General features: G+C 42.5%; 1 pseudogene; it reads right to left on the bottom strand.

Annotated features, from left to right (window-relative positions):
- Window positions 1-15,207: 15,207 nt before the first annotated feature.
- LOC101444400 (thrombospondin type-1 domain-containing protein 1-like) lies at window positions 15,208-46,250 on the bottom strand (annotated as a pseudogene).
- Window positions 46,251-72,089: the final 25,839 nt, after the last annotated feature.

Here is a 72,089-nt window from a genome sequence, read left to right as displayed (position 1 = left end):
CAATTGCCACAGGTCTCAGTGAAGTATTTTATCCTCTGGCCATATTTCCACTTTTCCCCCTTTTTGTTTTAGTAAAGTAAGGAATACAGTTCAGGTGGATTTTGTTGTATTGCTCCCCAGAGGATTTGAATTGTGCATTTGGGGGCTCATTCCTCTCAAAAGCAGAAGGGATATGATGTCACAGTCAATGGAGTAAGCATGAAGGAAGTTATGGGGGATGTCTATGAGCTGTTGGCAAGTAACAGGCAGCCAGAACTTCTGGGATAGGCACCACAAGGTTTGGTACTCATGATGTTTGCCTTTTCAGTGGAGCCACCTTGTCTTTTCTCAGGTTCTAGTGGTAGGGCCCTGGATCTTCACAAAGGCATCCGTGTCAACAGTCCTAAAAGGGATGCTAGTGGGGTGGGTAAGGACATGACAGTCACGTGTTACTACTAGCAGGTATTCCAGACGTTTTTTCATAGATCGGAGGGTGATTTACAACAGTCCATTATTACTGTCTTGCTTTTAGTATTTGCAATCCACCCCTGGATAGGGATGGCAGTCTTCAGAGTGACCAGACACTATTGGGTTAAATCTTTCACTTTTAGCAGGCCCTCCTATGCTGCACACAGTTGCTTTTTTATATTGTACTTTGGGCCTTCTTCCAGAATTGTGATTAAGACCCAAAGGGTACTTGTTTAGATTTGCCTTTGCCACAAACTCCACCCAAAGCCAATATTGGTGCTCGCCACATTCAATTCATAGGCTAAGTTAATGTCTACAATTTACTTTCCTTTTATTATTATGTAAAGAAGCTTCTTGGAGGTTTTCCTACTTCTGTGAAGGACTTTTCTCAATTAATACATACAATGGTTTTAATATTTGAGCTAAATGAGGGATGAAAGATTTTTAGTATTTTAACAATATTTACAAATCCTATTAACATGAGAAAACATTGTACTTTATTAGTTACAGCAGAAAGTATAGTTTTATCTTACCCACCTAAACATTTAAAAATTTGATAGAGTAGCAGGGACTTTGCAGCTTATTCCAATTGTTTGCCTAGTTTAGGCTTTTAAGATACTATTGTCTCTGATGTTTCTTTTAATTATGAAAAAAAGGATTACTGGTTAACGTCATCAGTAGGTTTTCAGCTACAGATTTTTTCTACATAGCCAAATTATTATCACCATGCTAGGAGAGATGGTTGGGCTATGCACACAGGCCTGAAAAGCAGTGTAAAAGTCCATTGTTGGGTTTTCCACAGATAGAGGAGTGCAGGCTGGCTTGACCTGTCTAAGAAGACACTAAAGAAAGTCTTAGCAAGTTTTAAAACAAAATGATAGCAACACAGCTGGACATTAACTTCTTGCAACAAACTGGCACTATTTGGGACTGCTGCATACTGCAGTGTTGTTATTTTAATCTATGATAAGAGGTTGTTTCTGTGACACATGCCCTTTATAATAATTAAAACCATAATTAACCACATTGTACTTCTGTTTAATATTATGCTGAAATATTGGTAAATTTATACCCTCTTAAGTATTCATAGGAAACTTTTCCTCATACAAATTTAATAGAGGGTTAAAGAAAATAAAACCTGTTAATTTTATAACACTTTTAAACACCTTCTATTCGACTTATAACATATTAAATGAACTTAACTATTACTTTAGTTTTTCTTTCAAGGTAAAAGAACAAATCTCTTATAATTAGTTTGGAATAAAAGGCTACTTTTCAGGATTTGATTTTGAGAAAGCAGGTTTGAACATTATGTTCTTTTAAAAGAGATAAGACCTTTCCTTCTTGGAACACTGAGGAAATGATGAGGTTAAAGCACAAGAAGCTATTTTGATAAAACAGACTTTCTTTGTATACTGATTATTCAGGATAAAAATTTTTTACCAAAACAGTTTAATGACTTGAGAAACTTTGAGAAAGAACAAAATTTTAACTTTGCATTAATATATTACTTGATACTAACCTTTTAAAATTTTATATATAGACCCATCAAATTTTATTTAACTTTAATCATAAAAATTTCTTTTCTACAAACCTTCTACACTTTAGTATTCACCTAGGTTTTGTTCCACACGCTACTCTTTCCCAATAATCAATCATTTTATCTTAGGACAAAATCATCTCCTGTTTCCTTAATAATAAAAACACATTCCATATAGCCCACGTACAAAGTTATCAAGCAAACTTCTTACAACATAATACCATCAACACTAAACAAGCTTGTTAAAATAATAAACTTTTCTTTACTTCAAATACTTAGTAGCATGCAATATTAAAAACAGTCTCCTAGAAACAAGTTGTCAGGGGAGGCTGGCTGCTGCCAAGTTTTCCTGTTATAAAATTACCTATTATTATTATTATTATTAACTCAGGTTTGTTTAATAATGACTTTTTGGAATTAGCCACTTAAACACTTAAATTTAAACAATGCTTCATTAAATTTCTTATAATTATTTATAACCATATAGACTATAATTATATTATTTTAAGACAAATTTTACCTTCACAGAACACATTTCCTTACTTAAAGTTACCACAATACCTTCTAAAACTTGCTATATGCATTTAAGTCCCATGAGTTTATGAAAATTAGCCATCCTATTTTAGGACAAAACACACTTTTTAGAAGAAACTTATTAAATTTCAGTCAGCATTTTCACAAAATTTTAACCTTCTATAATATTCATTTAAATTTTACATCCTTCATTTTATTCTGTTAAGAAAAATAAACTATTCATTTCAATCTAGGCAAGAACAACTTTTTATAAAAAGACTTATTGTAATTTTGTTAATCAAGACAATTTTTATTATTGTAGATATTTTATTAACATTTAAACTTAAGTATTAATATAAGGACTTATTTAATTTTTCACCATTTGAATAGAGCTCTTTTTAGAATTTTTATTAATTTATATTACCATCCAGAGGTATCAAAATATACACTGACATTGAATGAACAGACAGACACAAAACAATTACAACACATTAACAGAAACATACAGTTTACAATTAACCCATAATTCTTATTTTCTTGGTATATCTGTTTTTAAGTTCTCTGTTATATCACATCTTAGATTTCACTGTTTAAGATTTCTTCTGGAAACTGTGTTGTCTATATCATGCAAGCTTGTACTTGGAAACATTTTTATTAGTTATCAGCAATCAATTAAGATAACTTGAGCAGCATAAATGTAGTTAAGCTCTTATTTAGCAGTTTAGACAGACCGCTAACACACATTTTTGGATTATTACTCTGTAAGACTATACTGAGACTTGAAGTTCAGGAGTAAACTATTGATTTAAAACTGAAAATTCCTTTTTAAACCTTGATAAAAATTTTGTACTAATTTTATTATCTTGGTTAAATAAGCCCAATCAGAATTAGGATGGAAATAAAACAGAACACCAATGTTGCCATGTTTTTCTCTCTTTTCAGTGGCTTAATTCTATTAACCCCCACTAACCCACAGCTACATTGTCATGTAGACAGCAGGGGGTTTGCAGAGTTGCTGCCAGAATAGTTTCCTTATCTTAATTAACACTTTATCAGAGAGTTTTCTTACAAGCCTGATTTCACTAACAAGGACTTTATTTAGTATTTTTACCTGTTTTAAATCTTTCAATACTTTAAAAGGTTTTGGCTCAGGATGAAACTCGACACTCCCTTGCAGATTATTTGTATCTGGTGGTATCACATGTAATGTTATGGGGAAAGCATGTTTAACATAAGGCAAAGCATCAGCAACATCTGAAAACATTTCTAATTTAGGCTTAGTAACAGAAGGCAATTCAGTAGGTGCAGAGGGTTGTACTGGATACACAGAAGGTATTTCATTAGGACACTTCACTGAGCTTTTGTTGATGAAAGGGTTAATAGCAGGATGAGGGGGAAAACCTGATGGTTCCCCATTCACTGCAACCTCCTGTTCTTGTTCCAATTTGCTTTCATTTATTTCAAATTTACTTTTGGGCTTAGAAAATATAGTAATTTCATCTTTCTCTCCTTCTTCAGACTGTAAAGGATCTAAGGCTGCCACTATCTGGTGGCATAAGGCCCATACTGATAATGGAATGAATTCCCTTTTTTGATATGCTCTTCGTAAAGCTTTCATTACACATTTCCACTGTTTCAAATTTAAAACATTATGCCCCTGAGGCTGAAACCAACCACAATACTTTTGTATTAAAGCAAACAATTCTATTCACTCACAACTTTTTACAGGCACCCCTCTAGCTTTCAACAAAGTTTTTAACACTTGCAAATATGCTTCCACATGTCCCATTTGATTACCCATTACCCTGATGACTTCACGGAAATGTTACTTACTTAATCTTGAAGACTAAAGTCACTCTGTTTTGGACGTCTCACTTGGCCCTTGATGAGGTCTTTTCTGTGGTTCCCTATAATGATTTGGAAGACTCACTAACTTATTTGGGCCCCATGTTGGGCACCAGATGTTGGAGTCATGGACCCAAAGGGTATCGGGAATGAAAGACAAAGAGAGATTGGGATCAGGGGGTCTGAGAGCATTGAAGCCTCAAGCTCATCAGACAAGTTTATTAATCTCAGGGGTTTCTTTATATACCCCAAGCAATTGTGAGAACCAGCAACTATTCTAGCTAACTATTCCCATTACCTCAACCTGTGTAACACAATGGATCAAATGCTATGATTATAATACAATGTTCAAAATTACAATGTTCTATTATATTGTTGAGAAAACATATCCATAAATCTTGTTGCCCAGGTTGTCCCATTCTACCGAGTCCTTGTTCCACCTGACCATACACATCACCTTGCTAGATTTATGACCTGCACATATAGCTATGGAGACAGCATGACTCAGTGGTCAAGGAAGTAACTTGCTCCCATGGAAACAACATGCCTTTCTTTCCCACATACAACAAACCAATCACAAGTGAAAAGATTGAAATGGTCATCAAAAACCTCCCAAAGATGAAAAACCCAGGACCAGATGGCTTCACAAGTGAATTCTGCCAACAATTCAAAGATGATACAATGCCAATCTTACTCAAGCTCCTCCAAAAAACTGAGCAGGAAAGACACCACCAAACTCATTCTATGAAACCAACATCACCCTAATACCAAAACTAAATAAAGGTAGTATGAGAAAAGAAAATTACAGGCCAATATCTCTAATGAATATAGATGCAAAAATTCTCAATAAAGTATTTGCAAACCGAACCCAAAAACACATTAAAAGAATTATACACCATGATTAAGTGGGTTTTATCCCAGGTATGCAAGGGTGGTTCAACACAAGAAAATCAATTAGTGTAATAAACCACATTGATAATCTGGAGAAGAAAAATCACATGATTCTCTCAATTGATGCAGAAAATTTGAGAAAATGCAGCACTCTATCTTGATAAATATACTCCTAAAGATAGGAAAAGAAGGAAGATATCTCAACATGGTAAAGTACAAAAATAAAAACCCTATAGCTGGCATTGTACTCACTGGTGAAAGACTGAAAGCTTTCCTGCTGAGAGCAAGTAAAGGACAAGGATGCCCACTGTCACCACTGTTGTTCAATATTGTGCTAGAGGTTCTAGGTAGAACAATTAGGCTAGATAAAGGAATAAAAGGCACAAACAGGAAAGGAAGAAGTAAAACTTGCACCATTTGCTGATGATATGATCCTATATCTAGAAAATCCTGAAAAAATCCACAACAAAACTACTAGAATGAATAAACTAGTTCACCAAAGTGGTAGGATACAAGATTAATATGCAAAAATCACAGCATTTCTGTACAATACTGATGATGTGCAATATGAGGAGGAAATCAGAAAAAAAAATTCCACTTATAATAGTTACTGCAACAATCAAATATTTAGGAAAAAACTTAACCAAGGACATGAAGGACCTGTATTCATAAAAATACAAAACATTGCTAAGAGAAGCCAAAAAAGACTTAAATAAATGGAAGGACATTTCATGTGCATGGAATGGAAGACTAAATACTGTTAAGATGTCAATTCTACCCAAACTGATTTACAGATTCAATGCAATCCCAACAGCCTTTTTGCAGAAATGGAAAAGCCAATTATCAAATTTATTTGGAAGGATAATGGGTTCCAAACAGCAAAAAACATCTTTAAAAAGAAGTTGGAGGACTCTCACTTTCTGACTTTAAAGCATACTACTTAGCTACAGTGGTTAAAAACAAAACAAAGAAAAGCAAAAACAACAGCATGGTGCTGGCATAAAGACAGACAGATTGACCATGAAACCTAATTGAGAAATCAGAAATAGACGCTCACATCTACAGTCAATCACTTTTTTTTTAAAGATTCATTTTTTTTAAATTTCTCTCCCTCCTCCCCCATCCCACTTGTCTGTTCTGTGTCCATTTGCTGTGTGTTCTTCTTTGTCTGCTTCTGTTGTTGTCAGTGGCACTGGGAATCTGTGTCTCCTTTTTGTTGTATCATCTTGTTGCATCAGTTCTCTGATGTGCGGCCACCACTCCTAGGCAGATTGAACTTTCTTTCACACTGGGTGGCTTACTTTATGGGGTGCACACCTTGCACATGGGGATCCCCTATGCAGGGAACACCCCTGTGTGGCATGGCACTCCTTTTTGCATGCATCAGCACTGCACGTGGGCCAACTCCACATGGGTCAAGGAAGCCCTGGGCTTGAACTGTGGACCTCCCATGTGTTAGGCAGATGACCTATCCATTGGGCCAAGTCTGAAGGCTGTCAAGCCCCCCATCCCCCAGCTGGGCCAGAACAATCTATTCAACAAATGGTGCTGGGTGAAATGCATAGCCATCTCCAAAAGGAAGAAAGAGGACCCCTATCTCACACCTTATACAAAAATGAATTAAAAATGGATCAAGGACTTAAATATAAAAGAAACAACCATAAAATTCCTAGATGAACATATTGGAAAACATCTTCAAGATCTTGTGGTGGGCAGTACTTTATTAAACCTTATACCCAAGGCACAAGCAATAAAAGAAAAAATAGATAATGAGACCTCTGTAAAATTAAGACACTTTTGCACATCAAAGGACTTTGTGAAAAGGTTGACAAGGCAGCCAACTTAATGAGAGAAAATATTTGGCAATCACATATTCGATAAGGGTATATATATATATCCATTATATATAAAGAGATCATACAACTCAACAATAAAAAGACAATCTACCTGATTTTAAAAATGGGCAAAAGACTTGAAAAGACAATTGTCCAAAGAAGAAATACAAATGGTGAAGAAACACATGAAAAAATGTTCACCATCACTTGCGATTAGGGAAATGCAAATCAAAACTACACTGAGATATCATTTCACACCTATTAGACTGACCACTATACATAGCAGGTATGTTTTTTCAGGAGGCACTGGGAACCAAGCCCAGGACCTGAACCCAGGACCTCCCATGTGGGAGGTGGGTGCTCAACCACTTGAGCCATATCCACTCCCCGGTTTGTTAGTTTTTTTTTTTTTTTTTAATTATTATTCCTGGAATAATGAAAATGCTCTAAAAATTACTGAAGTGATGAATGCACAACAACATTTGAATGATTACACCAAGTACCATTGATTGTACACTTTGGGTGGATTTATGATTTATGAATACATAGCAATAGACTTGTTAAAAAAATAAACAAATAAATACATAAAATTCATCAAAAAGGCCAAAGTCACAAATGGAAATGGAAGCTGACTCTAGGGGACAAGCAAAATGGTGGCCAAGTGGCACTGAGAACTCAGAGGATGGTCGGGCCACACGCTGGGCTGCTCACTGACATGATCTCACCTAAGCTAATCAACAGTCTGGTAAGAAGGGATATTTTTATTTTAGAAATGAGAAAACTGAAATCCACAGGGGTTAAGTAAGTATAAACTCATGCAGTGGGAAGTGGTAGAGCCAGGATACCAAAGACAATGAATTTCTTTCTACAGTGTAATCCTTGAAATATAAAAAGAGAGAGGATCTCTCTCAAATCTCACACGCTATTGGAAAAACAGGCCCATACATAACTGTAAAATACTAAGATGAATGCTAAACAGATTTATGAACAAAGTCCTGTGGGATTACAGGCTCGTAAAATCTCCCAGGCAGAGAAGGAGAACAGGAATCCCAAAGGCAAAATATTAATAGATCCTCATGATGATACCATGAGTATCCTTCACTGTCCCCTTATTTTTAAATACATATCCAATATTTATCATTTAGAATCAGCAACTTGTGAAGTTTGTATTAAGTAGCTACTATGGGGAAGTGGACTTGGCCAGTGGTTAGGGCATCGTCTACCACATGGGAGGTCCGCGGTTAAAACTCTGGGCCTCTTTGACCCATGTGGAGCTGGCCCATGCACAGTGCTGATGCGTGCAAGGAGTGCCCTGCCATGCAGGGGTGTCCCCCACATAGGGGAGCCCCATGCGCAAGGAGTGAGCCCCGTAACAAGAGCCACCCAATGTGAAAGAAAGTGCAGCGCGCCCAGGAATGGCACTGCACACATGGAGAGCTGACACAAGATGTCGCAACGAAAGATTCCCATGCCGCTGACAACAGAAGCTGACAACAAAAGTGGACAAGAGAAGTGGACAAAGAAGAACACGCAGCAAATGGACACAGAGAGCAGACAACTGGGGTGGGGGGGGGAAGGGGAGAGAAATAAATCTTTTTTAAAAAGTGGGCTACTATGATCCTTTGTTGCAGATTTTAAAGCAGAATAAAGAGTTTGAGTTATACATTTAAGTGAAGTCCTTCAAGATACCAGTTCTTTTACATTTTGTGTAAGGAATGGGGGAATAAAACTATAAATTAGATATAGATATGACATTTTTACATAAAGAAACACTGGAAGGACAAATCAGAAACCTCTGGGATAAAGGTGTGAGGAATGGAATAGAGAAGGTAGGGATGGAAGCGAGACTTGAGTATATCTTCCTATGAAGTTTTGTTTTTCTGATCCAAGCCACACTACAACTGAAAGCAGATTGAAATAAATTAACCAAATGTGTATCAAATTTGTAAGCTAACCAAACAAAGAAAAGAATTTTGAATGACTTTTTGAGCATAGTACTCTGATCATACATCTTAGTGCCATATATTCTGAGGGCAAAATGAATTTCAAAAACTAAATCTTAAACTTCATTCTGTACTTTTGTTTTTAGTAGTAACTGCAGCACTTTGAGTTTGAGACTATTTTGTGCATATTGCAGGATAAAGCATTTAAGTAAATACTTTCATATTATTATGAACCAAGGTTTTTAGTGTAAGAAGACAGGTATATACAAATGTCAGATTATAAAAGTCAAGAAAAAAGTTGTAATGTTAAATCTGAATTAAAATATCACTATTTTTGCATTGTTTTAAAATATATATATATTTCTTAGTGCTGTCCTTTGAAAAGGCCAGAAGCAAGGGCATCCCATAGCATTTCTAAATATTATTTCCCACCAAATAAAACAGGACTCCTTAGAGAAATGGTTGAGTTCAGCTCTGGGCAAGGAAACACAATAAAAACTAGGACATCTTAAAGTGCTCAGAAGGAAGAAAGCTCTGAAAGACTTAACTGGGACATGTCAAAAGGACACAGAAGTCATTTTGAAGATGCTTCCACTGGCCAAATTAAAACAATGTTGTGATTGAAAAATATTAATTAAAAAAAAATCCATGAGTGCATGGAGAGAAATTATAGCACTGCCTCCTTCCTCTAAAATTTAATAATTAAAGGAGAAGAATTAAGCATTTACTCTATCTTGTGAGAAGAAACTATAGTTCATTCCCAGTTAATGAGGGGAAGTTGTACTTTACAGAAGAATGCAGTTAATAACAGAATAATAGAAACTAAATCCCTGGATGCTGAGACCATTCAGAAAAATGTGGGGGAACAAGACAGTCACACATCGGAAATGCATTACCTGAGGATTACTTATAAATTGCAAAGGAAAATGTATTGTCAAGTACTGTGAAGGGTCTGAGATTTCGCTCTAGCAAGTTGACAGGTTAGGCTGCAAAAACCTTCATGAATGGCAGTAAAAAAAGCCTAAGACCCCTGGCTTGGTGACTGTCTCACTCACAGCAATAGTAATACCCAGAAAATCATCAGTTTTGTACTGGACCCAAACCCCACAGGGCAATGCAAAGAAGGCCAGTTAACACCTGCACACAGTGGGTTGGAAAACAGGAGAGCAACCCTGAGATAAGGGGACCCTAATCTTTTATAATTGGCAGAAAGCATGCCTGCCCTTTGCACAGGGGAAGGTGTTATCTTTATTATTCTGGGTAGCAAGCCCGCCTGCCCTTTGCACCAGGAGAGTCACCACTCTGCCTCCCAGGGCTGTGTGCTATCCAAGCATCCTTGAGAAGACAGTCCAGAAAACAAAGGAGAGTCAGTGCCTTGCTCACAAAAGCAAGAGACCCGTGGAGAAATCTCTCAACACATATACCCTTACAGTACAGAGCTCTGGCAACTGCTACCCCCATCAAGGGTTCAACCCTGGGATCCTTACCAAGGGGACACCTATACTTCCTGATGTGATGCGATGACACAGGGAAGCATTTGAAGAGAATCCAATCAAGTCTTTAGACTTGACTTCCAAGTTACAAGAAATAGGGGAATAGGGGACTAACCCAGATAAATCCACATTCTACAAGAAAACTGGCACAGTCAACTTAAAAAATCAATGCCTTGGGGGAAGCAGCTGTGGCTCAATCAGTTTGGCTGCCGTCTACCATATGGGAGGCCCTGGGTTCATGTCCTGGGGCCTCATTGTGAAGGCAGGCTCACCTGCATGCCACGGAGAGCCAGCTGCCCACAAGCACCACAGAGTACTGCCCAGCCCACAAGCACTGCAGAGAGTGGACTCAGCAAGGTGACACAACAAAAAAGGGAGACAAGCAAAAAAACACAGAAGAGCATGCAGCAAATGGACACAGAGAGCAGACAGCAAGCAAGCCCAAGGGGGGAGGGGATATAAAATAAATAAATACAGACACAGAAGAACACACAGTGAATGGACACAGAGCAGACAGCAAGCAAGATGCAAGTGGGGAGGGGAAATAAAATAAATACAGACACAGAGGCATGCACAGCGAATGGACAGAGCAACAGCATGCAAAAAGCCACAAAGGGGGGGCGGATATAAAACAAATGTTTTTAAGTCAATGCCTTGGGAGATGATGTAGAAAGGAAGACATAATCAAATGCAAAGCATGAATCTTGATTGGATTCTGGGGTTATCAAACTCATTCATGGAACAATTGGGAAAATGTGAACATGGACTGGATATTAGATTATTTTAGGGAATTGTTTCCTTAGGTGTGGCAATAATATGGTTTTGTAGAAGAACATCCTTATTCTTAGAAGACACACTCTGAAGTGCCATGTATGTCTGCAACATAAATTTCAAATTGTTCAGCAACAGAACTACATGAAATGGTTTCTATTGAGCCATTTTTAATTTCAATGTCATATGGTTAAACCTAATAGGTAAATAAAACAAGCATAACATGTTAACAATTGTTGAATCTGGTGGTAGATATGAGTGTTATCATACTATTTTTCCAATTTTTCTGATTCTTTGAAAATTTTCTTAGTAAAAACTTCAAAAAAATTAAGAAAAACAACTGTAGTTTGACATCAAAATTCACTGGAGTAAATCCTGCTATTACCTTTTTTTTTTTTTTTTTTACAATACAAGGATCATACAAAATGTTAAAGAAACATAAGGGGTTCCCATATACCCCACTCCCCACACCCACCACTCCTCCACATGGACAAATTCTTTCATTAGTGTGGTCCACTCACTGCCCCTTTGTAGCTAAATGATGGTAAGGATGCCAGAGGAAGGAAGGTTTTTGAGGGGGCCGGCTGCACCGGGAGGCTCCGACCTCTCCATAGCTCCCCTGCCACCCCAGCAGCCATAAAACCCTGCCCGAAGGAGTGTGCAAACCTGTTAGCACGAGCTTGCTCAGCAACACCTCCAAAGCACTAGATTTGGGCTCCTAAGCCCCTCCCTTGGGTGCTGTGTGGCCCGGGGAAGGTGCCCAATTTCTCCACGCATTTCGTATTGGGTAGATCTGAGGGCTAAATGGGAAAGAGGAGTTTGGGATGACTGACAGATTTCTGGCCAGAGCAACACCCCAGGAAGAGGTGCAAGGCTCCCTGGGAGCTCTGGAGTGACTCAGGCCAAAGGACTAAGGGAGGAAAGACCTGCTTACTAGAAGTGATATGGGCACTCAGGTCATCTAATTTTGAAATCAGCAAAAGGGGACTTCTTTTGTACCCCCAAGCTGATGAAGAGAAAAAGAGCAATGACATCTGTTTTTCAAATGTTCTACATAACATATCTCACTTAAAAATTTTTTTTTTATTTTTAAAGAAGCTTTAGATTACATAAATGTCACATTAAAAATATTGGAGATTCCCATATGCCCTGCTCCCTCTGCCTCCCCTCACTTCTTTTTTAAAGAAAAAGTTATTTTTTAAGTGGTTCTATAACGTAGAAATTTAGAAACAACAACAGGGTAAGCAGAGTAATTATGAGCTGAATACTGAGTTTTCATACATTTGAACTAATAAATTTATTACAATCAATTTATAAAAATGAAATGCTGCCTGGATGTGTTTTGGCAGCAGTGGAGGGAGAAACAAAAACGCAGTGAGAATCCGTGGTGACACAGCAGCAGGGGGGCACCGGCCTGGCACCAGAGGCGGCACTCAGAGGAGGTGGGCAGGGAGGCAGCTGCAGCTGGAATGCCAGAAGCAGCAGGCATGGCAGGACAGCTGGAGGAGGGACGAGCCATCCAGGATCCCCAAGGAAGGGGGAGAAAAAAGAGTGGGCGAGTTCAGGGTCCAGGAACAACTCTGGGAGCAAATTCTGCTAAGAGCACCAAGATGGCTCGTCCAGTATATTTGCAGGCATGAAAAGTAGATCATCTCTGATCCTCCCCACAACCCTGCGAAGTAGGGTTGCTATGTTTAGTGTTTTGTTTTACCCAGGAAAATAAAAAAGGCATAGGCAAATAGAACAGGAGGAAAAGCAATTGTTCCTTCACTGCTACTTCCCAGGCTCAGTCCAACCATGTTAACCTTCGTGGTTTTTAATTCTGCTGATGGCCTCCAACTGTGTAAATATGATTAGGCTGTTCTTCCATGGTAATACTTACTGATCCTTGCTCTGACAGATAAGAATTCAGCTCACTTAATATCCCCTCCACCCACCACCCACACAAGGCTCTTTTTAGGTCTATTGTTCACTCTTACAACTTCACTAACCTTCAACTTTTGTTTTTAGTTCTATCAAAAACTCACAGCCTCATTTGGCTCTCCATTTCCTGAGAGGCAGATGTTTGGGCTCCTGCTTCTTGACTCCCACCTCCACTTCTACCACCCAACTTTATTTTATTCTTGCTATGCAACGGTAAAACGACATTGCACACTTTTTAGTTTGGGTTGCTGGATCATTTTTGTACACGAAGGGCAGAGCATTTAAAACTTATAGTATTATGTAAGGCCTTGTGACTCAAGGGCAAACTAGTTGAATCATGGTTTGAACAACAAAACATCTGACATAGTTAAAAGAATACAGATTTAATCCAGGCCCTTCCCTTTCTAGCTGTGGGATTATAAGCAAGTCACTTAATCATCCTGAGCTATTCACAAAATGCAAAATGGGAAAAGCAATAACTATGCAAGCTAAACAGTCTCAGGTGGTACATAGCAAGAATAAAATGAGAAATCATCAAAGTCATAAACCAGCAGTTAGATATTTTGTGGGTCAGGTTGGGGTGGCGTAGAACTTGAAGAGAGAAAATGGCTAGGAACAGCTGGATTACCATTTGGGTGAAGGGGCAGGAGCTTGACACACTGAGAGGTGTCAGCTCTGTAACACCCACTTAAGTAGAAGTCCGACTGGGGACCACTAGGCCCCAAAAGTGGTGCAAACTCTGGAGCACCAAGTGGTAGAGACCACTAAGACGGCAGGGCTCCACATCCACTTGGGGCCACTCTCCATATACACTCAATACTTATTGATGACTGTATACCTGACACTTCAAGAAGCTCCAGAGGCCCCTTCACTTCCAGCCAGGCTAAGGTCCCCAAAAGTGAGGATCCCATCACTGGTAGAGAGCTCCAGAAATTAAAATCCCACATCTGTTAACAGTGGCTTAAGATTTGAAGTGGTAGAGGGACTTATCCCTGTTCCACCTGACCTACAGTTTGAGGGCTTTTTAAGAGCTGCCCAGCAAAATTCCCTGAGCTCCTCTCTATACCAGGCATTGGGGCTAGGACCCAGGGACATAATGGTGAGGAATGGGAGATGATCTCTAAGGAAGTCTGACGTTTATCCACCAAGGACCATGCTGAAAACAACTACTTTTCTCCTTCTCAGAGGCCAAGGCCAAATTAATTTGACTTTGAAATGTAGAGACTGACTCTTGGTTAGACCCTCAGAAAACCACAGATAAGTAGAAGGTGAATGTTTTATATGCAGTATTAGTTCACTGAGTTCTTAATTTAGATGCATGGTATACTAGGGAAGAACATAACAGAAAATCTTCCTGTTCTTAATGATTTTATCTATTCTTCACCTTCCCCATAGCAGTTTTGGCCTCAATCTGAAGCCGTAGGGGAATTCACTGTGAAATGTGGAATGAGTGAGCATGTACCCTCTGCTCCCAAAGGCTGGCACACAAGCCTGTGAACTTGAAAAGAGAACAAAGCTTTCTAGGATGATAAACAGAGAAAATGGAAGTTGAAAAGCCTGGTTTCCTCTTCTTTGCATCAGCACATACCATTTGTCAGAAAGCTCTGAATAATCTACCCCTCCTGTTCCTGAAAGTTAGATTGTTATTATTAAAGCATTTCCAAAAGGAGATGTATTTTTCTTTCCATAAAGATGGTACAAATGAGATGGCAATGCAGCAAATAGGAGAGAAACTTGTAACATTACAATAGTTGCTCTCTTAGGAGAGCGTGGAATTAGATGGGAAAAAAAACTAGATAAACTAGAAAAGGAAGATGGAAAACAGTCTAAAAGGCAAGATGGGTGCGGCAGTTACAGAGGTCACTGTGAAAAAAAAGGAAAGTGCAGTACCCAGCCGGTGCAGATAACCAATTGGTTTGGTTCAAGGGCTGGAAGGAAGTAAGACACAGACAGCAGAGAGCAACCCACCAGGCGGCTGATGAAAGATTTCCAACAAAGGAGCCCAGACTTTAGGTTCTTTTGTTAGCCCTTATTTCCAACCAAAGCAAGTTGCAAGACCAGTCCTAACATCTCAGCAAGCAGCAGAAAGCTTTCTTCCTTTGGGAAAACCTCTTAGAGGCATCTCTCTATCCCCTCTTATGCAAAAGAGCAGCTTTCTCCTGAAACACCTGGAGTTTCTGCTGCTAGAGGCAACTTGTAAAGGCTGGGATGGCAGAGTACGGCATTTAGAATGCAAATAAGTCCAGGACTATCCAACCCTGGAAGAGTGAACACCTCCCTGACCTATGGTAGGAGACAATATGAAAACAAGCATCATTCTAAATTTCCTCCTCCACCTCTTTCTTCCAATTGAAAATGCTTGAACTGTAAATTTATAATCTAGTCTCCCTGCTTTCCATATACCTGAGATTAATTCATGCATTTTCTGAATGAAATGATACTTATTTTTAAAACATACATGTACTAGTTGCCCAATGACACCATCTCGGGGTCTCCACGGCAGGCTGGTCCAGGGGCATCATGATGTCAGGCAGTTTCCCAGCCAGCATCCACTGCCTATTTTCCAACTGAAGCATTCTCTGCAGATGATACTTTTCTTTCCAAAATACTATTTGCTCAGAATAGTGATGGATGTGTGAACAGGTCTTTATTTGGCCCACTACCTCAATAACCAGTTTCTTGTACTACCTCCCCAAAGTAGAATTAACTCACATAATTTAATGTCAAGTCACCTGGGCTCTTGGTTGCATCCTAAAGTTCTTCTGGAATATCTTGTGGTTTCACCGTGTCTAGGTAGCTTAGCACCTAGGCAGTGATAATTAACATAATAGCCAACTACGAAACCTATTCATTCTTCCTATGAGTCAAATTCTCGTGTGTTTATAATTTAATAAATTAAAATTCAGAGTGAACTTTGCTCCAGCACATATTTAGAGCTGAAATGGATTTCTCTATCAAGTTGGAAACTGCTAACGCAAGTGTTCAAGTATTTCATAGTCACGCGCCACCCTGTCATCTTGTCATCCACATGAGAGACCAAGCCCTATGTTACTCTGGTTTAAATTTTGTTGTCGTAGTTATTAGTTAATAAACCAATAGAAAGAGGCTGGCAGAGGGAGCCGTTGGGGATAAATAGCGTCTTCCTCATGAAGTGAAACAGACACGGGCACACTCCTTCCTTTGTGTGAGTTACCTCCTTCCCGCCGGGTGTCCTCTGCACAGTCAGGCAAAAATGATCCACCCACCCCCCACCTGGGCAGAGGGCCTGCTGTGCAACGCTCCAGGCTGATTCCTGGCCTAGATCACCAGCTTCTCCACACTGAGCGTACTTGTGGTTTCATCCTCTTCGTTTGACCCGAAGTAGCCAGGGAGGTCGAGCATTCTCTGCTCCTCCTCTGTGAGGCCGAATGAGGTATTGTCGTAGAAGGCGAACTCGGGGTGTGCCGGGAAGCTCTGGCACTTGTCTCTTCTGCCCTGAGAAGGGCTCAGAGGACTGACCCTTGGTGGTTCTCTTTGGGGGAGACGGGGGAAGGGTGTTTCCTTGAAACGCTCCTGTGACTGGGGGATGGTCCCCTCCGCCCTCTCTGAGGCTCCGTTCTCTCAGCTCCGGCCACGAGTCCTGCCTGGCGGTCCCCGGGGCCTGCTTTGCTCCGTGGCTACCCCAAGGTGTGAGGCTTGGCGGGGGGCCTGAGAGGAGCGCTGCCCCCCCACCCCTTGGAAACGCTCCAGCTCCTCAGGAAGCAGGCGGGCCCCCCGACTCTGAGGTCCGGGGCAGTCTTCGGCCTGGTCCAGGCTCGCGGCCGGGAGCTGTACGCGGGCGCCTGCCTGGGCGTCAGGGTGGACATGCTCCTCTCCCTGAAGGGCCGGGCCTGCTTGGCCTCGTGGAAACGAGCCGTCCTCTTGAAATGGGAAGGCCTGGGGTGGCCCCGCTCCGGCTGTCCCCCCTGCTGCCCCGGGCCTCGTCTGCGACTTGGAGTAGGGCCTGGCTGGGGCTGAGGGCGCAGCTGAGCGGGGAGGCGCTGGCCGCCAGCCTGGAGGGCGCCTCTCGCCAGCGCTGCCCGCGGGCGGGTCGGGAAAGGGGGATTGATCCGGAACTTGTTGGCCGGAGCGTCCTCGGGGCTCCCCAGGTCCAGGGGCGGGCGGGAGGCGGCGTCCACGCGGTGTGCGTCAGGGGACTCTGAGACACGTGGTGCACTTTGGTGGTCTCCGTCAGCCTTTCTTCATCTCCTTCAGCTGCTGCGGGGCAGGCGGTGGCTGCGCAGGGGCGGGAGGATCCTCTGGGCGCTGGCCTGGAAGCTCTCGCTGCAGGACGCGTCCTCCTCCCGCGCCGCCTCGCCGTTCCGCCGCAGGTCAGCGGGAGGCCCGGGGCCCGGGGCCGCCGAGGGCCCATCGCCCGCCTCCAGGGGCCGCGCGCGGCTCGCCGGGTGGCAGCTGCTCTCCTCGCCCGAGTTGCTGCGGCCGCCGGGCGTGTGCAGGGAGCCGCCGCGGCGGGGGGCGCAGCGGGGCGCGCGGCCCGGCTTCCCCACAGCGCGACGAGCAGGGTGGCCGCGTGACGGGCAGGCCAGGGAGGTGCCGGGGGCGCCGCCACGTTGCTGAGGGGCGGGCCCCTGCGGTGAGGCGGAGCCGGGCTGGCGGCCGAAAGCTACAAAAAACAAACAGAAAGGACAAGTGAGCCCCGGGGCGTGAGTTGCCTGAGCCGTTTAGGGTTTGCGAGGGGCTTGTCTAGCACCTGGAGAGAGAAGTGCAGTAAACAAGGGCTAGAGCTTCCGGTTTGGCGTGTGGTGTCGGTTAGTCTCACGTGGGGACCTGGCTGGGCCGCGGTGCCCAGTTAGAGAACCGCACGCTAATCCCGGGGCGGGGCGGCCTGTGCGGCGGCGTGGTGGAGGCCTACGAGGGATGACGAGGGATGACGGGTTGACGCTGGGGAGAGCGCCTGCGAAACGCTGGCGGGGCAGCGCGCCCGCAGCTGAAGGCCTCAGCAGCAAAGCAGAGACGACATTCTGCCTCCCAGGGGACAGCGCAAAGTCCTGCCTGAGCTTCCCGGTCTCAGGAGACCCTGCGGATTTCCCCCTCGACTCTGCAGCATCAACTCCTGCCTGTGTGTCCAGTCTTCCCACCTGCCTGACGGATTTTGGGGTTGTCCATCCCCATGATGCAATTCCATTAACTGACTGACTAAATAAATTACTATATATGGATATGTATATATCCTATTGGTCTGTAGAAAATTTCAAGATAAAATCAAGATTTTTTGTTAATATAAACACAAGATAGCTGTAGTTGACTTTGAGATGCACAGTGGAAAATTCTCACAAGGATAAAACTTAGTATGGACAATAATTTAGGTAGTCTTTGCACCTCTCAAGAGAAATTAAAGGTGAAACTAAGACATTTGGCAATGTGATGTACCACTCCCCTCTAAGTACTAGGCCTCTGCTCTCCACTCTTTCTCGATGCAGTTGACTCCCCTTCCTATATTTATTGTCCTACCATGTGGTGCTGACTTTTCTTCTTCCCTGCTCTCTCAAACTGGTCTGTCCCACAGTCATCAAAATGTTTCAAAACATTGCAGACACCATTGGGCCTCTCAGCCTGTCCTGTTGCCCAAACCCCGTGTTTTTGTTTCCGAGGCTGCCTAAAGCAAATCCATGGAAAGGTTTGGCTTGAATGACGGGAACTGATTAGCTTACAGTTTTGAGGCTGAGAAAATGGGCAATGTGAGGCTGATTCTATCTAGGCCATAAGGCGACGCTTTCTTCCCCAAGACCAGCGCGGGGTGACCTGGGCTCCTCTACCCACAGCAAGGCACACGGCGGCCTCTGCTCTCTCCCTTCTCTTCTGGGTTTTGTTCATTTCACCTTCATGCTTCCAGGGCTCTCTCTCTCTATATTCACTCCATTTATAAAGGACTCCAGTAATAGGATTAGAACCCATCCCGAATGAGGTGAAGTACTCACCACAAGTCCTACTTACCACGGGTTCACACCCGCAGGAATGGATTAACTTTAAGGACATGGTTTTCTGGTGTATGTACAGCTTCAAACCCCCATACTCTACCCTCTGAATCGCTAAAAGACATGCCCTTTCTACCTACAAAATACATTCATTCCATCCTAATATCCCAAAAGCCTTACGTCATTTCAGTAGCAATACTAAATGTGATGTTTTGTCTGCCGGGCCTAAAGCAGCAGTGCCACCCATTCCAAGTACTTGGGCAGTGGCCATGCTCCCCTCAAATGCTGGGGTGAATGCTCCACCCTCTTCAAGCACTGGGGTAACAGCCAGACCATCCGCTACCCCAGGGCATGGGGTAGGTGGCCCACCTTCTCCAAATCTCCCTTTCCACACACATGGGGTGGGCTTGCTCCCTTGGCCCAAGCGTATGTTTTCAGTGCAGACCCTTGACTTCCATGGCTTTACCCTTGAAGTGATCTTTTTTCAATCTGTCCATTTAGTCCAGGCTGGTCGTGGTTCTGTTCACAGAGCTCTCACAAAAAACATGTAGGTTTTGCATGTAGTACACAGAGGTCCAAACCATCAGACAGTAGGACCTTCCTCAGTTCCTTCCTTGAAAACAGCATCTCCAGTCCTGACTTGCATGGAAATGGCTGGCTGCTTCCTTTTTCAATTAAATCCTCCTGTGGAGTGCTATTCTCTGGGGACTCACTTCCAGAAACTCAGAATTTTCCCAAATATTAATCTGTGGTTCCTTTGTGCCCAGGAGTTCAGTTCTCGGCTTATCCCTTTCCTCTCGCATTTTACTATAAGCTGCTCAGAGAAGCCAGGCTTCATTTTCCACACTTGGCTTGGAAATCTCAGATAAATATCCAAGCTCATCACTCTCAAATTCTACCTTCCATCCAACATCAGAACACAATTCTGCCAAGGTCTGCGCCCCTTTAAAACAAGGATCATCTTTCATCCAGTTTCCAGTAATACATTCATCACTTTCTTCCAAGACCTCATCAGAAGTACCTTTAGCATCCATATTTCTACAGTTTCCTCAAAGCAACGTAGGCCTTTTCTATCAAGCACTGCACAATTCTTCCCACCTCTACTCAATACCCAATTACAGGAAAGCAGACATGGCTCAACTGATAGAGTGTCTGTCTACAATATGGAGAGTACAGGGTTTGATCTCTAGGGCCTCCTGAACCATGTGGTAAGCTGGCCCATGTGCAGTGCTGCCATGTGCAAGGAATGCCATGCCATGCAGGGGCGCCCCTGTGTAGGGGTGCCCCATGCACAAGGAGAGCTGCCCTGCATTAAAAAAAAAAAAGCACAGTCCACCCATGAGTGGTGCTGCACACATGAGAGCTGACACAGCAAGATGATGCAACAGAAAAAAAAGACACAGTTTCCCAGTACCACCAGATAATGCAAGCAGACACAGAAGAACACACAGTGAATGGACACAGAGAGCAGACAACTGGGGGGAGGGGGGTAGTGTGAGGAAGACGAGAGAAATAAATCTTTAAAAAAAAACCCAACTACAACAAGGCTTTCCCACTTTTTGGTATTTGCAATAGCAGCATGCCACTATTCTCTTTGAACCAAAATCTGTTTCAGTTTCCTAGGCTCCTTAAAGCAAATCCCATGAAATGGTTTGGCCTGAGCAGTGGAATTTATTAGCTTACAGTTTTGAGACTGAGAAAATGTCCTAATCAAGGCACCGTCAAGGCGATGCTTTCTTCCCAAAGACCAGCTAATGGTGACCTTGTCTCCCCTGCTCACGGCAGGGCACATGGTGGCAGCTGCAGGTCTCCCTTCTCTTCTGGGTTTGTTGATTTTAGCTTTTTGCCTCCGTGTCTTTCTCTCTAAATATATTCAATCCATTTACAAAAGACTGCAGTAGTAGGACTAAGTCCCATCCTGACCGAGGTGGGTCACTGCTTCACTGATGTAGCCCCATCAAAAGGTCCTACTTACAGTGGGTCCACACACATAGGAAGGGGTGAAATTTAAGAGTGTTTTTCTGGGGGTTATACAGCATCACACACCACAGCCCTGGAAGCCTCACCTCTTTCCTCCCTGGTCCCTGTCCTCACCTCAAGTTCCCTGTGCTCTCATCTGACCCCTCGTCCTATCAACAACCAGCTGTCGTTCATCTCCTGGGCCCATGCTCCCCACTCTCCTCTCCACATACCAATGGGACATGTGACAGATTCCTCAACGTTCCCTTCCCTCAAAGATGCCTTGACCCTTGCCTTAACCGAGGCCCAGGCATTATGCGGGACACAGCTGCTCTCCCACCCAGTCGGGGGAACTGTGGGAATCTGTTACACGTATTTCACGAGGGCCAGCAGAAGGGTGCCTTCCTCAATTTTCATGTTCAGTCCTGACATCTGGCCACCACTCTAGCACCTGCACTCCCAGTCTTCCTCACCATCCCCTAGCTGGTACCACCCTGGGTGACATCAGCATCCATCGTCCATCGGAGTGGTCCACCCAACATGTCATACCTTGTCATTGTCTGCAGCTCCTCCTCCTCTGAAACCTTAAACTTCACAGCCCTTCCCTGGCTGTACCCTCCCCTCTCACTCACTAGTTGGTCAACCTCAATGAGATGTCTGATTCTACAGCTTCTCTTTTCTCTCCCCATCTGCCAGCAACCTCCCAGCCTCACTTCCCCCCTAACCAGTCTAGACCCCTGATCCATCACTTAAACCAGACTTCCCAATGTCCTCAGCTTTCGTGACCTTGAATGCTGAGCTCCAGCTCTCTGCCTCCTCTGCAGCCAGAGTCCAAGCCTAGATAAACGCAGACCCCTGAACCCTCAGCGGCTGCCCCCACCCTGAGAACTAGCAGTGAAAATCCCACGGCTATGCAGGCCAGTCCCCTCCACACCCACAGCTTCTAGCCTCACCCTGAGCCTGAGGAACGCTCCATGGGTCCCTCAGCAGCACTATCTCCCGTTCCCTACACCACCTGCTTCAGCGTTCCGCCACGTTCCTCAGTCCCCCTAACTCAATGCCCTCCCTCAGGAGTCTCCTGGGTCACCAAAAAAAAAAAAAAAAAAATAGAAGTCCTCGGGCAAGCACACCCCAGGCTGCTTCTGCCATCCTTCCCTCCCCATGAACTTACCAGCAGGCATAGTTCTAGTTATCTGGTTCTCTACAGAGTCAGCAGGAAAAGAGAGTCCAGCAACAGAGGCTCTTCCAGCCATCCTTTGGGGAATCTTCCCTGTATGCCAGTTACCTCTAGGCTCCTCCTCTCCTTTCCCTCAGCCCAGAAAGATGCTCAAGCCTTGATCATTTCTACAAGGCCCTTCGACGCACCTCTCATGACCACCGACTCATGCTCCTTCTCTTCCCAGCCAAGCGTGGAGAGGCAGGCAGCTACATTTGCTGGCCTGCTGCTTCCACACCCTCAACTCTGAATCAGGCAGCCTCTCCCAGGATCCCAGGGAAGTGGCTCCTGCTCTGCTCCAAGGATTTCAGTCTTTATATTCCTGGAACTCTGTAGCACTGGCTACTCTTCAGCACTTCTTGCAATCCTCTTTATCCTGGTTTTGATTGTAAAGATCCTTTCTGTTGTTCAGTGTCGTGATGATGGCTTACTCCGTGCAAGCAATCTTTCTCCTACTCTGACTTCTACAGATGAGCCCACACCTTCTTTGCTTATAAGGACTCCACTCACACCAGAATAAAGCCTACCTGGTTTAATTTGGGTCAATTGGGCCCCAACTTGATAGGAGCTTTGCAGATCCCATTTACAATGAGTCCACATGCACAGGACCAGGCGTAGGACCTGAACATGTCTCGTGGAGAGTAGCAGTTTGCCAGTGTTTACGAATTCCAAGAAGAGAAATTGGATTATGTTTGTAAAGTGGTCTGTCCTGCAGGGCAGATGAGAGTATACTGGATTCAGAGGTTTTGGTTTTACTTGATTAAATAATGATTAAGGGGAAGCGGACTTGGCCCAATGGATAGGGTGTCTGTCTACCACATGGGAGGTCCACGGTTCAAACCCTGGGCCTCCTTGACCTGTGTGGAGCTGGCCCACGCACAGTGATGATGCACGCAAGGAGTGCCCTGCCACACAGGGGTGTCCCCCGCATAGGGGAGCCCCACATGCAAGGACTGCACCCCGTAAGGAGAGCCATCCAGCGTGAAAGAAAGTTCAGCCTGCCCAGGAATGGTGCCACACACACAGAGAGCTGACACAACAAGATGATGCAACAAAAACAAAAAGAAACCCAGATTCCCATGCTGCTGACAACAACATAAGCAGACAAAGAAGAACACACAGCAAATGGACACAGAGAACAGACAAATGGGGGGGGAGGAAGGAGAGAGAAATAAATTTTAAAAAAATCTTTAAAAAAATGATTAAAGCTTTGATTGGGCCACATCAGTAGGATGTTGAGTCCCTTGGTGGGTGGAGACTCATGGAGAAACCACAGCACAGAGAAAGGAGGTAGGAGTTTTGATCCTGAAGCCTGGGAAGAGACACAAGCCATTTGCCTGACAGTCTATAGCTGGTCTTATGGAGGGAACAGAGCAGCTTAGCCCAGAGAGGAATGAGCCCCAGGAGAGAGACGACACTTGTCCCAGCCTTCAGCTGATATTGGAAGAAGCTGGGACCATGGAGCCAAGAGAGGAAGAGTAAGGCTAAACCTTGGCAGACATTGCAGACATCTTGCTCCAATATGTGGCAAGAGACGTTGGTGAGGGAGGTAACTTATACTTTATGGCCTAGTAACTGTAAGCTTCTACCCCAACTAATACCCTGTATAAAAGCCAACAGATGTCTGGTATTTTGCATCAGCACCCCTTTGGCTGACTAATACATGGAAGATGTGCTCCAATCCCAAAACCTCCACCCAACTGCACACTCTGCTCCCTTTGCAACATCCCCTTCCTCACCAAGTTCTCCAGGATGACATCTACTCAGCTCTCAAACTTCAGCTCCAATGCCTCCTCCAAGGATGCTGATGCTTCCAGCATGGATTCTCACCCTGCACATTTCCAGGCTGAGATTCCCTTATCATTCCAGGCCCTGTACTCTACGGTGTCCTAGACCTGGGTATGTGTCTGTCTAGATACTACACTGTAAACTCCTTTGAGACAGACATGTCTTATCTAGATATTCTTAACCCCAGTCACAGTAACTTGCACATAGCTGGTGTTTGATAAAGACATTTAATTAATTGATTCATTGATTATTAAAAAGGTGACAGCAAAATGATCAATATTCCACTAGATGTAAGTGCAACAGCAATTAAATGTTCCTACTCATTTGTCAAACAAGTGAAACCAAATTAATATAGAACAACATTCAGACCTTGGCATAAAAACATTTGTTCAAAGCCAAACTCTAAATTCCCAATTGAGTGAATAGTGGCATTCGAACGCCTTGCTCCCTGGTTTATCTCCTCATCCTTCTGCAGCAACTGCGGGTGGCCTTCGGCAGCACACTTCACACATACTACACCCCTTCCTCTCTGGCCTCTGTTCCCTCTGGCCTCTGGCTCCCTTCGAAGCCATGCTGGAAAGAAGCCCCCGAGCCGCTGGCCTACACCTCTGTCTCACAGAGCCTCCCCTCCTTTCCCTGCAGTGAGGGGACTTCCCAGTGCCCAGCAGCCCAAAGACAGAATTTACATTCCCAAGGAGTAGAAAAAGAGGTTGAAGAGGAAAGAGAGAGCACTAGAAGAAATGACAGTTTTTATCCATATAAACACTCAACTGAGGCCACTTACCTTCAAAGTAGGAGTGTCTGTGGCACTTACCTTGCTTCTAATTCATAATATATGCAGTTCTAGTTCCCATACAGTATTAAAGAACTAAAGACCAGAACATGGAACAGTACATTTCCTCAAAAATGGGTGCTAATTCCAGGTTGCTGATCCTGGCAGGAAGTCAGATTGGCCCGTACATGAAGCAAAGTACTAATGACAGGGAGCTTCCTGTGAGTCAGATCGAGCTCCTGCTACTCGCTTCACTACCTGGGGCGTGTCCCTTACCCTCTCAATGACCCAGAGTCCCCATCGGTCATGTGGAGATAATGGTGTAATACTTTACATATGTGTAAATTCTCAAGTTCTGAACCCAGCATACAATCACTACCTTGAGCACTCATTGTAAGGTCTAAATGAGATCATGTAATTAAAGTGCTGGCACACAGCAAGTGGTCAATAAAGACTGATATTATTGGCACCAAGTGCAATGAATGTCCCACGATGATGAAAGAGGTTGTTGATGTGGGAGGAGTGGGGTGAGGGGGTGGGGGGTATATGGGGACCTCTTTTATTTTTGAATGTAACTTTTTTTAAAAAAAGAAAAAGAAAAAAATTGAAAAAAGAAAGAATAGAAGCCAGTGGCAAGTGATTGTTAAATTTGTTTTGGAGTTACAAAACTCAGGCTGGAATAAATTTTTTTAAAACTTTATTCCAACTTCAAAAGATCAAATAACTGACCAAAGGTAACTTAACAAATTATGGAAGCATTACATTAAAAAATCCTGTCCAGGCACATTGATCTTATTTAATCCTAAAAACAAGCTCAATTGTTTCTCCAGGGTTCAGAAAGATAAAGAAATGAGCACAGACTGGTTAAAGGAATGGCCAAGGTCTCCTTGTTAATGAAGGAAATGAAAATAAAATGCTAGATCATATTCACATCTCGTAAAACTAAATCGCATATTCTTTTCTTGGGGGAGGGGGGCAACGAAATATCTTAACATAATATGCCATCCCAGGAATTAAAGGCAAGGTATATCTGAAGGAAGCGATACCCGAGGGAGGATGATAGAAAGTGAAGGGGACTGATAGAGGAAATGACAGAGAAGAGAGCCTCAGGAAACAGACGAGCTGTCACTGAGAAAAAGTGGATTCACGGTAAAGTACGCAAGGGGAGCGGGCAGCCTTAGGCTGGCAGGCGCAGCCTGGGGGTGAGGCCGCAACAGGAAAAGGAGGCCAGAACCTTTCTGGGGTGTTGGGAGGAAGGGGACAAGGCCGGTGGCACTGCTGGAAAGAGGAAAACGGGAGAAGACTTTCGACGGCCCCAGGCGGAAGCCAGCCGAGATGGTGCCAGGCGCCTGTGGTTTTAGCTCAAAGGTGCCCTGAGATCCAAACACGGAGATGCGCCTAACTCGTCCCCAAGGGACGAGGAACTAGGGTGGTCGTTCCTTCTGGAATTGGAGAGGGGCCGAAAGCAGGACTCCGTGGAAGCCCTTCGCCTAGAGGCCGAGGCCTGCACGGCCGCGCTGAGGGGGGCCCGTGTGTGTGTTGGGGGGCTGCACGGCCGTGCTGAGGTGGGGCCCGTGTGTGTGTTGGGGGGCTGCACGGCCGTGCTGAGGGGGGCCCGTGTGTGTGTTGGGGGGCTGCACGGCCGTGCTGAGGGGGGCCCGTGTGTGTGTTGGGGGGCTGCACGGCCGTGCTGAGGGGGGCCCGTGTGTGTGTTGGGGGGCTGGAGAGCAGGGGCTGGTCAGGACCGTGGCTGTCGGGGAGGGAAGGGAACCGCCCACGGCTGCAGGATGCCTGGCAGGCCGCCCCCACACCCGCAGGGCCAGCTTTGACACATTCGCACCTCTAGGAAGGGCCTTGAGGCGCCTGGGGGAGGCAAGGCCAGCCTGAGGGGCGGGGAGGTGAGAAGAAACCTCCCCTCCTTCCTCCCAGGCCTGGCTGAGAACCCAACGGGCCCATCCACAGGATAGGTGGACTGCTGGCCCCTGTGGCAAAGCATTGTCTGCATAGTACCTCAGGCTTCTCTGGGTGACGGGGAGAAAAATGAAAGGAAACTGTTTCCCACAGCTTGGCTTGGGGGTGGGGAAACCTGAGGGAGAAACAACTAAAAAAGGGAAGAAATTATCATCTCCCCCATTTTTGTGTTTTTAAAATAATTTAATATAGCTGGCTCTTTAACGTACGTAGCCCTACTTCCCTGCCATTTCCCTATCTTCTTCGTTTTGTGAGGCCCCGTCGCCACATTAACGTGTTCTCCAAGTTACTGCTGGCTCATGCAGGGGGAGCCAGAGCCTGAGATGGCTTCTCTGAGGAGAAAGTCACGCAGCGAGGAAGACCTATGGGTGCACTCCTCCAGGGAACACAGGGAGGTCTCCGAGGACATGCCCAGGCAGCTGGGTCTGGACAGGAAGGACGTGAGGCACACTCGGCCACGACACCATCACTACACGTGGTGCTACACTGGCTCCAAGGCTGCCACAGTCCCCAAGTTTCTGCAAGGACACAAGTCATTGCAGGCATGCCCCTGGGGCCGTTAGCTATACGGCTGGCTGGGCCGTTAGCTAGTTTAGCTAGACAGCTTTCACCTTGGTGAGGCGAACTTCTTGAACGGGTTGTGAGTGATGACGGGGCCCCGGTACCACACAGCCAGGTTAAACACACAGTAACCACCCTGGAGACACAGGCTTGTGGTGCAGGTCTGGTTTATTGGGGAAGGGGCACAGCTTATGTAGGCAGGGGTGGGGGCTTAGGGTGATGTGTCAATTACAGATGGGCTAAGGGGATTGGGATAATATGAAGCAGCAACTTGATGGGATGAGGTAGTTTTGAAGTTGGCGCGCGTGGGCTTCTCTGGCGGGAAGCTGGCCAGGAAGAAGGAAGGTGCCTTTTGTGATAGCCATTGTGTATGCTTAGCAGCCATTCTGGCTACATGTTGTTTGCCAGCAAGCTTACCAACAGTCATGCTTTCAGGGCTCACTCACTTGAGAACCAATGTTTAACTGTACCCAAATGATGAGGGGAAATGCCAATCTCAGGCCTTGGAAAGTAAATAAGCAAAAATACCCCCCACGATGGTCAAGCTAGAAAAGGAGTCACTCCTAAAACAAGAAAAAGCTGGGTAAACCACAAGCCATAACCTTTCCAGAACTTCGGTCTCAAGGCCACCAACTAGTCTGAAATCTAAGGTAAGACAGGCTCCTCTGAGGAAAGACAGGACATAAGCACTGGTTTGCCTGGGGCAGATACAAGGAACCATCCAAGCTGGTGAGAAGACTTCGGTTGAAATTTTTAATGATTGCTAACAGCCTGGTGTGGGCTAGCATGGAATACAGAACCCCGGGAGCCACAGACACAAGGAGAACGGGACCCACTTCAGGGTCCTCTCCAGAGATCTCACCCAAAGCTCCCAGAAGGGCTGAGGACTGGTTAGACAGGAGATGCCTTCCTCGTGGTGAAGGCAGGAGGAGGGAAGGAGCAGCCCTGCTGGAAAGACACACGCTTCACCCAGATTCTTCTCTCCAGGTTCCCCTGAAAAACAAAAGCCTTAAACCACTGGGAGAAGGGCAGGAAATCCTGTCACCCTAAGAGCCTCAGTGGAGACCCACTGCTGCTAGGAATAGGAAAAGAAAAGGCCCTCCACACTTTGGGAAGAGCAGAAAAATATCCTAGGCTCAGGGTATTAGAGATCTTCTATCACCAGGGAGGGGCAGGATCCATCAAGAAGCCATAGCTGAGACCCAGGGACACAGAACTGGTGAGACCAAGGCTGAATTGGAACTCAGAGAAGCCTCTTCCACTTCCTACCCCACGGCCAGCAAACACCAAGGACCAAAGAGCAACAATGTACTGCTGGGGGGGGGAGAGGGAGAGAGAGATAGAGAGAGATGGGAAGCTCTCTGTTGTACAAGAGGAAACCTGAAGATTACAGAAACACTGGGAAACCCTCTGGTAGTCCATCTCCTACTCTAAAATCAAAGAAGGGTAGAAAAATGTAAAGTCTGTGGTTCCCAAAGGGTAGCCAGGACAGAAGCGACACCCAAACCCAGCTCGACACCAGACTAGCCTGACTTAATCCCCATACTCAAAGCCTAGCAGAAGTAAGGTGTGCCCCATGTAAACACCACTTACTCAGCATCTGTAGGCCTAGCCAAGAGGTTCCCTTTTCAACCAAACATTACCAACACACAAAGCACCATTCCACTAAGAGACAAGGCCATTAAGAAACCACACTAAGATATGACTCAATCCTGGAATCCTCAGAGTGAATTTATAACTATGATCATTTATGTTAATCATATGCTAAAGGTATAAGTGGAAATTGTGAACAATGATCATGAACAGATGGGAAATTTCAGCAGTTAGAAACTAAAGAGTCAGATGGAAATGCTAGAAATTAAAAAAAAAACATAACAGAGATGAAGAATATCTTCTACAGGCTCATGTGTAGATTCGAGACAGGTGAGGACAGAAACAAATTTGAATATAGGTCAACAGAAATCACCAAAACTGAAACCCAAAGAAGAAAAAATAGGCAGGTAAAACATAATACTCAAGAACTGTGGGACAACATGAAAAGATGTAATTGGAACCCCAAAGGAAAAAGAGAAAGACAAATATCTGAGGAGATAATGTTAAAGAATTTTCCAAAATAATGAAAGACATCAAATCTCAGAAAACACCAACCAGGAAAAATACAGAACAAAACAAAAAGAAAACCTTAGGCACATCATAGTCAAACTGCTGCAAAACAAAAACAAACAAAATCTTTAAGGCTGGCAGGGGGGGGGGGAGTAATGTGTGCAGAAACACATCACATAGAAAAGAATAAAGATAAGAATTCAGCAGACTTGCCAGTTTCAAAACTGAAGGAGACAGGGAGTGGATGTGACTCAAGCAACTGGGCACCTGTTTCCCACATGGGAGGTACCAGATTCCATTTCTGATGTCTCCTAAAGAAGATGAGCAGACATCACAACAAGCAGACACCACAACCAGCAAGATACCACAACTGGTAGACTCCACAACCAGCAGATATCTCAACCAGCAGACCCACAGACACCCTAACCAGCAGCTGCTGCAATGGCCACAATGAGTAGGAACCACAACAAGCAGACACCACAACCAGCAGATGCTGCAACCAGCAGGGAGTGGAAGTGGCTCGAATGGTCGGGCACTCACCTCCCACATGGGAGGGCACAGGTTCAGTTCCTGGTGCCTCCTAAAGAAGATGAGCAGACTAAGAAGGCATCTCAGGGGAAGGTGGGGGGCTTAAAAAACAAACAAACAAACGAAAAAACCAATGCAATTGTTAAAAAAAAAAACTGGAGAAATAAACACTTTCAGACCAAAAAAAAAGAAAAAAAAAGCTGACAGAATTCGTTACCAGAAGTCATTCACCTCAAGAAATGTTTAAGAGAAAACCTTCAGGCAGTGGCAACATACCAGACAGAAAATCTTGGATATATACAAAGAAATGAAGAGTGCAGGAAATGGCAACTTTTCTTACTTTAAAATGCTCTAAAATATAATTGGCAGTCTAACCAAACAGTGCCAGTGTACTATAGGTTTATGGCTTATATAAAGGTAAAATCGATGACTACAATCGCATAAAGAATGGAACTGGAATGAATTCAGAATGTGCTGTTAAAAGGTCATTACAGGGAGTGGATGTGGCTCAGTGGTTGAGCACTGGCTTCCCACATATGAGGTCCAGGGTTCAATCCCCATCCCTGGTCCCTCGAAAAAAAATTAAAATTAAAATTAAAAAAAAGGTCATTACATATAAAGAGATACTACAACTCAACAATGAAAAGACAAACTACCTGGTTAAAAAATGGGCAAAAGACTTGCAAAGACATTTGTCCAAAGAAGAAATATAAATGGCAAAAAAACCATGAAAAGATGTTCAACATCACTAATGATTAGGGAAATGCAAATTAAAACTACAATGAGATATTATTTCACATCTATTAGATATGGCCATTATTAAAAAGACATAAAACTCAAAGTGTTGGAGAGGATGTGGAGAGATAGGAACACTTACCCACTGCTGGTGGAATGTAGAATGGTACAGCCACTGTGGAGGACTTTTGGCAATTTCCTAAGGAAATTGAATATCAACTTGCCCTGGGACCCAGCCATACCATTACTAGGTATATACTCAGAAAAACTGAGGTCAGTGACGCAAACAGGTATCTGCACAATGGCATTCACAACAGCGTTATTCATGATTGCCAAAAGATAGAAATGACCCAACCCAGGTGTCCATTCACCAATGAATGGATAAACAAATAGTGGTGTACACACAGGATGGACTACTATGCAGCAATAAGAAGAAATGAAGTCGTGAGGCAGCATATGACAACAAGGATGACCTGGGAGGACATTATGTCAAGTGAAGCAAGCCAGACACAAAAGAACAAATACTGTATGATTGCCCTATTATGAAGTAAATACATTGTATAAATTCATGAAGTTAATAATCAGAATATAGGTCACCAAAAAGAATGAAGGTAGAGAATGGAAAGCTGTGGGCAATCTGTGCATAATTGTTTAAAAACGTTGTAAATCTTTGGAAGTTAATAGAAATGGTGAAAGCACATCATAGCGTTTGTAACTAGTAGAGCTATTATATGGGTATGATATTTTTGAAAGGGAAAGTTATGTATACTACTAGAAGGAAAGCTAAAAAATGTAACATGGGACTGTATAATACAGTAAAAACTCATGTGAAATACAAATATGGGTGTTATTGTACATACAATATTGTTTTTACAAAATATAAATACAAATTTTTAAAATGCTAAAAAAGAGAGAGAGAATGACAATTAAAGGTAATACGTGATCCTGGACTGGATCTAATAATGGAGCAGAAAATGCCCAAAAGAACATTACTAGAATAACTGAAAAAAATTGGAAAATAGACTTTATGTTTTTTATTAATATTAAATTTCTTGAACTGGATAACTGTACTTAATGTGGTTATATAGTCAGTGTTATTGTTCTGAGGAAATATACATGGAAGTATTAAGTGTTCAGTGAACAGGATGTATTCAACTACTCACAAATGCTTAGAAAATAGATACACAGATGATAGAAAGATGATAGACAGATGATAGATGGATAGAAAGAGAGACAATATAACAAATATGTCAAAATGTTAAAGGTTAGTCAATTTTGTTATCAGAGTAGCAGCTCTATTGGAATTCTATGTATTGGTTTTGTATCATTTTTGCAACTCTCCTGTATGTTTGAAATTGTTTGAAAATTTAAATTTAAAGAAAAAAAGATCATTACATTACATGTGAAGAAATATATCATTTGAAAGTAGACTGAGAGTAATTAAAGATGTATATTATAAACTTTAGGATGATCACTAAAAGTTGTTTAAATTATAAATAAAAAACCAAGAGTGGAGATGAAGTAGACCACAAAAAAAAAACCAGCCACTTAATCTAAAAGAAGGCAGGAAAAGGAGGAGGAAGAAACAAAGCACAGATGGAATAAATATATAATTAACAGGATGGCAGATTTTAATCCAACCATATAATGATTACATTACATATAAATAAAAATAATCTAAACACATCACTTAAAAGGCAGAGATTGTCAGATTAGATTAAAAAAAAAACAAAGACCCAACTATATGCTGTTTAAATAAAGCCAACTTTAAATATAAAGACATAAATAGATTAAAAGTAAAAAGACGAAAGAAAATATACCTTGCAAACATAATCAAAAGAAAACTGAAGTGGCTATATAAATATCAGGCAAAATGGGTTGCAGAACAAGAAATATTATGAGGGATAAAGAGGCGCATTTCATAATGATAAAGGGGCCAATTCAACAAGAAGCCTTAACCCTAAATGGGGCCACACTGAACACCAGAGCTTCAAAATACGTAACTTTCCTAAAACAGTCATTCTTGACTTACAAATGCAAACCTCTCTTCCAGGTAGATATGGAATCACTGCCTGATGAGAGTAACTGAATAGTCCCCTATAAAGACCGACTCTAATCCCTTCTCTATCAGCACGCATCGAACCTGGAGACCCATCAGGTAATGCCAACACTAGTCACCAGAATACCCACTGCATAAAAGTCTCTTCACATCCCACCTCCTCTAGGGCAGCCCAGGGTATATGAAGCACTGCACAAACCTAAGGGGGACGTGTTGGGTTGATGTGTTCTCAGGTCAGCCAAGTGGTGCAATATTTGGGGTGAGTCATGGAATATAGGTTCTTTGCATCAATCAAGTCTCCAGAGATTTCACAAGAGTGGGAGCATTACAAACCAGTATCCTGGACCAACATCAGCTGAGGTGTGGTCATGATGCTCCAGCCAGAGGTCCAATGGAACACAATGTTGGTTCTGTGCCTCCCAACTCACACTGCAGCTCCTCACGCTGCAGAACCAAGAGCTGGCTTTGTCCTCGAGGTTTCTGGGCTGCTCAGATACTAAGCCCCCAGTGCTTACAAAGCTTCAGGAATCTCCTAATTCAAGTCCTCTGAGTGAAAGTAGTGATTTACTTTTGAAAAATCTACTTGGAATCCCACTACTCTGAAACCTAATTTGAAAATTAAGTCCACAAACAGTTTATCTTCCCCTTGTGCTCATATTTAAGACCACAAAATACAGAATTATGAATACTATGAAACTTTTTGTTATGCTTTCTTAATTCTTCTTTTATTTTATGAAAATATAATTTATTTAATACATAAAGTCATTTGTTATAGACTAAAAACAAAAATTCCATTAGTTGGGAATCAGAAAAATATCAGGTTTATAAAAGCATGAATATTAATGTTAAAAATCTCGCTTTAAGGAAAGCAGCTATGGCTGAATCAGTTGGGCTCCTGTCTATCATATAGGAGTGCCCTGAGTTTGCATCTGGGGCCTCCTTGTGCAGGCAGGCTCACCTGCACACTGCGGAAAGCTGCCAACCTGAGCACAGCAGAGTGCTGCCGGGTCTGCAAAGTGCCACGGAGAGCCGACTCAGCAAGGTGATGCAACAAAAAGAGAGACAAGAAAAAAACAACACAGAAGAGTGCACAGCAAATGGACATAGAGAGCAGACAGCAAGCCACAAGGAGGGGAGGGGAAATAAATAAAAATGCATACAAGGGAAGTGGACTTGGCTCAATGGATAGAGCATCCACCTACCACATGGGAGGTCCACAGTTCAAACCCTGGGCCCCCTTGACCCGTGTAGAGCTGGCCCATGTGCAGTGCTGATGTGCACAAGGAGTGCCCTGCCACACAGGGGTGTCCCCCGTGTAGGGGAGCCCCACGTGCAAGGAGTGTGCCCCATAAAGAGAGCTGCCCAGTGCAAAAGAAAGTTCAGCCTGCCCAGGAATGGCGCTGCACACACAGAGAGCTGACACAACAAGATGACACAACAAAAGAGATACAGATTCCAAGGCCACTGACAAGAATAGAAGCAGACACAGAAGAACACACAGTGAATGAACACAGAGAGCAGACAACTGGGGCAAGGCAGGGCAGGGAGCAGCAGGGTGGAGGGGAGAGAAATAAAAAATAAATCTTAAAAAAAAATGCATACAGACACAGAAGAACACACAGCAGATGGACACAGAGAACAGATAGCATGCAAAAAGCTGTGAGGGGAGGGCTAAGAAATAAAAAATTAAAATTAAAAATCTCATTTTAAAATGTTAGATACTGGGGAATGGATGTAGCTCTAATGGTTGAACGTCTGCTTCCTATGTACAAGATCCTGGTTCAATCCCTGGTACCTGCTAAAAACAAACAAACATACATACATATAGTGCCTTTTCCCTAGGAAATAAAGTCATGAGTCATGGCTAGTCCAATAATCAATAAAAATTTTTAACTACATTTTTATACCTCTCTATCTCTAAATCAAATTAAATCACTTTAATTCTATAGGAAATCACTCAGATAAAGCAATGAATAAAGTCAATCAGGCAAATAAAAAATGCCTTAAGGAACTCTATTTGCTCTCTAAAGATCTCTGCCAGTAACTTGGAGGAAAATAGTTGGCTAAATGGGAACTCATTAACTATAGCTCACATGCTAGAAACAAGATACAGATGACCAATATGCCAAACAGTCTTACTTCATGAATAAAAGAGGCTTTTTGCTCTGTTTTGTCCTGTTCACATGTCCAAGCATGGACTCACATCACACGACAAACCGGTGTGGCCAGGCTGAATGTCTTTCAGGCCACTATGGAGGGTATTAATTCTGGATGAACAAAACTGGTCTGGAATGTGAAAGGGGATATTTTTCTCACCCCTAAGACTATATGAAGGGATAACAGCCTACGCAATATTCGAGTCTGCAAGACACTTTGCTTAAGAGACCAAGATAAGTAAACAAAACACGCTAATAAGAAAACTCTATAGATGTGATGCTAAAAGTAGCAGTAGGAACAAAGGCATCTGAGAGAAACAGCTCCAACTTCTTTTTCAGAAAACAAGGCTCACTTATTTTGAACCAATCATGCTTCTGCCTTGGCCAGTGGTCTCCAAAGTGGGCTTTGTGTCTTTCAAGAGGGGTGAGGTCACTCAGATGAAACACTGAGATGGGGAATGAGAATATTAAAAAATTTTTAATCTAAAAGCTTTGTATTAAGATTGATCCTTGGTTGTAAGGGAAGCAGTCTAGAAGAGCATAAAAGCAGCCTTGGGAGCCAGGCTACCTGGGTCTGTGTTCTGGCTGTACCCCTTAAACACCCTGACCTTATTTCCACACGCCTGTATTACCTCGACTTCATAGGGTTCTCAGGAACAAATGGGCTAATGGTCATAAAGCAATTCGGCCAGTGCCTGGTGCCCCGTAATCCCTGTGTACACACTCCCTGTCCTCAGGATGTCAGATGCCCACATGCCACAGTCATGCCCTAACGGAATCCAAAGGCCGAGTGGGAGCTCCGCTATGTGGAAGGGTTTGCTGGTTCTTCACTTTCAGAGAACCGTGGAGGGTGTCACAGTGTCCAAGGGTCTGATTATAATAATTTTCAGACTGTATATTCTTCCTTGAAGTAAACTGACTCACAAAATGAGTTAACTTTTTAAGTGGCTTAAAAAGATTTGGGCAAAACAAAACACAGATTGCAAAATCTTGCAGCAAGAGGATAACAGGGTGGCCGTATACCTTGTATACCACCCTTGGTAAAAGTTCTGTTCTGTCACATTATGAAGTAAAGACAAGCCTGTCTAATCCAGGGGTCCTTAACTAGAGGGTCTGTGGAAAGACTTCAGGGGGTCCATGAGCTTGAACGGAAAAAAATCAACTTATTATCTTTACTTTCTCTGACCTCTGATTTTGAGTGTCATGAAACTACCTGCTGCTACATTCTGAGAAGGGGCCCCTGGTTTTCACCCGACTGGGACAGGGGTCCACGGAACAGAAAAGGTGAAGAATCTCCGGCCTAATTAGACAAAAAGAAAACAGCCAAAATTTTTAAATTGTTAAGACAACTAAGGAATATGCATTTATACCTACTCTCATTAATTCTCAGCTTCACCTCAAGTGCATATTTTGCTTTGAGATACAGCATCCATAACCCCTTATCTGAAACCCTTGAGGCAGAAGTGTTCAGAATTTAAAAATTTTCAGACTTTTAAAAGTTACTACAGTGCCTGTGCTATATACTACCATTCCCCCAGTGAAATCTCAGGCATATGCCCATAATCAAACAAATTAACCTTACCACAGAGAAAAATATGAATATTCACACTAAGGAGGATAAACACCATAAAGTCATTTTTGTAACATTTATTATATATTTGATATAAATTATTATTTACCTATCTTAAGGTCCTAAGACATATTTAGAATAAGAAAAAATACATAAACCAAGTCATTCCATTAAAAAAAAAAAAAGGAATTGAGCGAGTGAGTGACACACAAGTGAACTCACAATCATGGTGAGCTCAGGGAGGTGCCTGAACGGTGCCATTTGGCAAGAGCCTTTACTGGTCAGAGCTGTCTATTTCAATGGCAGGTGAAAAGAAGGGAAGGCAGCTGGGTCATAAATTTATATACTGAAAACACGGGAGGGCACCGAGGTTCCTGTCTCTAGTGTAAGTGTCATTCATTGGCCAAACAGAGGCAAAGCCAATGTGTGTCTGTGAAAGCCAGGGTGAGCTTTGGGCACCTGCAGGTTCCTACTTACTCTTTCAGTCCCACCGTCTGGCTTGTGTCCCGCTGCTGCTGCATGGGTAGCCCCTGACCACCTGGGCAAAATGCAGAGTAACCCCCACTCTGTCCCTTTCTGGAGTCTAACCCCTGCTGTGGCCACGGAAGCTGCTCTGAAAAAAATCCAGCCATCAGACATGCATGGGAAGAGCCTGTGGGAAGTCCAGCAGCTTTGGGTGGACTCCTGCCCCCAAATGCCTTGAATCTAATGGCCTAAATGTCTGTACTTCCCTTGTTTTTTTTCCATTAAATTCAGCCTATTAAAATTTTTCCCCCTTAACAAGGATCTACTTTTAAAAAGATGAGCCTATCTTGGATGATCAGATTAGTGCAAACACTTTTTCTACTAATACCTAGCTGAGACCAACTGCACCCCAGTTCAACTTTTCAATTCAATAGGCAAGTTTTGAGCACCTGCAAATGTGCCAGGCATACTACGTCAGACAAATAAAGGCCATTAATGGCTTCACAGCAACACGAGTCAGGGTTGCCACCAAATGCGCTTCCCCAATCTGCGGGAGAGAGGTGCCCGGGGAGAAGATGGTAAGCAGTTACGCAAGTGCGAAGTGCCTTGAAAAAGGAAGTGAAGGATGCTCTGCCAGCTCAGGGCAAGGAAATTCGACCCATCACAAGCTGAGGAAAGTTACCCACATGGAGATGAGTTAATGCAGAGCGTGGGAGGGAGGACAGCATCGCAGCCTAAGGCCACGAGGATGCCTGGGAGGTGGGCAGTTAACCACGGAGGCCCTGGCTCAGGGACAGGCTGTGGACTCACATCCTCACATCACATGAGTTGGCTGTGAGCATTGTAAACAGTCCCCCTGGCTGCAGTGAGAGAACCAAGTGGACAGAGGGGACCAGTTAGGGATCCGCTGCCAAAGTCCAGGCAAGGGATGATGGAGGCTTAAACCAAGGGGTGCCAGCAAAAGAGAAAAGTGTAGAGACCCTGACACCAGGAGACATAATCTACAGGAAGCAGTGGTTTATTTCTACAGGAGGGGAAGGAGAGAGGAGGAGGAGATTCCGGTTTGAGCAAATGGGATGAGTGGTGGGGTCATAAACTGAGGAGCAGGATTAGGGGACACGGTGAGGAGGCTCAGGCCAGGCATGTTGCTTGTGAGGTGCCTGGGAGACATCTGAGGAGAGCAGCTGCGTAAGAGCTCGTGGGTGCAGGTAAGGGCTATGGACGGACGTCGACCTGGGGTCAGCAGCATCAAGAGAGTAACTGGGGCCAGGAGTGTAGACGGGATGACGACTGTGACAGACTGAGGGAGGGAGGGCCCCGTGCCCTCAAAGCTAAGCCATCCTGTGGCTGGAAACCCATCGTGGGTGGGACCTTTTGAGTAGCTCACCCCCTGAGGGCCTCTGATTAGACTGCATGGCCACGGTGGGTCTTAATCCTCTCACTGGAGTCTTTTATAAACAAGGAATAAAAGTCACAGACAGAAGAACACCAGCAGACACAGGTGCCTCCAGAAGTTAAAACCAGTTAGCCCTGGAGAAAGAAAAGCCATGGGCAGAGCAGGCCCCAGGTGGGGCAGAGGGGCTGGGATGAGAGGAGGCCACACCGACTTGTCACCCACAGTGGCAGCTCAGAAGAAAGCATCCTGGTGGCACCTTGAGGTGGACACCCTCATGGCCTCAGAACTGTGAGCTTTTAACCAAATGCATTCCCCATCCTAAAAGCCAACCCAATTCGGGCATACTGCTCCCAGCAGCGTTTAGCAAACAGAACAGCTGCCAAGCATGGGAAGTGTGGTACAGGACACGGGAGAGCCCAACACTTCCGGGATGGGACCAGGGACCACAGAGAGAAGGCCAGGGGTGGAGGCAAACAAGGCAGGTGCGGTTCTGCAGAAGCAAGAGGTGGCTGTGTCTGGAGACCATGGCCAGGGAAGACCGGCACTGCAAAGTGTGGCTGTGGGGACCTGGAAGGCACCGGCAGATGCCTTGGTGGGAATCTGTTCAGGGGAGGGATAGGAGGCAGAGTGGGTTTGGAATGGGTCGAGAGGGGAATGTGAGATGAGGTGAACCTCCAAGTGTAAGAAACTTTCAAAACACTGGAAAGACAGAGTGATTTGTGGGGGAGAACGTGGAGGGGGGGAAGGAGAGCTGCTGTTTTGTTTTTAGATAAGAGAAATAAAAACACTTCCATGCTACTTGGGAACTGCACTGAAGGTGGTTACCTAAGTGAAAATCCTTGTTCTTAGGAAATATACATGGAACTATTAAGTGTTCAATGAGCATGATGTATACAAACTATTCTTAAATGTGTATAAAATTAAGAGATACACAGAAGGATAGAGTGATCCAGCAAAATGTGGCAAGGCATTAAGAACTGGTGGATCTGAGACCTGGACGGGAATCTGGTAGAGTTCTTTGTATGGAGTTGTGTTATTTTTGCAAATGTACTGTAAATTTGAAATTATTTCCAAATAAAAAGTTGGGGGAAACAAACCACTTCAATGCTGATAGGAACAATCCAAAGTAGGAGGGAGAGAGAAGGCAGAGGGGGCTAACGATTAAGAGAAGAGCCCAAAAATGAGAGGGGCCGGCCCTAAATAGGAGGAACAACACCTCCCCCTCATGACAGGGGAGGAGGAGGAAAGTCCCATGCCTATGGAGCTGCAATGTTTTGGCAGGAGGGTGAGTGAGGGAATGCGCACCAGATGGCTTCCAGGAGGTGAGGCCAACTCAAGAGTTTAACAGGGGGCTGGTGGAAGTGGACTTGGCCCAGTGGTTAGGGTGTCCGTCTACCACATGGGAGGTCCGTGGTTCAAACTCCGGGCCTCCTTGACCCATGTGGAGCTGGTCCATGTGCAGTGCTGATGCATGCAAGGAGTGCCCTGCCACGCAGGGGTGTCCCCCATGTAGGGGAGCCCCACGCGCAAGGAGTGTGGCCCATAAGGAGAGCCATCCAGAGTGAAAGAAAGTTCAGCCTGCCCAGGAATGGTGCCGCACACATGGAGAGCTGACACAATAAGATGATGCAGCAACAACAGAAAAGAGACAAAGATTCCTGGTGCCACTGACAAGGATAGAAGCAGACACAGAAAAACACATAGTGAATGGACACAGACAGCAGACAACTGGGGCGGAGGTGGGGGGAAGGGGAGAGAAATTAATGAAAATTTTTAAAAAACAGGCCTGGAGTGAAGTCTGCAAGAGCCGTTGTGCAGAGGGGTAGCACAGGCAGGCCGGGACCCCGCTTTAGGCTGAGTTGAGCGTGGAGGCATGAGGCAGCCAGACAGGCACCTCCTGCCTGGGGGGACCTTCTCCAGCAACCTCAGCGGCCTGGGTGGAATGGGCGGGGGATGGATGGCTGGACTCATGCAGAGCTGGGGGCATCAGCAGCACGACAGGGTGACGCAGTTTAGGATCTTGGTAGGAGAGTGGGTAGAGGGCCTGGGTGGAACAGGTGGGGGATGACGGATGGACTCGTGCAGAGCTGGGGGCATCAGCAGCACGACAGGGTGATGCAGTTTAGGATCTTGGTAGGAGAGTGGGTAGAGGGATGGGCTGAGGGATCTAAGCCAAATAGAGAGGAAAGTGCAGGTCGTCAGACGACGGATGGACAGAGGGTTGAGGGGGTACATTTGGAGCAGATATCACATGGAGTTACAGACAAAGATAGCCAGAGGTTTGGGGCAGTAAGGGGGCACTGAGCTTGGGGAGGCTGAGGAAAGCAGCATGTCTGGGAACCAGAAAATCTCAGCTAAATTAGACCACTTGCCAAGACCAGGTTTGCACCCAGGAAATGGAAAAGAAAGGCACTTCTTTGTGATTCAGTAGGGCATGCACACACAGAATCTGGAGAAGTTTTAGTTAAATTGCTTTGAAGTCTCACTAAAGAGGCTCAATTCCTATAATGAATGACTGAGGAGGGAAGAGACGTGCTCGGCCAGAGGAAGCCAGAAGTTACAAAATCCAAGGAGGCGAAGCTTCCCTGTGGGATTTAGCTTCAACGTCCAATCATTCCTGCCACAGACTTGCCATATGATGTAATATATATGTTTTTAATCTAATGTAACAATAGTTAACTTTTACCAGGTACTTCCAATATACCAGGCACTGTGCTAAGAACTTTACAGTCTATCTGACTCAATCCCTACAATTCTCTGTACTTTTATTATCTCCATTTTACTGATGGGTAAACTGAGAACCAGAGAGGTTAAGTGGCGAGCACAGTCTCTGCCAGGACTCTGAATTTTCACATCAAGATGACAACAAGGACATTATGAAGAGTGAACCATACAAATAATAAGACAGTTCAAGAGAAAATTACATTCATTTAAATTCTCAATAATTTTGATGATACAACACCAATTTGATATTGTATATCAGTACCAACCTATATTTCTCTGAATGAGCATGCACTCTTTCTCCTTTGCAGAAAAATGGCTTTGGCTTGAAATGCCAAAGTCAATGCAGTATTTATTCTTCCCCACGTCAAAGAGCGTGCAGTTAAAGATGGCAGTCCTCTCTCCCGGCCTCAGGCTGCTCTCTGCCAGCCACATGGGCTTCTCCCCAGGACGCCGCGGCGCCTCCTTGAAGACGGCCACCGCTCCCTGCACAGCGACACATGGGGGTGGCACCACCTCCACCTCCACCGCAGACTCACTCCAGAGCTGCCGTGCCATCACCAGCCGGTACCCGAACTTCCGGGTCAGGTCGATGGGGCCCACTGTTGTTGATCCCCGCGCGGTTGGGGCAGGCTGCCTGTCCGCGAGGTAAGTGACGACGGAGCCCCGGAATCACACAGCCGGGTTGAACACACAGTAACCACTCCGGAGACGCAGGCTCGTGGCGCAGGTCTAGTTTACTGGGGAAGTGATACAGCTTATATAGGAGGGGTAAGGGCTTAGGGTGACGTGGCAATTACAGAGAGGCTAGGGGACTGGGATAATTTGAAGCGGCTGTTGATTGGAGGAGGCAGGTTTGAAGCTGGCGCCCGTGGGTTTTTCTGGCGGGAAGGTGGTGAGGAAGGAGGGCGGTGCCGTTTGCCATAGCCATTAGCATGCTCAGCGGCCATTTTGGCTAGATGTTACCTGCTGGCAAGCTCACCAACACCCGCGGCGGTAATGACCGAGCTGCGCCCAGGAGCCACAGCACCGCGGTGACCGAGGCTGCCGGGCCCACCAGGGCGCAGCGACCTCCACCCACTGGCTCTGAGCGAGCGCTGTCCTCTGGCTGCGCCTCATCTCCAGCGGCCGGCCCTGCCGAGCGCTCGCCCCAGGAAGGCTGCTGCAGAGGGTGACGTCCACCTCGACGCCGGGCCTGTCCCCGGGGAACAGGCACAGCAGCTGTGGCATAAAAAGCCCCACCCGCAAGGCGCCTCCCACGGCCTGGGATGTCCGGTTCAGGTCCACGTGAAAGACGGGCCACTCCACCTGGAGAAAGGCGCTTTTCTCCCCCAGGGGTGCAGGGGGGCGGCTGGCCGTGGTGTCTGGGGACATGGTGAACCAGTAGTCCTCGGCCTCCTTGAAGTGGAAGCACTCAAACTCAAGCGTCCCCTGCGCCTGGATGGCCAGGAGGTGCTTGGTGGCGACAGTCCGGTTGGTGCTGGCCTCCACCAGCAGGACGGAGACGTTCCACAGTGTCCCGTTTGCCCTGTCGACGTACTGGAAGGCCACGGACACCGAGCTGTTGCTGAGCGCGACATGGCCTGGCTCTCCCAGGAGGAGGTACTCGGCGTCTCCGAGAACTGAAATGAGATGGTCAGACCTGGTGTTGAGAAACGAGGAGTGGAACAGTGCCATCGGATAACACCGATGAAGACAGCGTTTCAGACACGAGAGGAGGTGGAGCTGAGCCAAGGTGGGCGTAAAATGGTGGTGAGGGTGGGCCTGGGAGCTGGACCCTGCACTGTCCCCATCTTAAAGGGGCTCTGTTCCTCCATCTTCACCTCTAGCGCTCATGTTTAAAATAATTCATTGTAAACACTTGGGGTTCAAAAGAATCAGAATAACAATTGATACTTCTCAAGACAAAAATCCCACCCCTCACATTTCTCATTTCAATCAGGTTCCAGTCCTTAGGGCTTTGAGAAAAATGGACATACAGGGAAGTGAAAGCTTGATTCAAATGACACAATGCACACTTCTCTAGATCACTTAAAAGGTGAGGTGCGACATTTACTTCAAAGCTTTTATTGTCTGATACTCAAGACAAATACTTGGGAATTTTTACATGCAAAGGAACCAGTGCCCCTTGGTTCATACAGAGCGGAAATTTGTAGACGGGTAAGCAATGTTGGCACTTCATTCTAACAGGCCAGCCGAGGGCTGGAGTGGGCTTTCAGAGACTGACCGGCTCTAAAATAACTAGTTTTGTTCTTGGAAGTTTTAGCCTCGCAAGTATCAGTCCACTGGGATAAATCATATCTTTTTAAAAAGATACCCACCAGAACAGCTGAAGTGAAAAGTGGAAAGAACACAACACACACAAGAATGCTTGTTTCTGCTTTGAACCCTATCCAAAGACACAGCCAAAGAGACAGAATTTGGCACTGTAGTCATCGGCCAGCCCACGGCTGATGTAAGAAACAGCTCTGGATTTAAAGCACTGCAGTGGGAGTGAGGCATTTTATCTTACTTTTTAAAAAGAGCTACAACATTTAAAATGATACCTGAATCACTCATGCTGAACCCCTGAAGCTCCTTAAGAGCGCCCGCGGTCGCCAGGAGCATGGATCTATTTTGATGTTGTTCTTAAGCAGGCACCGGGGATTGAAGCTGGAACCTCAGACACAGGCAGGCGCTCCACACTGAGCTGCACCTGCTCCCAGGCCGCAGGTGAAACGGCACTGCCCACAGACCCGCCCCTGCCACCTTCGTGAAGGGTCGTCAGCATGGGTACATGTAGAAGGCTCACGCTTACGTTCCTTCCGTACCTGCATTAGGTGCGCCACACTCACTGCAGTCACAGAGGACCACCAAGAGGAAGCTTGAAAAGTCTTTCAACGTCTGTTTCATTCTGATCAGCGAAATCCCAGGTCTTTGGTCTCCTCATGTCCTTTCTCACATCCAAATCACGAATGTTTTTCAGGAACACCTGAAATTAGGAACCTCAGGTAAGGACGGCTCTGTCCCATGGGAGTCACAGACTAGGAATCATGACAGGACAAAACCGTTTGAAGGAGGTCAGCTTCCTAGGGTATACCGACAGGAAAATGGGGAGCAAACAAATTCTCCCCGGGGAAATAACCTGCAGCCATGGACGCCCCGGCACTGCATTACAGCTCACCTGGTAAGGTCACCCGGTGTACTCAGCACCCAAAGACGACCTGTGCACAACACCACGTCTCTTACCTTTCATGCACATCCTTAAGTGTAGAGTTTGCTATTTGTGTCACGTCTGGATAATATATTTTCACATTGTTTATCTGATGAATTTACAAAATTCGGCCAAACTTCCGGGTGGCGCTGTGCTGGGTAGACCAGCCCTCCCTGCCCTGCTTCTACAACTGAGTTTTCAAACGTTCTCTTACAAAACCGATGTGCTGCCCTGACTGCGCCATCGCGCGTGTTTAGGCGCCGCCTCCAACGCACCCAGCCATTTAAAGGAAAGGCCAGCTGAGCACTGCACCGCGGGGTGAACCAGGGGCCCTGCTGCCCCTTCTCTCCAGGGCCAGCTGAAGAGAAAACACATCAGTCACGACCGTCCCCCAGTACCTGCTGCTGCTGACGGCTGAGGAGATGGGCTCCAGGCAGCAGTCTTCCCGGGCCCCTTGGCGGGCAGGAGAGGCTGGGGCGGGCGGTTCAGTTACTGTGAGCAGAGGCTCCTGCTCTGTATTACACACACGCAGACTAGACAAGACGCAAGGACATTTAAGGGGCGGTTTCCTCACACTCAAGTCGTGTAGACTTGGGGCTACCGAACAGTTTACTTAATGTTTACATTCCCCGACTGTCCCCCACTGTCCAGAAGTTATATAGTTTAATACGCAAGTAGAGTGTTTTCCAAATAAATGTATGCCACATCCTCTCAGATAACAGAAAGGAGGAAAGGAGGGCTGACTGAAATAATCCAAAATTCAATGAAAAGGAAACTGGTGCGTTCCCATCAGCTTTCTTTCAGTACGAGTTGATTGAACAAAGGAAATACTGCACTTCCTCAAAGGGAAGCAGAGATTTGAAGTGTAATTATGCTGATCATTAGCATGGCTTTCACCCCACCCCCAACAACAACAAAAAATTCCATTTGCTGGAAGGGGTTGTGGATCTGAGGGAACCCTCACGGGGTCACAGGGAGGGAAAGCTCTTCAAAGGCGCTGGTGAGAACTTGGCACAAGGGGCTCTTACCTCTCGGGCACGGGTGGGGCTTTAGGGCTGTTAAAATGCTTCTTTACAGCCACTGATACTCGGCCACCAAAATAGGGAGACACAAGAGGCCCCCTAGATCCCAAAGGGTGGGCTTGCTTCTCCCCACTTACTTGCTCCCTCATGATAGCCACTTTTTAAAGAAGTCCCTAATCACAACTGATTGCGTGATCATCACACATTTTTCTTTCTCATGAAAATGAATGCAGAATTGTGTGATGATCTGTATTTAGGATATTTTATATGCTAAATGGAAACGTAATTATAAGATAAACCAGGATGCCACCTATAAATTATAATATGGATTTTGTTAACGTTTTCAGGCTTTCAAAGTTAAATGCGGACGTTTTACTAGTTTAACCCTGAATTGTAAGAAGTTAGAGCATCCCCCAGAACGGGATAGAATGCTGGGTAAATAACATTAGTTTGGTTTTTTTTTAAGAAGAGGTCATACCTCTTCGATTTTTTTTTAACCTTGCTTACTTATTTGCTTCCCAAAAGCTGTGCCCAATACCACAACGGGCCGTTTATGCTTGGCTTGAGAATCATTTTTAAGAAAACAAGAGCTTAGGTATACTTTGTGCACATTTTAAAATACTCATATATAGCATTCATATACATAAAAACATTTATAGAAAAATTCTAAACGCATCAGTTGGGGGGCGGGGAGTTGGGAAAATTCTTGACGGCCAAGGGCATCGCGCCAAGCTCGTAACCCTAATTTTGACGGAAACCAGCTAAAATAGATGCTTCTGCAACCCCCGGAGTGTCTTCACAGATGCAGAAAAAGAAGAACGTTTTGCGGTCATGTCTGTGGGATCAACAGCTAGTCAGGAATAAAGGGGAAATCCTAACCCACGCACCGCTGCTCGTGGGCGCACACGCCGGCATTTGGAGGCGGCCGCTGGCGCGCAGGCGAGGCCGGGAGAGCGCGGCGCCCGCGCCCGGCACCCGGGCAGGCCGCAGTCAAGTTCAGGCTTGGAGCGGGCCCGCCCGCGTCGTCAGCGAGAGCAACGCAAACACGGGCCGTTCCCAAATGCCTACACGCTGCTCGCACACACCCCCCAAAAAGGAGGTTAGTCTTAGAAAGAAGCAAACCCCCGAAACGCAGAGCAACCCCAGACGCGCCTTGTCCAGGGTCCCAGGATCCTGCCCGCGCCCGGCTCGGGACGGCCGGGTCCCCCCAGCCCCGCGCGCGGGAGGCGGCGCCGAGCAGGTCGGCCCTCGGCGGAGGAGAGCCCCGCGACTCGTCCAGGGCGCCCGGGGCGCCGCCGGGGCGCGCTCACGGCTCGGTGCCTCGGGCTGCGGGGCCCACAGCGCCGCCGAGCCCCGCCCGCGCCCGCCGCGGGCTTCTCCTTACCTCGGTGTGCCGGGCGCCGGCGCCGCGCGCGGAGGGCGAGTCTGGGGGGCGGGCGGGCCGAGCATCCCGCGGCGCCCGACGGCGCCCCGCGCCCCGCCTCGCACCCCGCCCCCCAGCTGGCCGGGCCCGCCCCGACGGCGCGGGGAGGGCGGCACGGAGGGCGGGGGCGCCCGGGGCGAGGTCCGCCGCCTGCCCCCCACCCCGGGAGCGCATCCTCTGCTCCCGCCCGCAGCGCGCCCAGCGCTGGACAGGAAGCCCGGCGGGGAGCGGGAGCGGCCGTCCAGGGCCTAGCTGGGAGGGGGCACAGCCCCGGCAAGCGCGTGCTGCCCCCACCCCAACACACCCCCCTGCCAGGCTGGTGCCGGGCTTTCCCGAGGCCTCCTATGCAAGCACTTGTCTCCATGTCATTCTTCTTAGAGGGCGATCACAAAAATAAGTCTTTGAAATGGCATAATCTCTAGGCTTTCCCAAAAAAACTTGTTTTCCCAAATGTCATTTAAAAGTTTCAAAGCAAAACAGGTAAAGTTCATCCTCATTTTTCCTCCCCTGGAACCGGGATATTTAATTTAAATTAAAAATAACTAGACATTTTTAGAACTCTAGTCTGCAAGTGTTAAGGTTGTCTTTTTAAAAGAATACAAGAGGATAGAGGTCCATCTTGTTTAACAGCTGCACGCACTTGTTTTTGGGTACACTAATGTGTGATAAAATTTGTTTTCTTTTCCACAAAATATAACAATAAACAGACAAAACTATTTTGCTGTGCTGGAAATCAAAGCACAGTGGGGCGCCTGGGGAGATGTGATTGGAAGAAGCCCAGTGGAACTTTCTGGAGTGACAGATATGTTGTATTGGCTGGAGTGTGAGTTACATGGGGTTACACAGTAGTCAAAATTCATCCTGTTATGATCTGCGCATCTTACTGTATATTTTGCCTCCGTTTTTAAAACTTAAAACGTGTCTCCCCCTCATTTTGCATTTGCTGTGCTGGTCTTCCTTCAGAAGGCAGGGAGGACCAAGCCCCGAAACTCCCGCGTGGTAGGCAGGAACCAATCGCTCGAGCCACTTCCACTTCCTGTCACGTCATCTTTTTAAACACCAGCACCAGTATTCACTTATATGATAGCAGAGATGCCAGGTTTTCTATCTCGTCAAATAACCCACACCAGTAGTTCTAATTCCATCCAAAGTTTCAAAAAAAGCTTTAAGATTATCATCCAATTTTCCAGAACTTAATTAGGAAAACTGTGTTTTTAGTTTTATAATCTTGAAATTATCTAGTCCAATATGCCATTCATCGAGGGAATTCTTCTTCAAACCCTTGCCCAAGTCCTGGGCATTTTCAGTTTTGCCAGCAAAAACTCAGTGCAAAGAGCAGGCTTCAGAGTTAGGGAACTCTGACTTTAAACTCCAGCCTTGCCTTTGTAACCTTGTGCAAGTTATTTAAATCCCTCCCTCCCTCCACTGAAAAAGGCAAAGAATAATTACATTGAAGTCTGTGGTAAATAAGTGACAACCTATGGAAAGCAGCTTGCTTGCCGTGAACCATGTACACGCTCTTCCTGGAGAGCCAGTCTGGGAAGAAGGACCTATGGCTAGTACAAGTGACTGCTGCATCGATACGCTTGGTCATTTTTTAAATAGCTGCTTTGAGATGCTTGATTGTTCTTGTCTAAATTAGAATCCTTGCCAAACCCTATTATTGTCTTTTCTGAGCAGTTACAATATAGTTTAACCTTCTCTAAAAGAAGGCAAATGAACGGTGAAGGGGGAAAAGGTTTTAAAAGAACAGTGGTATGGTCGTGTCAGCACTGAACTAGCACTAAGATGGCTGTGAAGACGCCTTCACTCTTTCCGGGCATCTGGTCCAGTGATCTTGTGTGAACGGAGTAAACTTTACACACTCTCTCTCTCTCAAGAACTCTCTTCACACCAATGGGGAAACCTATTTCCCCAGGTAATATTGTGAGATAAAAGCTGTAACTGATGCATGATGATTAGGACACAAGGAAGAACACAAATGACCTAGTTTTCACACTGCAACACAACACTATCTGCAGGTGCATAACCTGATTTTTCTGGTGCTTCCCACATCATGGATATGTTCCAAACCATGGAATTTGAATAAGACAGAGAAGATCTGAGAGTAGACCTCAGACAAGTCTAGGTGAGAAGCATTTTGGGAAAAGGCGAAAGCACACAAACACAGATTTGCCTGGTCAACACAGTATCACCATCTCAAAATCACACAATTCAGTTAATACTTAATAGAAATCTACCATGTACAGTCAATGACCTAGGCCAGTGAGAATTCAAAAGACGTGCTGTATGACGGTCCTTGAACTTACAGGAATCCAATTTTTCTATTTTCTGTATCAAGACAATTAGAGAACAAGACAAAATGGTTCATTCATAGGTATTTGAGTCTTTTTGTTGCTATTGTAAATGGAATTTTCCCTGATTTCCTCCTCAGATGGTTCAGTACTCAAGGGCAAGTACATTACTGATTTTTGCATGCTGATGTTGTATCCCACCACTTTGCTAAACGCATTTCTTAGCTCAAGTAGGTTTGTCGTGGGTACTTCAGAATTTTCTAAATACAGGATTCATGTCATCCTCCATTCGTATTTGGATTTTTTTTCTCATCTAATTGTCCTAACTAGAACTTCTAGTACCAAACTGAATAACAATGGTGACAGTGGGCATCCTTGTCTCGTTCCCAATCTTAGAGCGAAGGCTTTCAACCTTTTCCCATTGAGTATGATGTTGGGTCTGGGTTTTTTGTGTGTGCTTTTTATTATAATGAGGAATTTTTCTTCTCTTCCTATCCTTTGAAGTGTTTTTATCAAAAAAGGACGTTGGATTTTGTCAAATGCCTTTTCTGCATCAGTTAACATGATTGTGTGCTTTTTTCCCCTCCAATTTGTTAATGTGGTGTATTACACTGATTGATTTTCTTATGTTGAACCAGCTTTCATACCAGGAATAAATCCTACTTGGTTGTGACTTGTAAATCTTTTGATATGCTGCTGGATTTTCTTTGCATGTATTTTGTTGTGAATCTTTGCATCTATGTTCCTTAGAGATTGGTCTGTAATTTTCTGTTCTTGTAGTATGTTTATCTGGCTTCCTTATTAGGGTGATGTTGGCTTTGTAAAATGTGTTAGGTAATTTTCCCTCCTCTTCAATTTTTTGGAAGAGTTTAAATGGGATTATTGTGAATGCTATTTGAAGTACTTGGTAGAATTCACCTGTGAAGTCATCTGGTCCTGGACATTTCTTTGCTGGAAGATTTTTGATGACAGATTCAATCTCCTTAAATGTGATTGGTTTGTTAAGTTCTTGTATTTCTTGTAGCGTCAGTGTAGGTTGCATGTGCATTTCTAAGAATGTGTCCATTTCATCTCTGTTGTCTAAAGAGTTTCTCATAATATCCTCTTATGATCCTTTTTACTTCTGTGGGGTCAGTTGTAAATTTCCTCTTTCATTTCTGATTGTACTTATTTGCATCTTCTTCCTTTTTTCCTTTTTAATGTAGCTAAGGGTTTGTCAATTTTATTGATCTCAAAGAACCAGCTTTTGGTTTTGTTGTTCTCTATTGTCTTTTGTTCTCAATTTCATTTATTGCTGCTCTAGTCTTTATTATTTCTTTCCTTCTGCTTGCTTTGGGAATGGTTGTTGCTTTTTTTCTAGTTTCTCCAGTTGTTCAATTACTCTTTGATTTTAGCTCTTTCTTCTTTTCTAATATAGGCATTTAGGGTTGTAAATTTCCATCTTGGAACTACCTTCACTGTATCTCTTAAGTTTCGATGAGTGTGTTTGTGTTTTCATTCATCTCAATATATTTACTAATTTCCCTTACAATTTCTTCTTTCACCCACTGATTATTTAGGAGTGTGTTCACCCTCCACACGTTTGTAAATTTACCTCTTTTGCATCTATTCCTGATTTCCAGTTTTATTCCATTATGATCTGAGAAGGTGCTATGTATAATTTCAATTTTTTATATTTATGGAGACCTGTATTGTGACCTAAAATGTGTTCTATACTGGAGAAAGATCCAAGAACACTTGAGAATAATGTATGACCCCTGAGTGTGGGTACATTGTTCTGTATGTCTGTTCTGTCTAACTTCTTTATCATATTGTTCAAGTCCTCTGTTTCCTTGTTGATCTTCTGTCTAGGTCTAGCTAATGATGTGACTGGTGTGTTGAAGTCTCCAACACCTATTGTAGAAATGTCTGTTTTTCCCTTCACTTTTGCCAGAGTTTGCCTCATACGTTTTGGGATATCCAAAATATATGCACAGTATTTATGACTGTTATTTCTTCCTGGTGGATTATCCCTTTTATTAATATATATATACTGTTCTTCTGTACCTCTCATAAATTTTTGCATTTAAAGTCCATTTTGTCTGATCTTAGCATTGCTACACTTTCTTTTTTATTATTATTATTATTATTTTTGTGGAGTATCTTTTTCCAACATTTCACTGACAGTTGGTTTGTATCCCTGGTTTAAGATGAGTCTCTTGTAGTCACCATATGGATGGCTCAAGTTTCTTTTACCCATTCTGTCAGCTTATATCTTTTCATTGGGAGTTTATCCATTCATATTCAATCATATTATTGTAAATGCATTATTTGTTTCTACTATTTTATTCTTTGATTTTCATATGTCGTATCTTATTTTTGTCTTTTTATTCTTTTGGTTAACCTTTCTGCTATTCTTTCTTCTATACTCTCCTTCAAGCATCCCTCTCCTTTCTTTTTCTTTCAATTTGTAAGGCTTAATTTACTATTTCCTGCAAAGGTAGATTCTTCTTTATGAATTCTCTTAGTTTCTGTGTGTGAATATTTTAAACTCCCTTTCATATCTGAAGGACAATTTTACTGCATGAAGAATTCCCCAGCTGGTACTATTTCTCTTTCAGTGTCCTAATTGTATCATTCCATTGCCTCCTTGCCTCCAAGGTTTTGATGAGAAATCCATGGTAAGCCTTGCTGGGCAGACATTGTATGTGACGGTTTCCTTCCCCCTTCCTGCTCTGAGAATTTTCTTTATCTCTGACATTTGACATTCTGGGTAGTATGTGTCTTGCAGTAGTTCTATTCACATTTATTTTGATTGGGGTATGCTGTGCTTCTTGAATATGTAAGTTCATTTGTTTCATGACCATTGGGAAATTTTTAGCTATTATGTCCTCACATATACTTTCTGCCCCCCTTTCCTTGTATTTTCCTTCTGGAACTCCCATACACATATGTTGTGTTTCATGCTATCAGGGAACTCCCTGAGCCCATGCTCAATTTTTTTCCATTCTTTTCTCTCTTCTTTTTCAGCACTTCTGTCACCTATATCATATATTCTTTCTTTTTTCATTTCCAGTCTGCAGTTATATGCCTCTAATATGCTGTATTTTTAAATTTTACCTATCTTGTCTTTCATTCTCATGAGTTCTGTTACTTTTCTTTTAAAATTTTCAAATTCTTCTTCATGCCAGCTCAGTGTCTTCTTGATGTCCTTAATCTCTCTAGCCATATTGTCTTTCAACTCATTAATTTGATTTTGGAAATTTGGGTACATCTCGTTGTTTACTTTTCTCAAATCTTGAATCTCTCCTGGTGCTTCGATATGTTCCTTTTCTTGGAGCCATTTCTTCCATTGTATTAGTATGGCTTGTAGTGTTTTGATGATGTCTAGGCATCTGATTAGGATGGTGAGATTACTCAGATGCTCTCTTTTCCTCTATCTTTTATAGGGATTTAGCAGTGGGGGCAGGGTGTTATGGTTCTATCTGTTCTGTGTCTTTAGGGTTGTCCCTGTTAGTTGCTCAGATCTGGGCACTGGACCCATTAATGCAGACTAGCTCCCCAGGTCCTTGAGTGGCGGAGGATGTAAAGAACAGAAAAAGCCTCTCAATTCTTTACTTTTACTTTTCTCATCTGCAAATCCTTGGTCCATCAGAAGATGGTGCTCTGTAATGGTCCTCTCAAGCCAGTGCATGATTGGAGTGTGTTTTCTGCAACATGGGCCAGATCAGTTTGATAGATAATCGTGCTTGCAGCTAAGTAGCTAGTAATCCAAACATTCTCAGAGGCAGTTCTCCAACTTTTGCAATTTATAGCCCTAATTGCCTATATTAAAAAAGTGGAAAGAGGTAAAAATGAAATACTTGATTGAACACCTCAGGAAACTAGAAAAAGCACAGCAAAGCATTCCCAAAGCAAGCAGTAGAAAATAAATAATACAGATTGAAATATAAATAAATGAAATGAAGAACAACAATAGCAAAAAACAATGTAGGAAATCAACAAAACCAAGAGCTGATGCATTGAGAAGATCAATAATATTGATGAACCCCTAGGTAGACTAACGAAGAAGAAAAGAGAATATGCAATAAATAAAAAATCAAAGGGAATGTTATGACTGACTCCACGAAATAAAAAGCATCATAAGAGGATATGAGAAACTGTATGCCAACACTCTAGACAACCTCGATGAAATGGACAACTTTCTAGAAATGCACAAACTACTTACATTGATGTTACAAGATATACAAGACATAAACCAATCATATTTAAAGACACTCAATCAATCATCAACAATCTCCCAGCAAAGAAATTCCAAACAAAAGTGCCTTCAAAGAGAGAGTCTACCAAACATTTCAAAAAGAATTAACACCAATCCTGTTTCAATGTTTAGAAAAAATTGAAAATAAGGGAAAATTACCCAACATATTTTATGAAGCCAACATAATGTAATACCAAAGCCAGGTAAAGATACTACATTAAAAGAAAATTAGAGAACAATATATCTAATGGACAGAGATGCAAAAATTCTCAGCAAAATACTTCCAGATAGAATCCAGAATGATATCAAATTATTTATATATCATGACCAGATAAGATTTATTCTTGGTATGCAAAGGTAGTTCAAAAAAAGAAAATTAATTAACAAAATACTCCACATTAACAAATTGAAGGAAGGAACCACATGGTCATCTCAATCAGTGAGAAAGCATTAGGCAAAATCTAGCCTCCTTTCTTGATAAAAACATTTCAAAGGTAGATATAGAAGAAAAATTCCTCAATATAATAAAAAGTGTATATGAAAAACCCACAACCAACATCATACTCAATAGGAAAGGTGAAAGTTTTCCCTCTAAGACTAGGGACAAGAGACAGAGGCCCACTGAAACCACTGTTATTCTACATTGTTTTAGAAGTTCTAGCTAGGGTCATTAGAGAGGAAAAAAGGTAATCCAAACAGGAAAAGAAGAGGCAATATTCTCACTATTTGCAGATGACATGAACCTATACTTGGAAAATTCTGAAATGTCTGTGACAAAGCTACTTTAGCTAATAAACAAGTTCAGTAACGTAGCAGGATAGAAGATCAACACACAAAAATCAGAATGTTTCTACACTAGTATTGTACAATCTGAGGAAGAAATCAGGGGGAAAATTCCATTTACCATAGCAACAAAAAGACTCAAATACCTAGGAATCAAATACCAAAGACATACAGGACTTAAATGCAGAAATTTACAAAACAATGTTAAATGGAATCAATGAAGACCTAAACAAATGGAAAGACATTCCACATTCATGGATTAGAAGACAAAATATGAGGGTGTCAATTTGACCCACACTGATTTGTAGATTCAGTGTAATACCAATCAAATTCAAACAGCCTACTTTAACAAAATACACAAGGCAATTACCAAGTTCATTTGGAAGGGAAAGTGCACCTGAAAAGACAAAAGCATTCTAAAAAACAAGAATGATGTGAGAGCAATTTTACTGCCAGACCTTGAAACATAATCCAAAGCTATTGTTGTTGAAACAACATTGTACTGGCAAAAAGACAGACTCATCAATCAGTGGAATAGAATTGACAGTCCCAAAACAAGCCCTCACCTCAATCACAAACTGGTTTTCTTAAAACCTACCAAATGCATGTTAACAGGAGAAAACAGTCTCTTCAACAAACGGTGCTGGGAGAACTGGATATATATAACCAAAAGAATGAAAGAGAATTCATATCTCACTCCCTGTATAAGAATCAATTCAAAATGGATCAAAGACCTAAATGCAAAAGCCAGGACCAAAAAACTATTAGAAGGAAATTTAGAGAAATGACCTTGTGATAGGTGGTAGTTTCTTGGATGTTACACCCAAAGTGTGAGAAAAAGAAAAAATAGATAAATGGGACCTCCTCAAAATTAAACACTCTTGCACATTAAAGGACTTTGTCAAAAGGATGAAAATGTAGCCTAATCAATGGGAGAAAATATATGGCAATCACATACCTGACAAGGGCTAAATATCTGTGATATATAAAGAAATGCTACAGCTCAAAAGAAATGGGCATAAGACTTGAATAGACATTTGCCCAAAGAAATATAAATGGCAAAAAAAAAACATGAAAATATGTCCAGCTTCACTAGTGATTAGGGAAATGTAAGTCACAGCTACAATCAGATATCATTCCACACCTATTAGAATGGACACTAGTAAAAATACAGAGAACTACAAGGGTTGTGGAAGATGTGGAGAGATAGGAACACTTATTCATAGTTGGTGGCATTAAAGAATGGTATAGCCACTCTGGAGGATTGTTTGGCACTTCCTAAAGAAGTTGAATAGCCCAATGGTACCACTACTGGTTATATACCTAGAAAAACTGAGAGCATTGTTAGGAACAGACATCAGCACACTGATGGTCATTGTGGAATTATTCATGTTTGCCAAAGTTGAAACCATCTGGGTTCCATCAACTGAGGAATGGATAAACAAACTGTGGTCTATTATTATGGTGGAATACTTTGCACCTTTAAGAAGAAATGAAGTCATAAAATATATGAAAACATGAATGAACCTGGAGGATATTATGTTGAATGAAGCAAGCCAGGCACAAAATGAGAAATTCTGTATGATTGTTCTTCTGTGATCTAAATATATTGTGCAATCCCATAGAGTTAAATCACTTGAATATGGGTCAACAGAAAATATGTTAATCTTTGCAAATGAGGAGAAAAGGTAAAAGCCCAAAATCATGTTAATAACTAACTCTGCTATTAGGTGGGTATGAAATTGCTTTAGATGGAATGTCTAACATCATGTATATTACTAAAAGGAAACTAAATCTGTAACACAGGACTGTATAGCACAAGAAATACACATGTGAACTACAACAATGGGTTAAATCGCATATATAAGAACATCTTTCTTTGAAAGTGAACAAATGTATGTTAGTACTATGAGATGTTAGTATCAGACCAAAAGAAAAAAAAAAACCACATGTGAAGTGAAAGAAATCAGACACAAAGTACCACATATTGTATGATTTCATTTATATAAAATGTAGATATAGATCAATTTATAAAGATAAAATTAGAGTAGTGATTATGTAGAGTAGGGGAAGGACTGAAGGGTGGTATGGAATTTTTCTTTTGGAGTAATGTAATTGTCCCAAAATTTTTGGGGTCATGAATGCACAACATTGTGATTATATTAACAGCCACTGATTATACTTTAGGTAGACATTATGGTATGTGAATAAATAAATAATTGTGCAATAAGAGCCAGAAATAACAGCGATGTACAGCAGTGGAATTCACAGAGAGATTGAGAAGTGAAGACTTTTTTTGTTTGTTTATTATTATTATTGAAATAATTAAAATGAAAATGCTCTAATAATGACTGAAGTGATACATGCATAACTAGTTGATTTTACCAAATGTCATTGCTAGTACATTCTGGATAAACTGCTTTATTAATATGGATCAATAAAAATGACATGATTTAAAAACATAAAAGAGATAAAAATCTTGATTAGATTTACCTTGATTGGTATCCAAGTTAATCAGGATGCATTCTTTGGATTCTATGACTGAAGAGATTGTCACATGCACAGAAGGAGAATTCAGCATTGAAACTGTTTTATTCTAGCAAAAGAAGCTGGGGTCTCAAGTATTAGTGACAGTATCAATAATGAAGACTTGAATTCTTTGATTTATCCCATCTATTTTGGTTCTTTTGAATACTAGGGTAATTTTCACCAGGGTTTCTTTTATTTTTTAGATGAGTTCTTATCAAAATAAAACTGCTTAATCCAACTACAGTTACCTTGGGTAGTCTTCTGAGGACAGGCTAGGTAGCTGTGAGCATATTGCTCCTCATTTGAATGCATAGGTAGAGAAGCGGACTTGGTGCAGTGGATAGGGCATCCGTCTACCACATGGGAGATCTGCGGTTCAAACCCTGGGCCTCCATGACCTGTGTGGAGCTGGCCTACGTAGAGTGCTGATACGTGCAAGGAGTGCCGTGCCAGTCAGGGGTGCTCCCCTCGTAGGGGAGCCACATGCACAAGGAGTGTACCCTGTAAGGGGAGCCGCCCAGTGCGAAAGAAAGTGCAGCCTGCCCAGGAATGGCACCACACACACGGAGAGCTGACACAACAAGATGACACAACAAAAATAGGCACAGATTCCCATGTCACTGACAACAACAGAAGTGGACAAAAGAACATGCAGCGAATGAACACAGAGAACAGACAAATGGGGTGGGAGGAAGGGGAGAGAAATAAATTAACAAATAATAATAAATAAAATAAAATGCACAGGTAATAGTCACAGGGAATCTTGTCTCATCTTAGCATGGGGGTTTGATTTTTCTGTGATCCGATCAGTAAGGGAGGCAGACTATACACAACACCTACAGACAGACAGGAACATTAGAGTTTTAATTAAGTCTAGGGGGAGCAAATGTAAGTGCTATCATTAGTGGAGTTCATTGAAAGGATATCTGAGGAATTCTCATTTCAATTAAGACTGAAAGAAAATGAGTATGGGGGAGGCAGTGTTTGTGGAATGGGGTGGAAATTAATGTAAAAAAGTGATTAGTTTATACAGAATAGCACTGTTTAGTTGTCTTTTGTAGGTTTGTATCAGTCTCTATGCCTGGTGGAGACCTTAACCAAGAGTAAAGGAGGTGTAGTATTTCTATTTCAGGGGAGAGCTTATGCTCTGAGAAGTATTCCATATTAAGCCCATGTAATTAACCAAGTAGCAATGACAGCTCAGAAAAGGATTCCAGTGTTTGGTCACTTTCATCTTAGGAAAAGCAATGGAAGAAATGAAAAGTAAGTGAATAAATTTGGGAAGATGTAAGGATAGTTTATAAAAAAGGAGAAGAGAGGGTGCTAGGATTTAGTCAAACTGTTGTTTGATTTGTTCTTTGCAGTGACCAATGTAGTTTGAAAACAGTCAGAAGAATAGCATTTCAGAGAGAGCAAGGAAAAAGAAGTTCTAAAACCAGGTCATGGTTCAATTCTTCCGTGGTTCCAAGTAAGGATTTATTTACGGAGAGATCCATGTTGACGTTAGCCAGCTCTCCTTTGAGGAAGCATTGTTGGTCTCTGTGAGTCAAAGGGTGGCTGGGGTGAGGAACTGGTAACTGTGCTGGTAGTTTGATTGTGAAGGCAAGGACAGGAGATCAGGAACTTGGGGAGAAATAGGTTAGGAGGAAGTTTTTGTTTAACAATGGAACAGATGGAATGAGCTTAAATGGTGAGATGGATTGTGAGAAGAGGGAGCAGTTTCTGATTTAGGAGATTCAATTTAAAATCAATTCTATAGTCAGCAAAAAATCAGGAGAGGAGGAGTTCACCAGAGATTTTGGTCTCAGCCAGAGGTAACAACACTTCTCAATTTAATAGAAGAGAAGGTGTAGCCAATGTGAATGGTTGCAAGGAATATTTGAAGATGTTATGCTATGGAAGGGAAATCTGAAAACTGATGATCCATCTACTTCTTAAGAGGATATTCTATACATTAAAAGTGAGGTGTTCTGTTAGAATAAGTGTGATCAAAAGCTATGGAGGAGATTTCATGTATTTATAGAGATCAGAGCAGTAATATAATTGTCAAGACACTAGAGGTGCCAGATATATTTGATAGTCACTAGGAGTAGTGACTTTGGGTTTATACCAGGAACAATATCCTAATCTCATGAGGTGTCAGAGGCAATCATGGAGAAATGCAGGTATTTAGGTCTTGATCACTAGTGGTAGCAGTTAGTATGAGGGACATAAGAAATTAAATGTTGGATTTGTAATGCTGAAATGTGTAACTGGATTAACCTAGACATTCAAGACAGAGGTCAGAGGCTGATGTTTGGCAAGAGGCATGAAGGCATGAGGAGATTCCTGTGAACAAGCCCAAAGGGAGGTGGTTGTGACCACAGGGTGTGGCCTCTGACACGTGATGGGAGATGGGACAGTCAAGGTAAAGCCTGGGTGTGGTGAAAAATGTACCAGGAATTTAAGCTTGGCACACAGGCTAAGCGGCATTCAAATCCCAGCTGTGTGATCTTCTAGGCATGTAATTTGGTCATGTTATTAATGTTTGCTGAACTTCTAATCATAACCTTTGTGAAATTGTTTGAAAAAAATAATCTACAGGATTATTGTGACAATAAAATAAGGAAATCTATGTAAATCTTTCCTTTTTCTAGACTTAAAAGTGGGTGCTTACTTTGTTTATGACACATTACCATTTTTGTTCTTTGAATACACTTAATTATTAATGAAGTTTAAGGGCCAAATGTATAGTTTATAAATGATTAATGCTTTTACACTTGTGTATATTTATATATAAATTGAAGGACATTGCAGCAATATTGATAAATACAGGACTGGATTTCAGTAAGCCTTTTCTTAAAAGAGCAGATGGGCAACGAGCTACACCCTTACGCTCATCCATCCTACATTTTCTGAGCATTTTCCCTACAAGGATTGTCTCTTGGCACAACATTATAATCTATGTATTCCTGCTAATTTCTAATGAATGGTATTTTCAGGGCTAGACTTGGAGAATGGGTGACATTGATCTCTCCAAATGAATACACTCTTAAACTTATTAACTCCTTCATGAAATAGATTTTAATTTGCATGAATGATATCCAAATGTACAGGTAAAATATCTAAAAGTCAGGCTTGAGGGAGTGATAATTCTTGAAATCCCAAGTGGGATGACCAAAATGATTTAGGGCAAGTGTATATAAAAGAGCAGAAACTGCATGGATCATGAAGTGGGTGGATTCCAGAGGACTGGGAGGGACACGGGTGAAACAATGAAGCCCCAGTGTATGTAACAACACGGATGAATCTTGGGGACATCATGTTGAATGAAATAAGTCAGATGCAAAAGGACAAATCTCTCATGGCCTCACTAATATAAACTAATAAGTAAACTCATGGAGGTAAGATCTAGAGCATAAGTTACCAGGAGATACAAGAGGACAGATAATAGGGAACTGATGTTTAATGTGTGCAGACATTTTAATGAGGTTGACTGTAAAAGTTTTAAAATGGATACATGTGATGATAGCAAATTATTGTGAGTGCAGTTAACAGTGTTCATATATGGCAGTGATTGTGGCAGAAAGGGGAAGCTTATGGTTGTATATGTCATTACAAGGAAACTAGAGAATGAAATTGGTACTATATAACATAATGAATCCTGTTGTGGATGATGAATGTAGTTAATAATACAAATATAAGTGCTCTTTCATGAAGTATAATAAATGTATGCTACTTGTGTAAGGTGCTAATAATACGGTGTTATATGGGAAAATACTAATAATGCAAATTCTTGCACAGTAAACAGTAGTACTGTAATATATTCAACAACTGTAACAAATGTACATTAACAATGCTAAAGAGCATTAATAGTGGGAATAAAGAATATGGTAGCTTTCTTTTTTGGAGTAATGAAACTATTCTAAATTCATTGTGGTGATGAATGCAAAACTATGTGATTGCACTGAGAGCCATAGATTGTACATTATGGATGGAGTGTGTGGAGCTCAAAGAATAAAATTTTAAAAAGAAAAAATCTAGCATGAATGTCACTCAATTCCTGGTTTAGGTGTTAATAATTTGGAAGGTTTTCTTGAATACTCAAATCCAACACTGGTGCCTACACTGGGATCACAAAAATTTATTTTTCTAACATCAAAGTATGATCTACTCATTCTTTATAACATATTTTTACTGATATCTACTCTCCCAGTCATTGACTCATGTGAAGTAGAAATCATGTATGTCAATGTCATCTTTTTTTTATTTCAAAATTCTTTTTCTTTATTAAATTGTCTTTTTTAAAAAAAGATACATAGATTGCAAAAAATGTTACATAAAAAAATAAGAGGTATCATCTTTTATACCAGTTTTGGCAAAAAGAGCAGTTCAAGAATAGTATTGGCTGAATTATAGATACTTTCCTTCAGGCATTTTGTAATATTTAAGAAGGGAGATATCTTTGAGGTAGTACTTCAAGAGATATAAAGAAGTCAGTGTTGGCATAAAGACAGGCAGATTGACAAATGGAACTGAATAAAAATCTCAGAAATAGACCCTCACAGGTATGGTCAAGTGATGTTTTGACAAGGCTGTCAAGTCTTCCCAGGTGGATCAGAACATTCTATTCAACAAATGGTAATGGGAAAATGATAGACATATACAAAAGAAAGAAAGATGACCCCTATCTCACAACTTATACAAAAATTAACTCAAAAGGTATCAAGGGCCTAAATATAAAGCCAATAAACATAAGAATCCTAGAAGATGTTGTAGAGAAACATCTTCAAGATCTTGTGGAGGATGGTGGTTTCTTAAACATTACACATAAAGCACAATCAATGAAGGAAAATATAGATAAATGGGATCTCTCAAAATTAAACACCTCTGTACCTCAAAGGACTTTGTGAAAAGGGTGAAAAGGCAGGCAAGTCAATGGGAGAAAATATTTGGCAACCACATATCAAATAAGGATTTAATATCCATGATATATACAGATAATATAGCTAAACAATAAAAAGATTAACTATCAAATTTTAAAAATGGGCAAAAGAGTTGAAAAGACAATTGTCCAAAGAGGAAATAGAAATGGAGAAAAAACTCATGAAATATTGCTCAACATCAGTAGCGATTAGGAAAATTCAAATAAAAACTACAATGAGAGGGAAATGTGGGAAAATGCATTAGATTAGGCAGGCAAGACTCAATTTTCTCACAAAAACAATGGAGAAAGAGCCAAAAGCTATCTGAGGGAACGGCTTTGCAGTCAGCAAACCAGTACAGTGCTACACAAGTCCCAGGAGGGTAAGGGAAAGAGAGAGGAAGAACCCAAAACAACAAATGTCAGTTACCAAATCCCTGCAGTGTCTGGGCTGGGTCCCCTCCCAACCCCAAATATATTAAGCTGGGGTAAAACCCCTGGCTCACTGCAGCTGACTGAGATGGGAACAGATTTCTTCCTCCCTTTCAGCTATTTCAAGGCAAAATGGAGGGAGAGATAGGGAGACTTTTCATGAGTAAATTTGGCCAGCAGATCCCAATAAGAATCTCAACTCTGGATGACCAAAACACAGGAAAGTGAAGACTGAAACGCCTCCATGGAAATGTGTGCTCTTGAGCACCATCTGATGATACATCTGAAAATTGTATGGAAAAAACGTTTCTGGTTCTCTCTGTATCCTATGTATCCTAGCCCCTGGGAGAAAATCTATACCCCATTGGTGAGTTCCTGGTCTGATTTTGACAACCTAAGCTGGGTAATTTTTAAAAAAATGGTAGAACACAAATGGAGTTTCCCACTACCACAAATTAGGCAGGAGATTTTCCCATACTCAGAGAAGTCACATATCCAGAATGCAATGGATAGCCCTCACCCTGGGAAAAATCAGCTTCATGTTCTTTGTACCTCTTCTGCTATGTAAGTATGGGGTAATTTTAAGAACTTAGAATAAGCTGAAACAAATACCAGAGAAGACCTGTGGGAAAAAAAAGGAAGAGAGAATTTGGCCATCAGAGTAAATTCACCAACATATTCAGATGGCTAGACATCAGCAAATAATCACAAGCCATACTAGGAAACAGGAAGAGGTGGCCTAAAGAAATAAACCAAATGACCTGATAATCACACAACTCTCCTAAATCAATTCAAAGAATTTAAAGAAACTATGACTAAAGAAATTAAGGATATTAACAAGATACTGCATGAGTATAAAGAACAATTTGAAAGTCTGCAAAGAAAAGTAACAGACCTGATGGGAATGAAGGACATGATGGATGAGATTAAAAATACATTAGTGATACATATAAGCAGATTTTAATTGCTCTAAGACAGAATTAGGGATTTGAAAATCACAATATCTGAATTGGAAAAGTCAGGAAAACAGAAAGACAAGAGAATGGAAAAAATGAATCCAGGGCTCTGCAAATTGAATGAAAATGGCAAATGTTTATACACACTATCAGTGCTCCAGAAGGAGAAGAGACTAGAAATGGGAGAGAAAGAATATTTGAGGAAATAATGATTGAAAACTTCCCTACCCTTATGAAAGACATAAATATCAATATCCAAGAAGGACAATGCACCCCAAACAGATTAAATCCAAAGAGACATGTGCTGAGACCCACTACACAGAATGACAAATATCAGAGATAGAGGATTCTGAAAGCATCAAGAGAAAAGCAAAGCAACACATACAAAGGATACTTGATAAGATTAACTGCTGCATCCTCATCAGAAACCATGGAGGAGAGAAGAATTCTATATCTGGCAAAACTGTACTTCAAAAATGAGGGTGAGTTCAATGTTTTCACAGACAAATAAAAATTGATGAAATATGTTACCAAAAGACCAGAATTATAAGAGATACTAGAGGCAGTGCTGCAGCCTGCAAGGAAGAAACAAGGATGAGATTTGGAGAAGAGTAAAGAAATGAAGATTACTAAGAAGGGAAAATTAAAGGGTAAAAAGATAGACAATAGAATGATATGATGAGAGAAATGAAGGACAAAATAGATGAAGTAAGTAATGTCTTTATATTAATGACATTAAATGTTAATGACTTAAACTCCCCAATCCAAAGACTTAGACTGATAGAATGAATAAAAAGTATGAGCCATCGATATGTTTTCTGCAAAAGACCAACTTCAGATATAAGGTCACAGCCAGGATAAATGTAATAAGTTGGAAAAAGATCATGCAAATAGTAACCAAAACAGACTGGAGTAGTGATATTAGTATTGGACAAACAGATTTCAAGTCAAAACTGATAAAAAAGGATGAAGAAGGCCATTATATATTTTAAAAGAAGCAATTCACCTAGAAGAAATAGCTATAATAAATATTTATGCACCTAACCTGAGTGACCAAAGATACATGAGGAACACGCTGGTAAAACTGCAGGGAGGAACAGGTTTCTCTATAATAATAGTTGGAGACTTCAATACACCCCACTCAGTATTGGATAGAACATCAGGACAGAGGATAAAGAAAGAGAACAAGAATAATATGACAAATGAACTAGACCTAACAAACATCTATGAAGCACTGCATCCCCGAACAGCACAGTGTACTTTACTTTTGAAGAGATGAGATCATTTGTTGGGTCACAGGACAAGTCTCAATTAATTTACAAAGTTTGAAGTTGTGCAAAACACTTTCTCTGATAATAACAGAGTGAAACAAAATCAATAATGGATGGAAAAAGGGAAATTCATAATTATATGGAGATTAAACAACACAGTTTTAAAAAATAAGTTGGTCAAAGAAGAAATTGGAGGAGTATTCAGCAAATATATTGAGGTGAATGAAATAAGAACACAACATATCAAAAGTTATGGGACACTGCAAAAGCAGTGTTAGATTAAAAAAGAAGAAAGATCTAAAACTGAAGTTCTAACTACACACCTGAAGGAAACTGAAAAAGAAAGTAAACTTAGGCCAAACCAACCCAAAGGAAAAAATAGTAAAGATCAGAGCAGTAATAAATGAAATCGAGAACAAAAAAACAATACAGAGAAATAACAAAACCAAAAGTTTTTTTTTTTAGGAGATCAATAAACTCAACAAATCCTTAGCTAGAATGACAAAGAAATAAGAGAGAAGACACAAATAAATATAATCAGAAATGAGAGAGGGGACATTACCACTGATCCTGCAGAAATGAGAGAGATCATAAGAGGATACTACGAACAACTGTATATGAAAAAACCAGACAATGTTAAGGAGATGCATAATTTCTTAGAAACACACGAATTACCTACACTGACCCTGGAAGAAGTAGAAAAGCACAACATATTGTAAGAGATTGAAAGTCATTAAAATCCTCCAAAGGATGAAAAGCCCAGGACCAGATGCTTTCGCAGGTGAAATCTACCACTCATTCAAAGATGGTCTAATACCAATCTTGCTCAAGCTCTCCCCAAACACTTGAGAAGGGAAGAACACCAGCAGACTCACTCCATGAAACCCACATCACCCTAACAGCAAAACTAGATAAAGATACTAAAAAATTTTTTAATTCCAGACCAATTTCTCTAATGCATAGAAATGCAAAAATCCTCAACAAAATACTTGCAAACAGAGTCCAAAAAGTACATTCAAAGAATTATGACCCTCAATCAAGTGGATTTTATCCCAGGTGTGGAGGGTGGTTCAACAGAATAAAATCAATTGGTGTAATAAGCCATACTGATAAGTTGAGGAAGAAAAATCACATGATCTTCTTGATTGATGCAGAAAAGGTATTTCATAAAGTACAGTACCTTTTCCTGATAAAAACACTCCAAAGATAGGAAGAAGGAAACTTTCTCAATATGGTAATGTGTATATATGAAAAACCTGCAGCTACCATTGAATTCAATGGGAAGGACAAAGCTTCCCCACTGAGATCTAGAACAAGACTACGAGGCCTACTGTCACCACTGTTATTCAATATGTGCTACAAAAAAAAAACCCCACAAACTAAACAATTTAAAAATGGGCAAGTGCCTTGAAAAGATCACCGTCTGAAGAAGAAATACAAATGGCAAAGAAACACATGAATAAATGTTCAACATCACTAGCTATTAAGGAAATGCAAATTAAAACTTAAATGAGGTATCAGTTCACACTTATTACATTGGCTATCATAAAAAGTAAAAAAACTGTAAACGTTGGAGAAGATGTGGAGAGACAGTGATGCTTTTTCACTGTTGGTGTGAATGTAGAATGGTACAGCCCCTGCAGAGGACTGTTTGGCAGTTCCTAAGGAAGAGAATACTTGCCACGTGACCTGACAACATCATTGCCAGCTGTATACCAGAAGAACTGAGGGCAGAGACACAGACGTCTGCACACCAGTGTTCACATTGGGATTATTCATGAAAGCCAGAAATAGGAAACAACCCATGTGTCCATCAACTGATGAATGGATAAACAATTGTGGCATGTGCACATGAAGGAATGTTACGCAGCTGTGAGAAGAAATGAAGTGGTGAAGCATATGACAACATGGATGAATGTGGAGGATATGATTTTGAGGAGAACATGCCAGTCATAAAAGGAAAAATACTGTATGATTATGCTAATATGAACTAAATATATTGTGTAAACTCAAGGAATAATTGGAAAATAGGTCACAAGAAAATAGAATGAAGATAGAGAATGGAAAGCTGAGGGTTAATCTCTGCAGAATTGGTATAAAGGTTATTCATAGACCTTAGGAAATAAATAGAAACAGTGAGAGCACATCTTAGTGTTTGTAACTAGCAGAGCTATTCTATGGCTTTGACAGTGATTGAAAAGGGTAAGTCCAAGGTCATATACATTATGAGAAGGAAAGCTAAAAACTGTAATCTGGGACTGTGTAAGATAGTAAAACCTCACGTAAAACACAAATATGGGTGATACTGCTTATATAAAACTGTTTTTACAAAATATAAATAAAAATAACCTAGAACAAATGAAAAAGAATAGGAGCTACATATGGCAGGGGAAGCATAGAGAGACTGAGAGATGCTGAGATTCTTTGTTTTCTTTTTATTATTATTATTACTATTATTAGAATAATGAAACTGCTCTAAAAATGACTGAAGTGATGAATGCACAACTATGTGTTTCTACCAAGTACCACTGATGAAAACTTTGGCTTGATTTATGCTTTAGTAATATGTATCAATAAAATTGATTTGTTAAAAAAACAACAATGATATATCATTTCACACCTATTAGAATGGATACTATTAAAAAGTCAGAAATCTCTAAGTGTTGGAGAAGATGTGGAGAGACAGGAACGTTATTCACTGTTGGTGGAGTGTAGAATGGTACTACAACTGTGGGGGACTGCCTGTCAGTTCCCAAGAAAGTTGAACATAGATTTGCCTTGTGACCTGGCAATACCATTACTAGCTATGTACCCAGAAGAACTGAGAGCAGTGACACAGAGACATCCACCTGCTGATGTTTTTAGTGGCTTTATTCATGATTGCCAAAAGTTGGAAACAATCTAAGTGTCAATCAACTGATGAATGGACAAACTGTGGTATATATACACGATGGAATATTTTACAGCAGTAAGAAAAAATGAAGTCATGAAGCATATGACAACGTGGATGAACCTATAAGACATTACATTTTTTTAAAGATTTTTAAAATTTATTTCTCTCCTCCCCCCAGTTGTCTGTTCTCTGTGTATAAGACATTACTTTGAGTGAAGCAAGCCAGACACAAAAGGACAAATAGTGTATGATTGTGCTATTAAGAACTAAATATAAGGTCCTCAAGATTCATCTATGTTATCCCATGTGTTAGTACTGTATTCCTTCTTATAAATGAGTGATATTCATTGTATGAATATTCAAGAATTTGTTTATCCATTCATCTCTTGATGGGTATTCGGGTTGATTCCAGCTTTTGGTGATAGTGAGCAATGCTGCTATGTACATTGGTGTGCATTTATCTGTTCATGTCCTTGCTTTCAATTTTTGTGGGTATATACCCACTGTGGAATTGCTGGATCATAGTCCAGATCTATAGTTAGTTTTTCAAGCAAATGCCAAACTGTCCTCCACAATCACTGCACCATTCTACATTCCCGCCAGCAGTGCCCCAGTTTTCCCATTCTTCCCCACCTACTTACCACTGGTAGTCTCCTGCTTTCTAATAGCTTCCAGTCTAACGGGTGTAAGATGATATCTCATTGCAGTTTTGATTTGCATTTTCCTAATAGCTAGTGCTGTTAAGCATCTTTTCATGTGCTTTTCAGCCATTTCTATTTCTTCTTTGGAGAAGTGTCTATACAAATCACTTGCCCATTTATTAAATGGGTTGTCTTCTTATTTTCAAGGTGTAGGATTTCTTTACATATGCTTGATATTAGACTCCTTTCAGATATATGGTTACCAAATATTTTCTCCCATTGGGGAGGCTGCCTGTGTTGATTGAAGCAAGTCAGGTATTGAAGGACCTCACTGATAAGAAATAAGCAAATTGAGCAACTCACAGAGCTAGAGTTTGTAAGATAGGTTTACCAGAAATAGAAAGGGAGAAGGTTGTTAGCCAATGCCCATAAGGGTAAAACCTATAAGATGGAAATGTGTACTTGTGCAGTGAAGGGATGTGACAGGTGTGGAGTGATACTAATGGGTTGGTGTGCAGGTTTGATGGGGGTAGGGTAGGGTGAGTGTGTTGAATGGTTCATGGAACTGGGGAGAGGGTTGGGGGAGGGAGCAGGTGAACACTGGGGATCTGTGGGTACCTAGTTGAAACTACCATGCTGGGAAAGCTCTTTTGGTGATATGGCAAGGAAGGGTTACTGGTTTAGGGTCCTCGATGGGGAGGCATTTGTGCCAGGGTGCACCTGGAGCAGGCTTCTAGGGAGTGTATGAGTGATCATTTTGCCATAGTGTTTTGTATCAGTGGGTGGAAACTCACATAAAGAGCAGGAAGGAGTTGGACTCCCATCCTGGGGCAGCCCATTATGTTCTCAAATAGAGGGACGGGAGTCTCCCAAGAGCATGGGCAATATCTAATAGGGAAAGACAGACAGTGTGTCAAGCCCTCAGTGTTGCTGCAAACAACTATGAATCTTGTCCTTCAAGGAGTGAAGCCTCGTGGTTGCTGTGTGCCACAGGGGAGGGGGAGGCAGGAATAGAATAGATGAAACAGGCAATATTTTGGGGCAATAGAAGTTTTCTAAATGATCTTGCAATGATGGACACAGGCTATGTTAAACTTCATCAAAATGTATAAAAGTGTACACTCAAAAATGTACACCATAACGTAAACTATTACCCATGGTTAGTAGCTATGCACATCACTTGTGAGAAATGTATCATCCACATATAAAAAGGTTATTTGTATGGGAAGGGGGAAAATGGGCAGGACATTGGGTAAATGGGATCCCCTGTATTTTTTGTGTGACTTTACTGTGACCTGACAAAATGAATAAAAGCAAGACACCATGGGAACAAATGGAAGAAAATGTCAGTGTACATATAGGACAACAGATCTCACAGTGATGAAAGGCAAAATATGTCAAAAAATTTTTTCTTAAGTATTTTTTATTTTATAAATCCCCAAATTCACTATGTTTTTAATTTTAAAACATTTTCTGAATTTTATTATGTTTAAAACTATCATTATTATTTCATTTTCTTATTAATTGTATTTGGCTACTTTATTGGGTTCATTTTGGAGAAGTTTTGGATCACAGAAGGGTTACAACTGTGGCAGGGGAGGATCAGTGGGGCAGGGTGTCAGTGATGGGGATACATGGGAGGAGGTTCACTGGGCATAAATATAAGGCATATAAATGTGTTCAAAGGTTCATGGGGCATGGCCATAGTGGCTGGAGATTCACACAATAACCAAATGAATATCAAATGCCCATCCTGTGGATCTCTGCCACATTCTCCACTGGAGCCCCAAATACAGGGGCAATGACTAGTGGAGGAGAATGGTCCATTGATGGGCCATTGATACTGATGACTATGATTATGAACCTTTGCTCTTGAAATTGAAACTTGGCATAATATTGCAGGATGCCCAAGAGTTACCTACTGGAAGCCTCCCTGTTGCTCAAATGAGGCCTCTTCTAAGACAAAACTCAGCATATAAATGCAATAAATTCCCCCAAGGAAAATGACTCCCAGGGATGAGACTCCCTGGCACCAAGGGATTGCTACCAAGTACCAACAATGCAACTGGAGAAAATAAAGGCCTTGACCAAATGGGGGAAAAGGTGGAGACAAATGAGTTTACATGGTTCAGAGACTTCAAAGTAAGTTGGGAGGGAATTCCAGAGGTAACCTTTATGCACATCTCAGCATGATCACATAGACTGTCAAAGTAGATACTATCCCAAATAGTGGGGCTCCTGAGGGCTCTGGAGATATCCAGACACTACAGTCAGGGCAGATAGCTCAGGAGTTTGGTCCCTTGCCAGTGGGCCCTACTTTGGGATTTATGCTCTCCAGTGTGACAGAGTCAGACTCCCTTGTGGTTTCCCTACACATGGCTCCTCTGTCCTTCTGTTTGAACTTATAATTTGTACTGAAGTACAAATTGGTAGGTATACCTCTAAGAGACATAAATCTCTGGGCTGTCCTTGTGCCAGCCTAGCCCTGAGTCTTAAAGGAGTTGTGACACCTCCTCTCCAGTTCATTGGACTGACCCAGGACAAGTAACAAGGAGGAGATGAAGGAGAACCAATATACCAAGGAATCAAGAGTGCCTACAACTGCTAGCAAGAGAGTTCCATGCACTGGCTGTATGGGATTGAAGCATCCCCCTCAAATAAAGGTGGAGTGGGCATCACCATCCCAGAATCCTCAGGATTGGGGAATGTACTATGGACTACAGTACACTTACTAGTATTCTACTCTAGACCTTTTGTAATTCTAGCAATGGAGGAAATAGTGATGTGCAGGCAGTGGCCACTGGAGCTTCTGAGGGTAGGGAGAGGGAGAAAGAGGTGTAACATGAGGGCATCTTCAAGACTTGGGAGTCAGCCTGAATGACATTACAGCAACAGACACAGGTCAATATATATACTGCCATAAGTTACAGAATTGAGTGTGAGAAAGTGTAAACTGCAATTCAAACTATAAACCATAATGAGTGGCAATGCTCCAAACTGTGTTTTCAGTGCAATGAATGTACCACACTAATCAAAGATGTTGCTAATGTGAGAAAATGTGGGAGGTGTGGGGAGCAGGGCATATGAGAATCCCCTATATAGTCTCTGTAACATTTATGTAGTCTAAGTATCTTTTAAAAAGTAAAAAAAAAAAAAAAAAAAAAAAAAGAAAAGACACATACACAAAAGAACTGGATAAATTTTTTAAAATCTTGGAGTTAACAATTAGAATATAGGTCACCAGAAAATAGAAAGAGGGTAGAGGAAATAAAAGTTAAGGATTAAACTGTTCAGAATTGGTATAAATGTTGTAAATCTTTAGAAGTGAATAGAAATTGTGAAAGCACATTGTAGGGTTTGTAAGTAGCAGAGCTATTATATAGGTATCACACTGGTTGAAAGGATAAGTCCAAGGTCATGTATATTACTAGAAGGAAAGCTAAAAAATGTAACATGGGGACTGTACAACATAGTGAAACCTTATGTGAAATATGAAAATGGGGGATATTGCATATTTTAAACTAACACAATATAAATACAAATAATTAGAGAGACGTAAACAGAATAGCAGCTACGTGTGTTCAGGAAAGCATAGAGATTGGGAGGTGTTTTTTGTTTGTTTATTTTTTGGGTTATTATCGGAGTAATGAAAATGCTCCTTAGTGATTGAAATGATAAATGGACAACTATGTGATTACCCTGACTACCACTGATAATAAACTTTGAATGGATTTATGCTTCATTATTACCAATAAAATTGATTTGTTAAAGAAAACTAATCTTAACCAATCATTTAATCAAAAGACATCTCAGTTGAATTGTAGAAAATCAAAAGGTATCACACCCAGAGGAATAGATTAGTTTACAAACACAATCTTGCCCTTTTGGGGATTGATAAATAAACTTAAACAGCCACATGCTGACTTTAGCAGTTTGATATGGTTATGAATTCCAAAAATAGATATTGGATTATGTTTGTAGTCTGGTCTGAACAAGGGCATGATTAAGTTATGATTAGAGACTTTATTGGGCCATGTCATTAGGGCACTGGGTCCCCACTGCCTGGTGGGTGGGGCCTCACAGATAAAAGGCATGGCAAAGGACAGAGTTGAGGGTTTCTGAAGTTGGAGTGTTGATGTTGGAGTTTGATGTCGAAGCCTTAAGCTGGAGCCCTGGGAATAAGCTCACAGAGGAAACAGAAGCAAGCCCGAGGAAGAGAGGAACGCTGAGCCCAGGAAGAAGCAAGACCCTGGAAGGGAGGAACCCAGGAAGCCTGAATCTCCACAGCTGTCAGCAGCCATCTTGCTCCAACATGTGAAAATAGACTGGTGAGGGATGTAGCTTATGCTTTATG

The sequence above is a fragment of the Dasypus novemcinctus genome, unplaced genomic scaffold (assembly GCF_030445035.2).
Source record: "Dasypus novemcinctus isolate mDasNov1 unplaced genomic scaffold, mDasNov1.1.hap2 scaffold_206, whole genome shotgun sequence".
Taxonomy (NCBI): Eukaryota; Metazoa; Chordata; class Mammalia; order Cingulata; family Dasypodidae; genus Dasypus; species Dasypus novemcinctus.
Note: the sequence above shows the minus strand (reverse complement) of the source record. Positions and strands in the feature narration are given on the sequence as shown.